Source organism: Pelodiscus sinensis, chromosome 27 (genome assembly GCF_052426305.1).
Source record: "Pelodiscus sinensis isolate ZL-2025 chromosome 27, ASM5242630v1, whole genome shotgun sequence".
In the NCBI taxonomy this organism is placed as follows: domain Eukaryota; kingdom Metazoa; phylum Chordata; order Testudines; family Trionychidae; genus Pelodiscus; species Pelodiscus sinensis.
Window position 1 is genome coordinate 13,615,210 of NC_143078.1, and position 70,759 is coordinate 13,685,968.

A 70,759-nucleotide genomic window follows, 5' to 3' on the forward strand; every position below is an offset into this window, starting at 1 on the left:
TGGTCATTCTCCCCCCCCCCCCCCTCACACACACACTTCAACACACTGCAGGCAGGTCACACCCTAGTCTGCCCCTTTCAGCAGTGTAACCCTCCAGCTCAATATAAGGGGTAGGGGTCCCTCGCAGGCTGCCCCCCCTTCAGCACATGAGGCAGGGGAACCCCTAAGGGTTGCCCAGTAGAGGTAATGTCGGGGCTGCCCCCCCTTCAGCACACTGCAGGCAGAGGGGAACCCCCCAATTCAGCCCAGTGGATGGGGACTCCTAGGCTGCCCCCTTTCAATACATCAGCCCCGTGGGGGGTCCCCCTTCAGCACACTTCAGGCAGAGGGGAACCCCCCAATTCAGCCCAGCGGGGGTGACTCCTAGGCTGCCCCCTTTCAATACGTCAGCCCAGTGGGGGGGTCACCCCCAGGCTGCCCCCCTTCAGCACACTGCAGGCAGAGGGGAACCCCCCAATTCAGCCCAGTGGGGGTGACTCCTAGGCTGCCCCCTTTCAATACGTCAGCCCCATGGGGGGCCCCCTTGAGCACACTTCAGGCAGAGGGGAACCCCCCCAATTCAGCCCAGTGGGGGTGACTCCTAGGCTGCCCCCTTTCAATACGTCAGCCCCGTGGGGGGGGTCACCCCCAGGCCGCCCCCATTCAGCGGCAGGGCACCCCCCCGTGGGGGAGGGGGCGCTCGAGGCGGGCAGTCTGCGCTCGGCTCCCCTCCCCCCCCAGAGGCCGCTGCCCCCGGGCCTCCCGCGCTGTGGTGTCCGGGGAGGGGGGAGCGAGGGGGGGCGGTCCCTGCCTGTGGGGGGGAGCGAAGCTGCTGCAGCCCCCTCCCCCGCCCGCCCGCCGCGCTCGCTCGCTGCCTCCTTCCCTCTCCGCTCGGCCGGGCTGCGCTGCCGCCTCCATCTTGTCCCCCCCCCCCCGCCGCCGCCTCTCGCCGCTTCCCCCCCCCCCCCGCACCAGCAGCCGCGGCGGAGCGCGCGGGGCCCCCGGGCGCGGCAGCGGGGCCGGGCTCGGAGCCGCCGCGGCGGGGGGCGGCGCTGAGGCGGCAGCGGCGGAGCGGACCCGACCCAGCGGACATCTTGCCCCCCCCCCCGCGCTGCGAGCTCCCCCCCCCCGCGGGAGCCGGAGCCGCCTCGGCCAGGCGGGAGGAGCAGGCGGCGGCGCGGCCAGGTAACGCGGGGCCCGGCGCGGGGGGGGGCGGGGGCCCGGGGGGCGGGCAGGGAGGGGGGTGGAGGGGGGGCGGCCGCCTCCGCGGCGCCTTGTGGCGGGGGCGGCAGGAGGGAGGGGTGGCTGGGGGGGAGCTGGGGCAACAACCCCCCCGCCATCTTGTCCCCCAGAACGGGGTGGCCCCGCCCACCTTCTCCCACGCCATTGGTCCAGGCGGGAGCGGGGCCCGCCCCTCGGTGCTTGCCACAGGCGCCGCGCTCCCATTGGCCGCCGCGGGAGGATGGAAGGCGGCAGCCGCCAATGGCGGCGGAGATCCGGCTCCCCGTGCTCCCATTGTGAGGGGAGGAGGGGCTTTCCCCGCTCAAGGGCTCGGGAATGCTGGAAAAACTACAAGCCAGCGCTCCCGCGGGCCTGGCGCAGCGCCCTGAGCCCCGCCCTGCCGGGGGGGGGCTGAGACCGGGCACAGCTCACTGCATGCACCGCCCTGCCGGGGGGGCTGAGACCGGGCACAGCTCACTGCATGCACCGCCCTGCCGGGGGGGGGCGCTGAGACCGGGCACAGCTCACTGCATGCACCGCCCTGCCGGGGGGGGGGGGGAGCTGAGACCGGGCACAGCTCACTGCATGCACCGCCCTGCCGGGGGGGCTGAGACCGGGCACAGCTCACTGCATGCACCGCCCTGCCGGGGGGGGGGGCGCTGAGACCGGGTACAGCTCACTGCATGCACCGCCCTGCCGGGGGGGGGGGCGCTGAGACCGGGCACAGCTCACTGCATGCACCGCCCTGCCGGGGGGGGGGGGGGGGGCTGAGACCGGGCACAGCTCACTGCATGCACCGCCCTGCCGGGGGGGGGGGCGCTGAGACCGGGCACAGCTCACTGCATGCACCGCCCTGCCGGGGGGGGCTGAGACCGGGCACAGCTCACTGCATGCACCGCCCTGCCGGGGGGGGGGGGCGCTGAGACCGGGCACAGCTCACTGCATGCACCGCCCTGCCGGGGGGGGGGGGGGGCGCTGAGACCGGGCACAGCTCACTGCATGCACCGCCCTGCCGGGGGGGGGGGGGGGCTGAGACCGGGCACAGCTCACTGCATGCACCGCCCTGCCGGGGGGGGGGGGCTGAGACCGGGCACAGCTCACTGCATGCACCGCCCTGCCGGGGGGGGGGGCTGAGACCTGGCACAGCTCACTGCATGCACCGCCCTGCCAGGGGCTGACCCCCTGTGCCTGGGGGGGGGGGTGCTGAGACCTGGCACAGCTCACTGCATGCACCGCCCTGCCAGGGACTGACCCCCTGTGCCTAGGGGGGGGGGGGTGCTGAGGCCTGGCACAGCTCACTGCATGCACTGCCCCTGCCAGGGGCTGACCCCCTGTGCCTGGGGGGGGGGGGGTGCTGAGACCTGGCACAGCTCACTGCATGCACCGCCCCCCTGCCAGGGGCTGACCCCCTGCTGCTGGGGGGGGGGGGGGTGCTGAGACCTGGCACAGCTCACTGCATGCACCATATTGACACCTGTCACTTTTCTTTTCATGCTCCATTCTCATAGTGGGCAGAGATAGCCCCTGCTAACACCTGGTGCAGCTCTTTGCATGTGCTTTCCAGCAGTTTGGCCTAATGTCTGGCTTGCACCATCCTCAGCTGAAAAGTGACACGGTTTAGTGTAATCACTCCCCACTCTATTGTACTATCTTCAGTTATCAACATAGATCTTAACCCCTGTGTTGAGCAGTGTTCCCTCTAATGTTTCCCACGGCTGAGTGGAATGAATTTTGTTACGTGCATCAATATGGAGGTGACGTGTTACAAGAGATTTATAGGGTGGGAGGAGGCTCAGGTGTGCGACAGAGGGTTGGGATGCAAGGCTGTGAGGGCTCAGGCTGGAGGTGCGGGCTCTGGGTGAGGCCAGGAAAGAAGGGCTCAGAATTGGAGTAGATGGTTGGGGTGCGAGGGTTCCGGTTAGGGATACAGGCTATGGGTGGGGCCAGGTTCAGGAAAGGTTTGGAGTGAATGAGGATGCTCTGAGACAACTGCAAGGAGAGAGGACTCCCCCCAGCTCTCTCTCCTCTCAGCATTGCCTGGGTGTAAGGGAACATTCAGGGGCCAGATGGGGACCAGCTTGGGTCACTGGGCCTGAATGGGGGCTATAGCTAAATGGGGCTGAGACGTAGTGGGGGGTACCTTGCTGGTTGCTATGCTGGGCAGTGGGTTGTGAGTGACCTCCACTGGCTGCAGCACGGCCCAGCAGGGCAGGGGATGAGTCATTATGCAAAGGGGACTTCGAACCTGTCTGACCAGTTATCTCCCAGGGAGCGGAACAATGGGAAGAAGGGGAGTGGAGCCCTGGCTGGGGGCAGGGCTGGGAGTGAGTTAGTTTTTGTCTGGGATCATGGAAGCAGCCTAGGCAATGGGCTTGGATTTAAGGGCCCAGGCTCCCCCATCTCAAGGGGGGCTGAGGCATCCTAGGCCTGCCCTGTAACCAGATTACATCTGTGCTGTGCTGTATCCTGGAGAAGCAATAAATTCCCTCTATTCTACTGGCTGGTGGAGTCTGTCCGTGCCATTACGGGGGTGCAGGATACGGGAAAACCTCAACGCGCCGTCACAAGGGTTTGGGGCCAGGTTGCCAGACCTGGGTGGGAGATGAGGCTGGATGGGGACTATGGCTTGATGGGGCCAGGCTGGGGCCTATTGCAGGGTCAGGGCCAGATTCAGGCTGCCATGGTTGGATAGGGGCTGGAGCCAGGCTGCCATGGCCATATGGGGGCTCGGGCACTGCAGCTGGGCCACCGTGGCCACATGGAGCTGGGGCACCACAGCCGTGGCTGAATGGGGATTTCAGTCTGTGGCAGGATCAGGGCTGGAGATGGGCCATCATGGCCAGAGGGGAGCCAGAGTCCCCTGCCCCATCTTCTTCTTGTGGCAGGATCAGGACCAGGACCAGGATCCTGCAGCAGGAGCCAGGTCGGAACTGGACTGCCTATGGCAGGTCCAGGCTGGAGCCCAGCAGCCCTGGTTGGTTGGAGGGCACTACAGGTCCCTTGCTTGTGCGGCTTCCTTGAGCCCCTGTATGGCGCTAAATAGGCAACTGCACAGCTGCTCAACCATGCAGCTTACAGGAATCTGATGCTGAGGCCTGTCTTAACTCTTTGCGTGCATTATCACTGGCATGGTGGATACTTGATAAAATTGATGAGACTTGATAAAATTCACTGCATGCTCTGACCAGATCTAGGGCATGCAGCTGTACTGCTGAGCCTAGACACAGTTCCTTGTCTACTTCAGTCCAAGCCATCTGCAAATACAGTGTGTGTTTGTCCTTGGTAAAGCGTAGGACTTGGTTGACATGCGTCTGGTAGGTGCGTTCGTGGGCACTGTGTAAGGCATGTGATTAGGTGGACAGGCATGGCTGGTGTTAAGTCTGGTTGCCATGAGAAAAGAATGCTGTATGGTGACAAGATGACATGGAAGCATGACTTGAAGGCATTGAGGATTATTTCTTTGTGGCATTTATTGATTTATTTATAGGTGCCCATCGAGTGCTCTGGAAAATTAAAAACCACAATATAGACTAACATAAACAAGGCACTTCCCATAACTGTAACTACATCAGAGGGGTAGTGTGTAACATTAAAAACAATTAAAAGTCCTGTGGCACCTTAAGCCAGGTCTACACTAGGAGAGCAGTTCAAATTAAGATACAAAACTCCAGCTATGTTAATTACTTAGCTGGAATCAAAGTACCTTAAATCGCTTTTTGGTGCCATCCACACAGCAGGAGGTCGACAGGAGCAAGTGCTCCTGTTGACTTCCCTTATGCCTCATAGGAACAGGACTGCTGGTGTTGATAGGAGCACCCTCTCAGTTGGAATTAACGTGTCTTCAGTAGGGATGTAAAAGAGTTGTTGATTAGTTGACTATTGGTCCCCCCCCCCCCCCCCTGGCTGCCTTTATAGCAGAGGCAGCAAGAAGGGGGGAAGCAGGAGCTAGTGCTGGGAGGAGCCGGCTTAAAAGCCAGTTCCTCCCAGCACCCTCTCTGCAGTGCGGAAGGGATGGGGAAGGCAGAGGCGCAGCAGTCAGGGACCTGACGTGAGCCGGGGCTGCTGAGTCCCAGCTTGTGCCAGGTCCCAGACCTACCTCGCTGCGCCTCTGGGCAGCTCTTACTACATTTAAAAGGCAGAGCCGCAGCAGGTTAGGTCTGGGTCTCAGCAGCTTTGGCTCGCGCTGGATCTAAGACCTACCCCTGCTGCAGTTCTGCAGTTTAAATGTAATAGGAGCTGGGCTACCTGTGCCTCTGGCTCCTACTACATTTAAACTGCAGAGCCGCAGCAGAGCCGCTAATCGACTAATCGTGGACTCGCTTAGTATCAAGTACACAATTAGTCAGTTACCCGCTTCTTAACATCCTTAGTCTTCACTAGACCCGCTAATGCGAACCTCAGAAGATCGCAGAAGATCGACGTTGCCACCGTTGATCTTCCGCATGGTATAGACATGGCCTTAGAGACTAACATATATACAGGGCTCGACAAATCACTGAATCTACTTGCCTGTGTTGTGGTGAGTAGATATCAGCCGGTCGCCCCGTTCACCGGTGGTGCGCATATGTGCAATGCAGGTCTTGCGCATACGCAGTGCGGGGCTTGGGAGCAGATTTCACTGCCGTTTGTCAAGTCCTGCACATATATATATAGTATCATGAGCTTTCATGCGCAAATCCCACTTTTTCAGGTGAGATGATCTTGAGATCTCGAGGAAGTGGGTTTTGCCCATGAAAACTTGCCAGGTGTCTACACTGCACGTGCGTTCTTGTGCAAGTAAATTTACAGTAAAGCATCGGAAAACAGGGCTTCTTCCGGAAGAGTTATTCCTTTCCCCACACGGAATAAGCCTTCTTGCGCAAGAGCTCTTCCACAAGAGGGCAGTGTAGAAAGGCGACATGATTTTCTTGCGTAAGAAGCCCCTATGGCTAAAATGGCCATCAGAGCTTTCTTGTGCAAGAGAGTGTCCACACTGTCATGGACGCTCTTGCGCAAAAGCACATGGCAGTGTGGACGCGCTCTTGTGAAAGATTTTTTGCACAAGAATTCTTGTACAAACCAGTTCTTGCGCAAGAAGCCTTCAGTGTAGACGTAGCCTAAGGTCTACATTGCATTCCTCTTTCGATACAGGAATGCAAATGCAGCCAAGTGAAATTGCAAACGAAGAGCATATTTGAATTTCCTGTGCTTCATTTGTATAATGGCGTCCGGGCGCTGTTTCAAAATGCCCTATTTCGAAAAAAAACCCTCTGTGTAGATGGGGTTATTTAAAAAAACCACCCTTTTTTCGAAATAACCCTTACGCCTTAAAAAATGAGGTTTAAGGGTTATTTCGAAAGAAGGTTTTTTTTTCGAAATAGGGCATTTTGGAAAAGTGCCCAGACGCCATTATGCAAATGAAGCATGGAAAATTAAAATCCGTACTTCATTTGCAATTTCGCTCGGCTGCATTTGCATTCCTCTCTCGAAAGAGGAATGCAGTGTAGACACACCCTAAGGTGCTACAGGACTACTTGTTTTATAACTACATCAGTCTGTGTCTTTCTAAGCTGCTTTAGAAATAGTGAAAAAGTTGGGATTTTCATTGTACTCAGAAGGTTAACAGATCTGGGCTCTGGTGGATCAAGGTTGGGACTGAATTCTAAAACTGAGGCCCCTTCACAGAGAATGCCCTGAAACAGCTTCTTTTCTTTATGTCAAAGGCACAGCAGGTAAAAAACATCTTTGTTGGTCTCACTTCCAACACTCTGTCATGGAGAACAAGGCATCTCTCAGGTAACCAGGTCCCAAACCAATCAGGGCTTTGTAGGCAAAGCCAACACTTTGAATTCCACCTGGAAGCTTATTGGAGGTCAGTTCTGATCATAGGGTGCTGATTAAATGTGTTCCCACTGTGCAACTCCGCTTAATCAGTGGGCTGCAGGATTCTGCAGAGCTGCAGTGTCTGAATGGTCTGAGCATGCAACCCCACAGAGAGCACATTCCAGCAGTCTTATCTTCGTGGCATGGAAAATTGCAGCAAACTCCATTCGCAGGGAAAATGTCGCACTGACTTGCAGGTGTAGTGCCGCTTGGCCCCATCTGCTACTTTGGGTGGTCCAGAGCAGCTCAGGATATAACAGCCTCAAGTGGAGCCCCTGTCTTGCACTTTGTGGATATTGGGTGCTAAAATAAGACCCCTAAACAATCCCAGCTGCTTCCTGCAGCCCACCAACATTATCTCAGTCTTGTCTGGGTTGGATTGCACCAGCTAATACTCACTCCAGTCCCAAGTTCATCTAAGCACAGAGAATGTGTTTAGCTGCTGTCTCTTGGTCACACCTGATAGAGAGGTAGGGCTGTGTCTCTTCAGTGTATTGAATACAGTGCAGCCCATGTCACCTCCCTTACCCTCTTTGAGGAGTGTCTCATACACACTAGGGATGTGAAGGTTTAACCAGTTAAACTTCATTTCTTGAGCGTGGCGCTGAAACATGGGCGATCTTGATCCAAGTGGATGCAGCTTCTCCACTGATGTTCACCTGCCAGCTGTTTCAAGCGTCCAGATTTTGGGTTGTAACCCGAAGCTGACCTAAAGGCTACGGCTACACTGTAGCCTTCTTCCGGAAAAGCTTATGCAAATGAAGCGCAGCGTGGAATATCGCCGTGTTTCATTTGCATGATTAATTAGCAGCTGCTTTTGTGCAAGAGGCTTTTTCACAGAAAGGAGCTGTGTAGACAGCTCCTTTTTGCGCAAAAACCCTCTCTTGCACAAGAGTCGTTCCTTGCACAAAAGCGGCTGCTAATTAATTATGCAAATGAAGTGTGGTGATTTTCCACGACTCACTTCATTTGCATAAGCTTTTCCAGAAGAAAGCTACAATGTAGCCGTAGCCAAAGTCTCCACAATCTCAGCAAGCAATACTGGTCGCGCCACCGCTGAAGAGGCAGGGGTATGGGCCCTCTTAAGACAGGATAACCCAGTGCAAACAAAATTGCTCACGTTTGGAAAGTAACGTGGAAACTTTTCAAGAGAAACTCAAGTTGGCATCCGAGTGGAGGCAATGAGGATTCACCAAGCTGTCAGTGTCACTTGGAACAGATTTGCTGTGCGAGACATTGCAGATGCTATGGTGGAAGCGAGGAAACATTTCTTAGCACAGCCATGGTATATGATCTTAAGAGCTGTGCATGCAACAGTCACTCAGGCTCAGTTTTAGACTTCTGCTTCCAGTGCTTTGGCACTCTCCCTTTTTGCTTGGCCTGTGACAGTTCACCAAAGTAATTTGGGAAGCCAAAGATAAGAGAGAGAGAGGGGGCCTTTAGGGGTCACTGTCAGTGTGGAGGAAAAAGATTGTTATAAAGTCTCACTCGGCTACAAACAGAGTGGTCTGTTGGAAGAGCAGCCTTCTGCCTCAAAACCTGGAAACTCACTAGTTCCATCAGCCTCTAGGGTAGTGCGTGTCAATCTGTTTACCATTGTGGACTGTATATGCAACTCTCTGTGTGTTATGTGGGCCGCATCCACACTGCTGATTGGTCCACAGACAGCCCATGGGTTTAGAACCGCTGCTCTAGGGCAAACCATCATCATCCCAGTGGGATGGCACGTCTTGATCTCAAATTGAAGGAGCCTGCGGTTGTCCCGTGACAGAGGAAATTCTAACCCAGCAACAGGCAACCTAGGCATGTGTGCTGCATGAGTGGCCTTCCCTCATCTCAGCGGGCTTGGAAGTTTGTTGCAACCAAGATGGTCTCCCGGGATAGGGTAGTTTTCTGAACCATGCTTGTGTATCTAGATTTGCGGACTGCGCCGACTGAACCACAGCAGCACTTTGATTGGATGCAAAGGCTCTCACAGTCTATGTAGTGTGCAATCAGCCTGCACCTCGCTTCACATGCCCTTGCTTTATGTGTGTGTCACTTTAGTAACACTGGTGGGGAAAAACCTACACGGTTGGAAACCAGCAGAATCTGACAACCCTGCGTGTGGGCAACAGTAAAAAAAAATGTCTTGAAGGCTGCACATAGGACCCCAAAATGAGTCGCATGTGGCCTATGAGCTGCAGGCTGCCCTCCGCTGTCGTAGCCTCTTCCCCCCAGCTGCAAGATCCAGGGTGTCCTTATGAATGGAGCTTGCAATTATGTAGGGCAGTTTTCTTGGCATGATATTCTGGAATGAGCCAGAAAAACCCTCCTCTGAGGGGATATTGAAATTATAGAGCATCATCAGTAACTCTCGTGCATGGGTTCCCAAACTGGGGGGCGTGCCCCCTGAGGGGGCATAAAGAAATTCCAGGGGGGGTGCGAAGCGACCCAGCCTCCCCCCCATCAAGTTTTGCTGCCCTGTTCAGTTCCTTTTTTCCTTTTTTTTTTTTTTGTTCAACAAGTTTTGCTGCTATTTGGGGGAAGGGCCTGAGGGTTTTTCAAAAATCAAAAAGCCAAAAAGTTTGGGAACCACTGCTCTCCTGCCATTGTGATAAGGAACTTGATCTTCCCACAGAGGATTTCTGGATCAGCATAGAGCAGCTCCACACCCAAGCTGTTGGAATCCCCTCCCAGAACTCATGCATCAGCTTCTAGGCTCAGATCTTACTGTAGTAGGGGAGATGCATTTGAGGTCAAATGCAATAAGCAACCTCACCTCTTCTTTGGTACCTTTTTGTTTCATGCTGAGCCGATCAGCTGGAATCAAATGTGCCAGCACTAATCCTGCCATGCCGTTCACTCTCTGCATACAAAGTCGGGGGCCTCATCTGTTATTGAATCCTGGATGATACTAATTTCTTTAGCCACTGACCCTGTATTGAATAGCACGGAGGCTGCTGTTGCTTTTGTTCACCAATGCCTTTTTCTCCTGAGCATGATTATTTGGTGTAACCAAAGGAACCAGAGTGTGACATCTTGGCTTTGATTTACAGTCAGCGCTTGGTGTTTCCTTTTTGCCTGCTCTTCCCCTGCTCACCAACACAAGAATTAAGGGGTCTAAGCTCTCAGAGTCTGTGCTGGCCTGAAGCCCCCCTATCCTCAGCTGATGACAGGATTGTGCAACCTTATCGGCCAGCCTGAGACATTTATCAGAGGGAACAGATGTCCAGATTAGAACCTCTCAAAGGCAGGACCCAAATTTGTCATAAAACATAACTCCTCCCAGGACACCGTTCTGTTTTCCGTGATGCACCCACTCAGATGGCACCCGTACGCACTGTGGAGCACCCTGGTACTCCACCCCCACTCATTGAAGGCCTCTCACTCCATGACATCCATTCTTAAACCAACTTAATTCTCTCCACATCGGCCAATCCAATCATATAGGCATAACACACAATGCTGTTTCATGCATTTGACCTCCCCCTCCATTACACAATTCATACAGGTCTGTGTTCCTTTCAGTCCTGCTGGATAGAGGTGGTGGATCAGACCTTCATGAGTAGCTCTGCGGGGCGAGGGAGGGGCAGCATCAGGCTGCAGGTGGACGAAGAGGAGAAAGTGGCTGACATGTAGGCGGATGGCAAGTACGTTGCTAGAAAAGGAATCTGGGGGATATTGTAAAGGCAAAGTGGAAGGGTTGTGGCTTGGTTACTCTGGAAATGGAGTGGAGGCAAAGTGAGACCTGCAGCCAGCTAAGCAAGGATTGAAGCTTGGTGGCACTGGAAACGGATTAGCAAAGATATTCTGAGTTGCCAATGCTGGGGATGGCGGACTTCATTGTGAGCATGGTGGAATGGCTTCAGAAGGACCAGTAGAATGTGACATGATGTCACTGGGATGGGAATTAGGAAGTAATGTGGCAACAGCATTGAAAGAGAAATATTTTATGGCGGCAAGGAAGGACTAGGTGTCGTAGGAAAGGAGTAGAATAGAATAAGCGGGGTGCAGAAGGAGCATGGAGGGTGGGTGAAGTAAGGCCTGGCAGCCCTGAAAAATAGCTTTGAAATTCTGGAATGGTAAATCCAGCATTTAATAGATGTGAATCAGGATGGCACTTGGGTCTCTGGCTGAGGCTGCAGGCCACGTTTATACTTGAGAATAAAACTGCTCCTGAATGTACTAGTGGGTAGTAATGAGTTAAAAACAAATGGTTCCATGTGTGCTTAATAATGGCCATGCTATTTGGTTCCGTTGTGGTGCTCTCTAGGTACCTAGCCCTCAGTTCCCAGAAGTAGAGCGATATGGGTGATTTGTGAAACATTACCTGTGCATCATGGTTCAGTAAAAATAGCAGTGTTTGGACCTTTGTACTATTACACTGGCAACCGTGGTTCATGCTGGAACTAAAACAGCACAGTATGTTATCATATTTAGCCGTACTGAAAACAACTGTTTTGGTACACATGGACACCCTTTGGAGCACTTGTTTGTGACCATGACGGATTTTACAAGGTGCTAGGAGGTCTGAAGAATTAGAATAGCAATTTCCTTTAATGTAGGTGAAGCTGCAGTCGGCGAAGCTGCTGTGTTTGGCTAGCTTTGTTTCAGATTGTTTTATTGTTTTGGAGCCATGATTCAGAGACGGGACGCAACAGTTGGTTATACTGGCATCCTGGCCCTTTTGGGGTTCAGCTGCCCTCTCTGGCCCAGCAACTCTGCTTTCATTAACTTTTTAGATGCTTCAGTAACTTTTTAGATGTTTCTGAATAGTATTAAGTGATTGTATGTTTTTGTAACCTTGTTTTGTGACAGCCAGTTATGCTGAGCGAACTCCCCCTTTTTTAATAGGTCTAAGTAGAAGGTAAATGTGACTGGTTAGGTTGGATGCACATGTTTACAACAGAGTCTTCAGGACATGGAAGCTGCATGTTCAGTTAGCTGCATGCGTTATAGAATTTGATTCTGTTTTTCCAAACTTGGGGCCTGTTTAAATTCTTTAGGTTTCTATTTCACTTGTGTTGCTGAAATCCTCCTCTTCTGTGTTTCAACCCTCCCTTGTATATTTTCCAGTTAACTTGTTCTAGGCCTGGCTAATTTGCAGTGGGAAAGGAAGGCGATAACACTTAAAAAGGAATGTGCAGTAGAGACTCTGTTCCCATTCGTTTACAGGAGACAAGTTGGAAAGGAAGTTGACTAAGGAGAACTTTCTCTGCTGTGGGGACAACTCTTAGTGGCCGAGTGCATTTCTTAGCTCCATTCCCAAAGTAAGATCTTTTGCATAGTTTCTCCCTGCAATATGCAAACTGCCTCAATAAGGCAACCAGCGCATCCTACCATTCTGTTAGTGACTGGGCTCTTTCTATAGCTGGTCCATCGAGGGTGAAATCTGCCCCAGGCTATTTCTCTGTTCTGTTAAAATGTATGTAACAACTTGTTTTTCCCAGAAGTGATACTAACAATGACTGCTGTTGGCTCGTACTTGCCAGCTTTCCCTTCTGTCAGCTTCTTATAGGGAACACCTTGTTTGCTTTTACCTGTTTGAATTTTAAGAGGATGGCTTTTAGTTATGGTTTTCTTGTATTTTAATTTGTAGACAAAAATACCTTATCCTTTTTTATTTTTTTTTAAATTCTCTTGTCCAGCAACTAGAGACATCTGGAAGTTGTCAGGACAAATGAAATTGGCATCTTTGCTACCAGCTGATCAGTTGGCTGATGAATGATTAATACTGATTAATACTCCATTAGCCTTTCCTGTAACCTTGACTCCCCATGCTGCGGCAATATTGATACTCCAGAGCTAGAAGCATCTCTCCTAGAACTTCTTTATCTTTCACCAATATCTTTCACCAACAGAACTAAGCCCTACACAGCAGGGCTAAACTCAAAATAAGCTACTCAACTTGAGCTACGCTAATTGTGTAGCTTAAGTCGAAATAGCTTATTTCGACTTTTGGCGCTGTCTACACAGCAGTTATTTTGAGAGAGACTTCCCTTACTTCTCGTACAATGAGGGTTACAGGAGTTGGAGTAAGCAGTCCAAATAACTGCGTGTGCATAGATGTGTACTGTGTTATTTTGGAATAACATCATTTATTCTGAAATAACGGAGCAATGTAGACATAGCCTAACTGATTACTGTGCAAGGGCCTGATCCCTTACTCATTCTTGCCTATTGTGAATGTGTGTTTGCAGGATCAGGCTCTTTATAGACCAAAATCATGCAATGGGCTAAACACATATTGCATTATATAACGGTTTTTCATGGCTGCAAATTCTGTAAGCAGGGCTGAATTTATATAGTTCAATGAAATATGGGTGAGGTTGTAGGTCACGCCCTTCGCACACCCCCAGTGCAGCAAGAGATAAGCCAGGAGCCCACTTATCTTTTCAGGAGTCTTTCACGTTTGTTTGTCTTTCTCTCCTCTCCCCTTCTTTCTGGGTCTGTTTCTTTAGCCTTTTCTTCCCACAGCTCATTTTCATGTCGCTGGCATTGCATTTCTCAAGTTCCTAGTAACATTCCCAACTTGCCTTTCCCACCTCTCTCCTACATAGCAGTTCTGTTACTGGTATTTTCTTTCCTCTCTCCAGCTGCCTCAGTTCCCACTGAATGAATCTTCTGGCTCCGGCAGACCATTCTGTTTCTCCCTGTTAAAAAGTCATCACCCTCAACGTATTGTGTTGCTGTTTGACAAGTGTTTGGGAGGAAAAGAATCTTTTCATGTGTCACTATCTCTTCCCCTGTTCCATGTTGACCAGCTGGTGCCTGAGCCTTGAAATGAAACCTCACCGTCACCCACTGTTCCTTGAGAATCCCACCGAATAGCAGAAGGAAGGAATGCCTTGTCCTTACATCTGGCTGCATTCTTCCTCTGACTTTGCTTGGCCAGTTTTATCCCATTGGGCATGTTCAGAGGTAGACACAGGACTAGTTACATACACGCTCGCTCTCTGGAGTGCTCCACAGGGAACACCTGTCATTGCGGAGAGTGAGGCTGGAGACCAGTTTACATTGCAGTCTCAGCTCAGTTGTGTTGGTCGTCGGAGCATGCAGGATTATAAAGGTAATCTATAGCTCTAATCTACGTATGGTATGTAGCCAGGATGGTAGGTAGGTGCCGGAATAGCAACTTGTCCTTGACTGCTAGTCATGCAGCATACCTACACAAAACTTAAAAGATAACTACTAATAGTTAAGTCCTTTCCTGGCCTTAGTGAACAAGTAGTCTCAACATTGCTCACTCTCTCATTCTCCCCAGCGCATTCATTGGATACTGATTGTACATTCATTTATCTGATGATTTTTTTATTATTCGTAAGATTATTATGATGAATTTGCTGATTATTCATAAGATATAGGAGCCCGATGTCTGAGAGCCTGTAACACTGAAATGCTGGCTGTTCCCTCTGGGCGCCCATGCTGCATGGGCAGTGTGGGGCCCAAATGGCCGCTTGCTCCCTCGCGGCAGCCCGGCTGAGCGGCGCAGAAGTCAGCCGAGCGCCATGGCGGGAGGGGAAGGGGGATAGGGCGGTGATGTGCGGCATGACAGCGGCTCCAGGCCCTGCTCCCTGGCTGTGAACGTCACCACCCCGCCCCCTCTTCGCCTCCTGTCGTGGCGCCCAGCTGACTTCTGTGTCGCTCTGCCAGGCCACCGCGCAGGAGCAAATGGCGCAAGCAGCCGTTTGGGCTCTGCACTCCCCATGCAGCACAGGGAGTGCAGAGCCCAAAAGCTCATTTGGGCTCCACGGTCCCCTGAGTGAGAGGCAGGAGAGGGAGGAGAAGAGAAAGAGAGAGACAGAGAGAGAGGCGGGAGGCGGAGGAGAGCTGAGAGAGAGAGAGGGAGGCAGCAGTAGGAGGAGAGAGAGAGAGAGAGACGGAGCGAGAGACTGGAGGCTCAGGAGAGAAGGCCGACGTGGAGGAGAGACCTGAAAATCCCATCTTATGACGGGCTAATTGGCTAGTTCATAAGATTTATCTTATGACTAGGGATGTTAAAATGCATTTAATTTAGTAACCGTGTAATCACTGAAAATTACATGGTTACACGTGGGCGCAGGGGGTTCCCTGGGAGCCGGTGTGCGCGGGGAGCTGGCTTAAAAGCTGACTTCCCACACTTATTGGCTCCCACCTGCCTCCTCCACTGCTCCCATACTGTTGCCTCTGTATCAGAGGCAGCAGAGTGTGGGAAAGGGAGGGCAGACAGTGCACTCCGGGAACTGGCTTTTAAGCCTGCTTCCCACGTTTACTGAGAGCCTGCATGTAACCGTGTACATGGTTACATGTTCACATCCCTATTTATGACATGTTATACATATGGGCTGTGTTTACATTGGCACCCCTTTCCGGAAAAGGGATGCTAATGAGACACTTCGGAATTGCAAATCCGCGGGGGATTTAAATATCCCCGCGGCATTTGCATTTACATGGCTGCTGCTTTTTTCCGGCTTGGGGTTATGCCGGAGAAAAGTGCTGGTCTAGATGCGATTTTTCGGAAAATAATCCCTTTTCCGGAAGATCCCTTATTCCTACTTGAAATCCCTTTTCCGGAAAGGGATGCCAATGTAGCATCCCTTTTCCGGAAAGGGGTAAACTTTGTTTACCCTTCATTGTGGCAAACACCCATGGTCCAGAAAATCCCATAATCTGGCATAGCCCTTTTCCCAAAAATTGCTGAATTAAAGAGGTTCGAGTGTATTAAAAAGGGAGGATAAACCTGGATTCCCAAATTCCTTCAAGAATTGTGCTTACTGAAGAGCATATTACTGATCTATTTCAGTGTCAGTCCCTTTCGATAGATACTCTGGAAATGTTCCAGAGCCAGGAGACAACTTCCCACAGTTCTTGGCCAGATGAATCTTTTCCAAACCTTTCCATATCACATTGCATAACCATTGTCTGGCAGCAATGCCTAATGCAGCACTCTGAGCCTGTGTCATAATTTGCAAAATGAGTATTTTTGCGAACTGCTTTACAGAAGGATTGAAAATAAGGCCCTGACTGAAAAAGTGGTTGCAGCCTTAGCCAAGGAACTGACTCCACTTAAAAAAGACAGGTTCTCCTATGTAGTTTCATGGCTAGAACTCACATAATGTAGTATGTTTGCATAAGGACGACCATACTCTAGCCCAGTGTCTTGTCTTCTGACAGTCGCCAGTGACAGGTGCCCCAGAGGCATTGAACAGAACAGGGAATCATTATGTGATCTACCCCCTGTCACCGATTCCCAGCTTGTAACCAACAGAGGCTAGAGACGCCATTCCTACCCATCCTGGCTAATGGCCATTGATGGACCGACCTATCCTCCATGTACTTATCTAGCTCTTTTTTGAACCCTGTTATAATCTTGGCCTTCAAAACATCTTCTGGCAAAATTCCACAGGTTGATTGTGTGTTGTATGAAAAAATACTTCCTTTTGTTTGTTTTAAACCCACTGCCTATTTATTTCATCTGGTGACTTCTAGTTCTTCTGTTGTGAAAAGGAGTAAATAGTACTCCCTTTTCTACTTTCTCTGCAGTGGGGTATTACTTGCAGATCTAGGTATATAACCCTCTTCTATACAATTCTCACCTTTTTTTTTTTTGGTCCAGCTTTGGAAGTATTACAGCCAGTGTTCCCTCTGATCATATATGGGGGTTTTCCATTAATGTGGGAAATAATTGGTTATGTGCACCAAAGCATATGTGATTGTGCACCACCAGTAGAAACAAACAAAAAAAACTAGCTGTGGACGCTCTGCTAATGAGTTGGGCTGCATTTGAATCTCTTCCCAGTGGCCGCACAAGTGCACAGCTTATAGGGAACACTGACTGCAGCATCTGTTGAGTAAAAACAGTTCCAGTTTCCTGGGCAGGTATAGTGCCTGTTTCTAAGTTTGGAAAATCTCTAGCACACTGTGTGTGCTACTGGAAATAAAGATAATAACAGGCACAAGAACATAGGAAAATCAATGTACAGCATCAATTTATTAACATATGGACAATGCCATCCAATATGTTATTCGTTTTAGTGAGAATTCCACCTGGGAGCTGAGCAAAGCACTCAGTGCAATAGAGTTAGCTCAATACAAAATGCTGTCAAACTCATTCCAGCCTTTCTCAGCTGGCTGTACATTGGTATGTCAATCCTCTGAAAAGATAACAAAGCCCAGAGGCCTGGAGGGGCTTTGGTATGCAGTGCTACAGCATAACTGGAGAAATGGCAGCCCTATCTCCTGGTGAATGTGCGCCCCCTTGGATCCATCCAGGAGGAAATGCTTTTGGTGCTTTAGTGAATCTGCAGTTAGCTGAGCCCTTAGTGCAATGTTTCCCAAATTATGGGCCGTGGCTGGTACTGGTCCGCAGGAAAAAAATGCCAGGCCTCAGCGTGGCTGCCAGGGTGTTCCAGACTCCTGGAGTGCCCATGCAGCGCCAGGTACCCCCAGCCCTGGCCGAGTGGAGGATGCAGCCAAGTGAAACAGTGCAAATTTATTCATTTTTTCATTCTTTTTTTTATACGCGCTTATAGTTTTGGGCGGCAAAAAGCAGTACTGAAAAAAAAACCAGGTTCCAATTAAAGTAAAAAGTTTAGGAAACCCTGGGCTAGCCAGCTTTGTATCCATCTTCCAGTCCATCCGTATCCAATCCATATTCCCTTAACTTGGTGGCAAGAATATTGTGGGTGACCGTATCAAAAGCTTTGCTAAAGCTGGCACTGGGGGCTTTGGGAGGACCAGAAACAACTTATTTGCATATTCATCATTTGCTTAATGAATATGCAAATATGCACATGAATGTTACTGGTCCTCCAAAAGCTCATGAATGGATTTACTGGTCCCCGTGTCAAAAAGTTTGGGAACCCCTGCCCTAGTGGATGTGTTTCACTCCTCGTGCGGAGTATGGTTTTGAATCTGCGCTTGTTCATAGTTTCCTGTGCTGCTGGCTTAAATTGTATTCTCTTGTGTTACAGGGTTTCCAGGTGCAGCTATGAGGAAGCCTCGGAGGAGGTCCCGGCAGAATCCTGAAGGGAGACGTTCTCCCTCACCATATAGTCTGAAATGCTCACCCACTCGGGAGACTCTGACATATGCCCAGGCCCAGCGGATAGTGGAGGTTGATATTGATGGACGGCTTCATCGCATCAGCATCTACGATCCCCTGAAGATCATCACGGAGGATGAGCTGACGGCCCAGGATATCACTGAGTGCAACAGCAACAAGGAAAACAGCGAACAGCCCCTGTTTCCCTCTAAATCCAAGAAAACTCCCTGTAAAGGCAAAAAGAAAGAGTCATGCTCCAAACACGCACCAGGGACATCTTTCCACTTACCCCAGCCCAGCTTCCGGGTGATGGATTCCGTCAGCCAGCCAGAGGCCCCACCTCTGCCTGCAGCGTACTACCGGTACATTGAGAAGCCTTCTGAGGATCTCGATGCAGAGGTGGAGTATGACATGGATGAGGAGGATCTGGCATGGCTGGACATGGTCAACGAGAAGCGGAAGGACGATGGCTATGGGACAGTTTCTGCCGATGCTTTTGAGCTGCTGGTGGATAGGCTGGAGAAGGAGTCATACTTGGAGAGCCGCAACAATGGGGCCCAGCAGTCCCTGATTGACGAGGACGCTGTCTGCTGCGTCTGCATGGATGACGAGTGTCACAACAGCAACGTTATCCTGTTCTGTGACATCTGCAACTTGGCTGTGCACCAGGAGTGCTACGGCGTTCCCTACATCCCCGAGGGCCAGTGGCTTTGCCGCTGCTGCCTGCAATCCCCTTCGCGCCCGGTTGATTGTGTTCTGTGCCCTAACAAAGGTGGAGCCTTCAAGCAGACCAGCGATGGCCGCTGGGCCCATGTTGTTTGTGCCATCTGGATCCCCGAGGTCTGCTTTGCAAACACTGTGTTCCTGGAGCCCATTGAAGGGATAAACAACATCCCGCCGGCACGCTGGAAGCTGACTTGCTACATCTGCAAGCAGAAGGGCATGGGAGCTGCGATCCAGTGCCATAAGGTGAACTGCTACACTGCCTTCCACGTCACCTGTGCCCAGCGGGCCGGTCTCTTCATGAAGATAGAGCCCATGAGGGAGACCAGCATCAACGGCACAACTTTCACGGTGCGCAAGACAGCTTATTGTGGGGCACATTCCCCACCTGGGACAATGAAAAAAGGGCCAATGGCTGCTAGCAGCGAAGGGGAGGAGGACATCCCAAAGGAGGAAAGGGAGGAGGACGACAGCATTGGCATCCCCAAGGGATCCTTGAAGAAGAGCAAAGTGAAGTTGAAGCAGAAGATCAAAAAGGAAGTGTGTGACCTGGCAGATGGGCGTTCATCCATGCCATTGGTGACAGTCACACAGATCCCTTCTTACAGGTGAGTGTTGGCATGGATGCTCTCTGGTGGAGACTTGGTGCTGGCCGGGAGTGTTGTATTAAGGCCTGGGACTGTCCTCCCTTTAATCTTTAAACAGACACCGGCGATGTTTAACAAACACCGGAGCTGTGTGAACAGGCTGGACTTCAGTTCGCTGGCAATTTTAAAAAAACATGATGGGTTAAGCAAAATGTTTTCTTTGATTTTGGTCCTTTTTAACCATTTTTAAAAAGAAAAGCAAAGGAGACAAGGTTCTCAAGGGGACTTAGGGACTACTGGCATTCAAACAACTGAGGAGAAGGTGCCGCTACCCCCTGTATATCTGCAGATGAGAGCACTCAGCTAGCATGTGGGAAACACAGGTTCAAATCCTTCTTCCTGATGTGAAGCGTGGCTTTGGATCCAGGTCTTCCCCTCCTACTTACGCACTATTGGTTATTTAAGGGTGGAACTTTCTCATTCTCACTGGGCCAGAGAGTCAAGAGTGATTTGGGCTGTCTCCTGGTGGTGGGGAGGGGATACCTGCATTCTAGTCCCTGCTTCATTGAATATTTATTTGTACAAAGTAGAACCGTTTCAACAGGAGAGACTGATAGAGACTCACCCTCAAACACCCCAGAGTCCAGTGATGAGTGCACTCACCTGAGAAGGGGGACACCCACGTTCTAGTCCCTTCCCACATGAGGCAGGGAAGGGATTTGAACCAGGGTCATCTTGGGTGAGTGCCGTAAACCCTGGGTTACAGGTAAAAGGGGAATCAGCACCTGTTCCTCAAGCCTTCTGAAAGCCAGTGGCAACTGAGTCAGGACTCTAGTATCAAACATTGAAAGGACGTGTTTCCATAATGCCAACACAAATCATTTTGATCTTTCCAAATTATTTTTTCATTTTTTTCTTGACCAAAATAATTTTTCCCAAACTGACACAAATTCGTGAACTATTTTGATTGACCCGAATCTGTGTTTATTTGCGAGGAAAAGTTTACACTGGAAAATGTCACCTAGCTCTAGTTATAACACACAGGGTGTACCCATAAACCATGCTGGGATGTGACCAGGCTTGAAAATACTTTCAGACGTGATTACAAGTCACTGGGTGAACAGGGTCTAGGTGAAAAGCAGCTTCCTATCGATCTAAAGCAGTGGTGGGCAACCTACCACATGTGGTCCATTGAGGTTCTGTGTGTGGCCCACAAGACATTTTGTTTACCATTACTCATGCACAGGGTTGCTAGATTCCGCTGGTTCCCATCCACGTAGTTTTTTCCTACTGGTTTTAGGGATGTAAGGGTATGTCTAGACTACATGCCTCTGGCAACAGAGGCATGTAGATTAGGCTACCTGGCATAGGAAAATGAAGCGGCGATTTAAATAATCGCCGCTTCATTTAAATTAAAAATGGCTGCCGCACTGAGCCGATCAGCTGTTTGTCGGCTCAGCGCGCTAGTCTGGACGCTCCGTGGTCGACATCAAAGGCATTTGTCAACCGCCCCGGTAAACCTCATCCCACGAGGCATAACGGGGCAGTCGACAAATGCCTTTGCTGTCAACCGCGGAGCATCCAGACTAACACGCTGAGCCGACAAACAGCTGATCGGCTCAGCATGGCAGCCATTTTAATTTAAATGAAGCGGCGATTATTTAAATCGCCGCTTCATTTTCCTATGCCGGGTAGCCTAATCTACATGCCTCTGTTGCCCAGCTCGTGCCAACTCCGGGACTACCTCTGCTGCAGGTCTGCAGTTTAAATGTAGTGGGAGCTAGGCTGCTCCTACTGCATTTAAACTGCTGAGCCGCAGCTGGGGTAGGTCTTGGACCCAGCGTGAGCCGAGACAGAGCACCTCTCTTTATTGACTAATCGTGCAGTCGATACAAATTGTACCTCTCTTTATTGACTAATCGTGCAGTCGATACAAATTGTACCTCCCTTTATTGACTAATCGTGCAGTCGATACAAATTGTACCTCTCTTTATTGACTAATCGTGCAGTCGATACAAATTAGTCTCTTTATTGACCAATCGTGCAGTCGATACAAATTGTACCTCTCTTTATTGACTAATCGTGCAGTCGATACAAATTGTACCTCTCTTTATTGACTAATCATGCATTCGATACAAATTGTATCGACTCCACCATTAGCCAGTTACCCACTTCTTAACATCCTTAACTGGGATTACTAAACTGACGTGCACACAAAGCCAGGGCACGTGAAATAAGGTGTGTGCTGGTTGCATACCACTGACTGTGAGATCCAGGCATTTCCTCTGCATCCAATCACAGCGCTGCTACGGTTCAGTTTACACCCCCTGCAATTCTAGGGATGCCAGCGCAGTGAGCAAAACTGCCCTATGCCAGGAGAGCGTCTCGGTTATGACAGTCTGTCGGCCCCCTGAGATGGAGGCCACTCATGCAGCCCACTCACAGCCTAGGTTGCCCATTGCTGATCTAAAGCCACCGTAGTTTGACTCCTCACTTTATGGCTCCTAAGCATGCACATTGTTGTCATAGCAGCTGTGAATGTACCTAGTATATTTCTGCCAGGACAGCCTCACAGAGGAGGCAGTGGTGCACTATTTTCTTTTAACATCTTGGAAAGTGCAGCCAGATGCCCCTGAAATTTTAATAAGATGTTCTCTCAGAAATTGCCAAGATACTATGTATTGTTTATTATATTTGAACCTCTCTAATCCAGCAACCCTGGGAAACAGGATATGCCGGATTAAGGAAATTTTTGGACTATGGGAGGATGCTGGGGCAGAATCCAGGAGGTAGGGAGGGTGCCTGAGAGGGAAGGGGGTGGGGTGCTTAGCTGGCACCTTGCTCCCAGGGGTGCCTCCCTGCCGCTCCCAGGCACCGCCCTCTGCTATCAGGAGAAGCACTTTGCTGTGCAGCTGTTCCCCCAGCTGGAGGGGAGAGGGGAAGCAGCAAGGTTCATAGCGTCCTGCTAGAGTTCCCGCATAAGGGACACCTAGATTATGGAGGTTCAGGTGTATTTGTATTACCGCAGCACCTTGGAGCCCTAGTCGGGAGGCCAAGTCCCCAAAATGCTGGTCACTGTACAAACACAGGAATGTTTGCTAATTGTTACAGACATTTAAAATACTGTCCTGGGACTTCATTTGAGTTTGCTCCCTAGTGTGCCTCGCTTCATAATGCTAACTGCTCCCTTGGAGCTGAACCAGTGACTGGATATGTCTCACCGTGCTATGGCTATTGTTAGGTAAGAGCCTCCCGCAGAGCTGCTGTGGAAATAATATTGCATTCCTGAAGGCAGAGATGGCTATCTTCATGGCTTAGAGACCCCAGCTTGGCACAGGCTGGCATGAATTACGTGTACAGTTTTTATACGTATTGACACAACATTGCGAAATGGTGCAGCACTGGGACCGGATCAGGAGATCTTAACATGCACCATCCATAGCATTTGATGATTGCTTGTATGTGTGGGTCCTCTGCTTGCTGACTCGGTTTGTTTCCTCTAGGTTGAATAAAATCTGCAGTGGACTGTCTCTCCAGAGGAAGAACCAGTTTATGCAGCGGCTACACAACTACTGGCTGTTAAAGCGCCAGTCGAGAAATGGTGTCCCTTTGATCCGGCGTCTACACTCTCACTTACAGTCCCAAAGAAATGCAGAGCAGGTACCACCCCTCATTCTTCTACCACAGGCTGGAGCAGCATGGGAGAACAAGGCAGTGTGGGTGGAGAAATAAGTCTGGGATAAACAGGAAAGGGGAGCAGGGAGGAGAAACGGGAAAGATATAATTCAGCTTTGAGCATTGGCAGAGATCTGTCAGGGGTATTACATTAGGGGTTTGGAAGGCGCAGAACTAGAGAAACACCCTGTTCACAGTTCACAGGTATTTACAGTGGAGAATGAGTGCTCTTTTTAGGCCAGGTCTGCACCACGGGAGGATGCAAACCTAAGATATGCAGCTCCAGCTACGTGAATAGCCTAGCTAGAGTCAACATACCTTAGGTCAAACTTCCGCGGTATTCCCACTGTGGGAGGACGACAGGAGAAACTGTCTTGTCAACTTCCGCTAACTCCCTAAAACAAAAAAAGCAGTCGTGTAGCACTTTAAAGACTAACAAGATAGTTTATTAGGTGATGAACTTTCGTGGGCAGATTCACTTCTTCAGACCTGCTTCACTGGTGATTGTGACAATGTGAATCATAATATAATTTGATTTAGGGGCTTTAAATTGGAATCCCATTTCACTGCCGCGTGTAGACGCGGGCAGTTACTTCAGGCTAGTCAATTTCTAAAATGGCGACTGGCTGGGAACATGCAAATCAAGCACGGGATATTTAAATCCCGGGCTTGATTTGCAATTTCGGTCGCCCTTGTTAGCCTCCCTAGATCAATCTAGGGGGGCTAGTGTAGATGTACCCTATCAAACTAACTTGGCTACCCTCTGAAGCAGCTAATGTAGTGTGTATATGTATATTGTTCACATGTATTTTTTCCATATTTAGTGGAAATCACAGACTTGATTTGTGTAGGGACTTCTGATGGATTCGTACAAAATTTTAATTTACAGTAATGAATTCAGGGTGGGAGATTGCAAAATATGTTGATGTAACAGTTTTCAGTAAGCAGTCATTGGGTGAAAGACACTATACACAGGTAAATGATCAGTACTTCCTTTCTGCAGGATTTTGGGGTTGTCTTTTTTCAATTGTCTCAGGCAATTACATCAGTATAAACATGTAATGACAAAAGCAAAGGATTTTAAGAGGGGAAAGCTTGCGGTGTAGTTAAGGGATCGGGTTGGAACTTGGGAGGTTTGTGTTCAGCTCCTAGTTCTGACGCTTCCTGTGTGACCTCGGGCAACTTAGAAATTCTCTCCATGCCTCAGGCCCCCATCTGTGAAAAAGGAGATAGCAATACTTCCTTTCTCCCATTGATACTGACTAAGCCATGGGCAGAGGGCTGCTCCAGCCCTGCCGGGGATGGGAGCCAGACCTGCCCCCCCTCACGCAGGGGGTAGGCGGGAGCAGAAGCTAGCTGCCCTGTGTGCAGGGGCTGGGAGCAGGAGCCGGCCCCCCCGCACATATGGCTGCTGCCTTCTGCTGCTGGGAGCTTTGGGTGCAAGCAGGAACTGGGAGCAGAAGCTCTCTCTCCCCCCCCCCCCCATGTGTGCAATTACTAGCTCCTGCTGCTGGACCCCTGGGAGCAGAAGAGAGATTTGCATCCCAAGTTTAGACCTGTCCACATAGATAAGACCAAACGCTGGTTTTAACATGATCCGGCTGCTGTTGTGTTTAAGTAGACAGTAGGGATGATAAATAGTGGTTAGCAAGCTAATTGTGTAGTTGATGGAATTTGCATCGACTACTCGTTTAGTCGATAAGAAGTTTCGCTGTGGCTCTGCTCTTTAAATGCAATGAGAGCTGTTAGGCTCTTGCTACATTCCAACGGCAGAGCTGCGGCTGTCTGGGACCGGGCATGAGCCGGGTCCCCCACTGTGCCTCTGCCTCGCCTGTCCACTCACGCCCCCGTGGAGATGGTGCTGGGGGGAACTGGCTTTTAAGCCAGCTCTCCCCAGCACCAGCTCCTGCTCCCTGCCTTGCTGCCTCCGATACAGTGCAGCGGAGACACCTGGAAAGCTTGTATGTGCCTTTCTTACCCTTTGCAGAAGGAGCAGGATGAGAAGACCAGTGCGGTGAAGGAGGAACTGAAGTACTGGCAGAAGTTAAGACACGATTTGGAGAGAGCGCGGCTGCTCATTGAGCTGATCCGTAAGAGAGAGAAACTCAAACGGGAGCAGGTGGGTAGATTCCAGGCCTTTCCTACAGCCTTGTGCAGCTTTCCGCTGGCAGCTGGGGGCGGGGTTGCAACACAACAGCTTCTTTCACTCTTTTTCTCTGTGCACAGGTTCTGATCATGTGCTGAGCACGTGCAGCTCCCATTGAGGCTGAAGGGAGATACAGGTGGTCAGTGCCTCTGCAAATCAGACCCTCGCTGGCTTGCACTGTTGGCGAGAGGCTGACTGATGGCACTAGGCAGAGTCAGACAATGCGCTGTGCAAACTTCTTTCTTTAACTACCTGTGCATTTTAACGCTGACCTGCAACACTCCTGCTATTCCTGTCCTGAGCATGGACCGCATGCTCATGCCACAGACACGAGAACTTCCTTAATGTTAATTCCAGTATTTTGGTAACCATCACACTAAGAATGATCCCAAATCTGCCTCCTCTCCATTTGGAAAGGCAAAGATTCCTGTGTTTTAGACAGGAATTTTGGGGGGGAATTTTGTGAGATGCAGTTTTAAAACTTAGATCACTTACGAGACTGGAAAGTTTTCTCTTTTGTCCTTGCAGTTTTTCAAGCTTAGACCAGATTTATTCCTTCCTGGTCTCATTATTACTTACTTTATTTACAAGCTTGTTCAGTTGGGAAGCCTTTTTAGTGACAGCTGACTGGCCTCTGTCCATTTTTTAACTGGGATCTTCCGAGGGTGCCAGCACTGATTCATCTCGTTTATGTTCCTGATTTACAGGGTGGTGATTATCCTGCTGTGAATACTGACATCCTTTGGGTGGGAGGGTAAAAATCATTCTTATGTTTGTTTCCTTTTGCTTGTGATATTTGATGTGTCTGTATTAGGGATATAATGGGATATCTGTTTACATGATTAACCGATAAGCCTGAGCTTATCCGTTACCATGAAGAGTTACACACAGGCTCATGCCCCACTCCCAGGGAGCTGTCTGCTATGATATAGAGGCAGTAGCACGGGGCAAGAACCAGTGCATGCCAGGAGCTGGCTTAAAAGCCGTGCTCCAGCACACTGGCTCCCAGGGAGCTGTCTGCTGTCCCGCGCTGCAGGTGCATGTCACTGCTGGAATTTTCAGTGGTTATACAGTTACCCAACTACCTGCTTTTTAACATCCCTAATCTGCATCACACATAGCTACATCCTAAACAGCTTGGTGAAATTCCAGTGAGGGCTGTTACACAATTAACTGGTAAGCAAGTCGGTAAGCATGAGGCTTTCCAGTTAACTGATCCTTGCTGGTGAATTCTGGTGGCATCCAGCTGTGCTGAGCCGGAGCAGTCCTGGCCTCCGAGGGGCTGGTGGACCAAGCAGCAGGACTCCACAGCAGCAGCCCCAGCAGTTAACCAGTTAATCATTTTAACTTCCCTTCTTCCAGTGTAGATGAGAAGGGAAAGGTGATGTCGCTGGAACTACTTCAGCAAGCTTTGAAATGGATATGCTAGACGTGCATGGCAGTCCTAGCATTTGGTCTTTGTACAGATTCAACTTTAAAGCTTTTTCTGTGGTGTTGTCCAGGCTCTTGCTGTTGCTTTCATGTCATTTTGACACACAAAGTAAAGTTTGTCACAGAGAAGCAGAATCCTTTCCCTAGACTTTGAGTTGGTGATTTTAATGCCAGAGTGAAGGATTGCAATATCAGAGACATTACAATATTGAAGGAGGAAGATCTTTTTTCCTTCAGTTCCATCATCCTGATGTAGGAACGTGGCCATACCATGTCAGATCAATGGTCCTTCTAGTCCATTACCCTCTCTCTGAAATCAACCTGTGGTATAAGCTTTTGGAAGGTGCAGAAAATCTTCTGATAGACAATTATTGAATAACTAGCCAATTAGCCCGTCATAAGATGGGATTTTCAGGTCTTCTCTCCTGAGCCTCCGGTCTCTCGCTCCGCCTCTCTCTCTCTCCTCCTACTGTTGCCTCCCCCCCTCTCTCTCAGCTCTCCTCCGCCTCCTGCCTCTCTCTCTGTCTCTCTCTTTCTCTTCTCCTCCCCTCTTGCCTCTCACTCGGGGGACTGCGGAGCCCAAACGGTCGCTTGAGCCACTTGCTCCCACGTGGCGGCCCGGCTGAGCGGCGCAGAAGTCAGCCGAACGCCACGGCGGGATGCAACAGCACCGCCCAGAGGGAACAGCCAGCATTTCAGCGTTACAGAGTCACAGACACTGGGCTACTATATATATGATTGTCTCCTCCTAGAGTCTTTCTAACCCCTGTCAATTAGTGATTGGCTTATGTGTGGAAGAGTTTATACTCTTACAAAATTTGTTTATTTTGTCTAATGCAACCCTGCATGTTGCTATTCATAAAAAAAGCCTAAATCTTTAATACTTAAAAAACCCAATCCTGCTAATTGCTCTTACATTTTGAGGCTAGAATTCCATAGGTTACTTTGCAAAGCATTAAAACTTGTTTTCTATGTGTTTCCTTTTAATTTCATTGGGTGTCCCCTTGCTCTGGTTTTATGAGGTAAACTAGTGAGGTCTATGAGGTTTAGTTCCTGGTAGAGAATGATATTAAACTTAGGCAATAATTATTTTTGTTACGATGGTAAGAAGGCAACTTCTATAGCTCTTATGACCCAGAATATTGCAAAGTATTTTTTAAAATTCTACATTACAAACAGAAGAAACAAGTATTTTATCAAACCTGCGTCAGAAACGAGCTTAAAAGGTCTGAGGTTGCCATCAGTGAACAGAGTGCGTTTTAATTTAATTTAATGGAAGTAAGGGAAATACCACTTACATTTTCCATTTTGGATTACTGCATGTGATTCCTGTCCACTGTTCCCAGGTCAAAATTCAACAGGCTGCTATGGAGTTACAGCTGACTCCTTTCAACGTGCTGCTGCGCACAACCTTGGACCTGCTGCAAGAGAAGGATCCAGCCCAGATTTTTGCAGAACCTGTAAACTTGAATGAGGCAAGTATCTTTCTTAGAAGTTTAGGGTCTGATGGGGATGCTGCTTTGAAGAAGTGGAGGTGGGGGGAGTTCACATGGTGTTATAGTTGGAAGAGGCAAGACATTGTTTTGAGAGAGCTCAAACCATCTTTGTCCTCAGTGGGCATGAACTAAGACATTTCTAAGAGAGGCTCATATTGGGCACCCCAGGAACCTTACTACAGCATCTCAGTCACGCAATTTCATTCTGCAGAGCCAGGGCACGGCTGGCTCAGTTGGGTGACACTACCCCTTCTGCAGGTGGAAAGGACATTAAGAGTGCTTATGATGGATGCGCTCTGGTTGGCTAGTAAATGGTTTTTGTAATTGTACAGGTTTTATATGTTTAGGTTCCAGATTACCTGGAATTCATATCCAATCCAATGGATTTTTCCACCATGAGGCGGAAGCTGGAGTCCCACCTGTACCGAACCTTGGATGAGTTTGAGGAAGACTTTAACCTTATAGTTACCAACTGCATGAGGTATAATGCTAAAGACACGATTTTCCACCGAGCAGCTGTCCGGCTGAGAGACCTCGGAGGAGCGATATTACGCCATGCGCGACGGCAGGCTGAAAACATCGGCTTTGACACTAATGTGGGGATTCACCTGCCCGAGTCACCCAAAACAGAAGACTTTTATCGCTTTTCTTGGGAAGATGGTGAGTTCCCTTGGGCTGTTTAGTTTTAGGACTGTCCAGTAAAAGCCAGACTCCTAGACTGTGTGTAGAACCGGCCATCATTCTGACCACATCACTCTGTCTGGGCTACAACCATATTCACCAGTTGAGGAGTAAGATTCGGGCACATCTGTCTACCTAGATAGGCACGTATGTAGCCCCCATTGTAACATTTAAGAGCCAGATTCCAGATGAGCTCAACACCAACTACCCGGGACAGATTTTCAGACAATCTTAGCTCCTATTTAGGAGTTAAAAATTGGACAACTTCTCAAAAGAGCCCCATAGTGTGTTGAACTCTTTTGAAAGTTTGCAGTGCTGCTGGTTGTTGAGCACTTTGGAATATCTGGTTCTGATTTGGGGTGCCAGGCCCTTGGAAATGTGGCCTTGAAAGCTTTTGAAATTCTGACTTTATGCATCTATTAATCACAAATTTATCCTCACAGCACTCCCCGGGAGTCAGGGAAATGACTTTAATTTTCATTTTATAGATGGGAAGCTGTGTCATGGAAAGATGAAGTGATCTGCCCAAGGTCATAGAGGAAGTCTGTGGCAGAGCTGGGTCATAAACCCAGCCCCCTGGACCACAGACTGCAAGACCAGGGACACATATTTGCTGTGGACTTTATGGGCTGTGGCTCTAATGTAAATTGGGTATTTTTAAAGAGACTTGAAAAGATGAATTCATGCAGGTTTAGACTGTCTTATACTTCCTGAGGTTGCCCCACCATTCGCCTCTGTCTGCCTAGGTTGGGAGGCTGGTTTGTTGGAATTTAAAATACACGAGAAAGGTATTCCTGTGCCTCCTACAGAGAGATCAGTTATGTGCTTGTAGGGCAGTTGGCTGTAGTTCTGTGTTGGCCAGCAAGTAGAATGGGATGGTGTCGTCTCTTTCTAACTTCTATGATTGTTTTGAGTCACATCTGCAGAGAGCCTGTCCTAAGCTTATTTCACCCCTGTCCTGGCCCTGGACGTAATGACCGCACACCCTCTCCCAACACAGGCAGTCTGGGTAGTCAAAGAAGTGGCATGTTCTGAAGGGGTTGAGGTGGGAGATGGGAAGAATTCTTTGTGAAGCGGACAGCAGAGGTGGTCTTGGTATTGTGACCCAGAATACTGAAAACACTGAAAATAGTCTTGTTGCCCTGAACTTCTGATAGCTTCAGGGGTAAAAACCACCATGATATGAATCTGCATCTCTGAAGCACTTGCTCCTAACCCCATGCAGTACGAAATAACTTTGTGAACTTAGCTCAGACTACCGCTTCCCGTTCCTCCAGGGAGCTGTCTCTGTCTGTGATCTGCTTTCCCTCTTGGAATCTGCCCCTGAGAATTCTTCCATCCTTCACCAGTGGCATCGTGTTTGCAAAAAGCATTGATAGGAATAATCAGAGAAACATGGACTGGAAGGGACCTTGAGAGGTCATCTGGTCCAGTCCCCTTCACTGAGGCAGGACCATCCTGACAGGTGTTTGTCTTACTGGTGCAATGACAGGGATTCCACAACTTCCCTTGGAAGCCTGTTCCGGTGTTTAATTATCCTTATAGTTAGATGCATGGCTGTGACTTGGAATGTGGACGAGAAGCTGGATCTGAGTCAACAGTGTACCCTTGTAGCCAAGAAGGCTAATGGCATATTATGTTGCATTAAGAGGAGCATTGCCAGCAGATCCAGAGATGTCATTATTCCCCTTTATTCGGCTCTGGTGAGGCCACATCTGGAGTATTGTGTCCAGTTCTGGGCCCCCCACTACAAAAAGGATGTGGACACATTGGAGAGGGTCCGGCGGAGGGCAACCAAAATGATTAGGGGGCTGGAGCATATGACTTATGAGGAGAGGCTGAGGGACTTGGGTCTGTTTAGTCTGCAGAAGCAAAGAGTGAGGGGGGATTTGATAGCAGCCTTCAACTTCCTGAAGGGAGGTTCCAAAGAGGCTATAGACAGGCTGTTCTCAGTAGTGACAGATGACAGAACAAGGAGCAATGGTCTCAAGTTGTGGTGGGAGAGGTCCAGGTTGGATATTAGGAAAAACTGTTTCCCTAGGAGAGCGGTGAAGCACTGGAATGGGTTACCTAGGGAAGTAGTGGTGTCTCTATCCCTAGCAGTGTTTAAGTCTTGGCTTGACGAAGCCCTGGCTGGGTTGATTTAGTTGGGATTGGTCCTGCCTAGAGCAGGGGGCTGGACTTGATGACCTTCTGAGGTCTCTTCCAGCCCTATGGTTCTATGATTCTATGGTTGGTTTGGGTCTAGTGGAATTTCCTCCTCCAAGGAGCGTAGTTTTTTTCCTTTCACTCCTGAGTGCATGAGATGTCAGCAATCACGTCCTAACACTGCTTCTCGTCTTGGTGCAGTGGACAACATTCTCCTCCCTGAGAATCGGGCTCACCTTTCCCTCGAGGCACAATTGAAGGAGTTGCTGGAGAAACTGGACATGGTGAGCACCATGCGGTCGAGTGGCGCCCGGACCCGACGCATCCGACTTTTGAGACGTGAGATCAACTCCATCCGGCAAAAGCTGGCCCAGCAACAGAACAAGAGCATGCCAAATGGAGAACCTGCCTTGCGGGAGGAGGGGCTGGACAGAACGCTAAGGGGAGAGCAGGACGATGATGGGGAGAAAGGTGAGAAGTTTCAGAGGGTCTCCAAGGGAAATGGATCCTAGTGCAGCCTGGGCAGGAAGGGAACCTTGTTTGGGATCGTAGAGGAATGTCATTTCTTTGTGCATTTGAAAGTGTGGGAAAGTGTGTTTGTTGTATCAGCAAGAGATGTGTACCATGTGCAGTGAGTTTTGTAAACAATCTGGAGCAGACTGTCAAAAGGAAATAGGGCATCAGAAACCATTCTGGTAGTTCATGGCAGTCTATCAATTGGCATGTTCCCTGGATTGCGGTGGCTGGGATTGTACCATGTGAGGGACTGGAATTAGCAATGGGGTTACAAGCTTTTCAGGAAAGGTTAGACGAGGGTGAGAGGAAAGGTTGGGCGTATGTCACGGGTCTGGGTTTTGCTGCACCTCTGCTCCCTCTGCTGTCTATTCAAGGGATTCCCCTTTAGGTCTCAGACCTCCAGCAATCGTTCCTCTGCGGGCTGGGGATTTAGGGATTCTTTATGGGTATCTCGGCAGGTGTGACCTTAGTCCAACACCTCCAAGAGACTCTGGCAGCATTACCATTGAATAGCCAGCTTTCACCAAGCATAGTCCATTTGTTTTAAGGCAAAAGCAAGAGAGAGAAAACATACCGTAAAACAGTACAGTCTATACTCATGCTGTGCTTACACATGTAGCCTGTCTTCCAGCATGGGTGCGTTCCCAGGATCCTTCAGATCTTTCCAGTGGGGTTTTACTCTCGTGGTCATAGTTTCATGTCAGTTTGAGCTTCGAAATGGGGGGCTTTGGCTTTATACCAAAACCCCTCTCTTTCTCTGCTGGCCTTCAAACCTGGCCTGAACCAGTCTCCGCAACGCCTGCCAGGGTGGCAGGTCTCTGGAGTTATCTGTCACGGGATTTGCAGTGACTTAGTCCCTGGAAAAAGCTTCATAATCCTCCCCCGTGGAGCTTAAATATAGGGATGAGATTGTGTAAACAGGCTCTGATATGGGTGGGTGCAGGCGGCCCCACAGGATTTTTCAGCGGTTGCACGTTTACCTGAACAAACGCGTTTCAAAATCCCTGCTTAAATACAATCCCTAGCTCACAGAAATACACACAAGTACAGAGGCACAAGTGTGTGACCAGGCCCTGTGCCTATGGTGTCTGGCATATCTCTAAACAGTAGTCTTTAGATCTGTCTGTGCATCCAGTGTCTCGCGTCCGTCACTCCCTGCTTTGCTGCATGTCACTATGCGAGGTTGTCTTTTCATGTGTTGGAGACTAAGTATTGGGACGGGCTGCAACTGACATGGCAGCTGGATCTAGTGTGGACGAAGATGGTCTTGCTCTCCGTCGGGGGAAGTCTAGTTCTGACCTGTGTCTTTTGCTGTATCCATAAGGGAGAGTGACAGGCGTCTGTGATCACTCCAGGCTTTCCTGCTGCCATGGAAATGCAGAGGGTTGTTATTATTTCAGGGAATGACGCTTCCTAAAATGTTCAAGCAGATTCTTTCTCTCTTTAGCAGATGACACCAAGCCCCCGCATCCTCCCACCCTGGAACCCACAGGACCCGCACCCTCCCTCTCTGAGCTGGACTCTCTCCAGGATCCTCCAATGCTCAAGCCCATTAGTGAAAGCAAGTCCTTGAGCCGACTGCAGAAGCGGATGAAATCGGAGGGCGAGCTCTTTGACAAGAAGACACTACAGAAGGAGAGCCAGGCTTTCCAACGCCTGCTCAGTGACAGTGGGCTGAACGGACTGGCACTTCAGGCCGCGGACTCTCCTGCCAGTCCCCCCTTCAGTGGCGTAGGCAGGCGTACGTCTGTGCTTTTTAAAAAAGCTAAGAATGGGGTGAAGCTGCAGAGGGGCCTGGACTGCCCCCTGGAGAATGGAGAGGACCACAGCCAGAGTGGACAGCTTTCCCCCTCCAGTGCAGAGGGCGAACAACAAGCTCGGAAACGGCTGCGAAGTAGGAGCTGCAGTGCCAGTGATGGCGAGAAATCCCCCAGGCAGTCAGGAGAGACAGGTGACTCTTCAGTGTCTGGGCAGGGGTGCCTGGTCCTTGCTCTCTTGGCCAGCTGACCCAGCTGCCTTTAAAAGACGGGCTCCAAATTCCCATCGGGTCAGCTGCTGCCCTTAGTCACTTGTAAAGGGGTTGTGGAACTAGTTGGTGTTTGGGGTGGTTGTAGGATTCCATTGCTAAATAAATAGGGGAAACTATGGTGTGGTTGGAATCTACCCAGAGGACTTGCACTCCATCACTCAGCCAAGAGGTGCTGGGAGTGGAATAATAACTTGGCTTGCTGGGAGTGGAATAATAACTTGGCTTGCATTAAGAGGAGCATTTCATTAACATGATCTCGCCGGCGCTCTAGTTCGAATCACAGCTGATTCGAACCAGGAAGTGCGCGCTGGGACACGTTAGTTCAGACTAAAGTCCTTAGTCCGAACTAACGTTACTCCTTATTTTTTGAGGAGTAACGTTAGTTTGGACTAAAGGCTTTAGTCCCAACTAACGCTTCCCGGCACTCACTTCCTGGTGAGTGCCGGGACGAGATCATGTTAATGAAGCGCGAGATATTTAAATCCCCGCTTCATTAACTACTTCGGTTGTCTCCATTTGCATCGCTAGTCCGAACTAGGGATGCAGAGTAGATGTACCCTTACTGTGGGCATGTTCCTGCCTGTTCTTTGGAGTTCGTGTCTCCTTCTGTGTAAGCTGAAAGATGATCCTGCATTTGTATTTATTTCTCAGGGAACACCATATCACAGCAGTGTGGATTGTGTTTTGTTGAGCTGGTAAATTCTGTAATTGTATGTTAGGCAATATAAAAATCAGGCAGCTTAGGGAACTTTCTAACTTTGGTACTTTAGAGTTCAGCAGAGTACGTCTAAATATTTGATTTCATTGTTAAAGTGACATTTGAAATGGCCTGAGAGAAAGATGGTAGATGGAGCTTTGGTCTACCCATGGAGAATTTGCTTTTCTACTCTCTAGCATAGCCAAGTGAACTGGAAATCCAAGGCAGAAGGTTTTATCTAAGGTGACTTTTCCTAGATCTCAGATTTGGTTTTCTAGCAAAAAAAATACAGTGATTCCTGTGGTCGTTAGTTGTAATCAGTATGAGTTACCTTTTCCAATTGAGTTGTTTTGTACACGTTTCCAGCAGCTACAACCCCAGACTTGGAGCCAGGATGCTGGGGGCAAATTCCCAGCTCTGCCACAGACTGGCTGTGTGACTTTGAGCAAACAGCTTTGCTTCCCTGTGCCTTTGTTTCCCCATCCTTAAAGTGGGGGTAATAATGCTCAATTGCCTTTGGAAAGCACCTTGTGATTGATGGGCCAGCTGTTGACCTGAGCTTGAAAAGCCTGGGTGACTTGACTAATTGGCACATCTGACATGAACCTGATGCTAAAACTGGGCTCTTGCCTCACTTTCTTTTCAGATTGCCCCAGAGGAAGTGGATTATTTCCCTTGGCTTTCCTCTAATTCTGCTTTGCTGGTTGTACCCCATACTGGTCTCCCTTAGGGGGGCTGATTTTGTATGGAACGTGGGGGTACTGCTGCTTTGCAAGGGGAGAGTCCAGAGGCCTGTTTTCACGTTTAACTGTGGATCAGATGCTGCAATCAGTGCTCCCCAAGATTGGCATGTGTTATTTTGCAGCCTGTCCAGTGGACAGTAAATAAAGTACTTCGTGTATTCAGAATAGGTGTTTGTTTCCCCTGCGATGATGCCTCACCCCTAGTAACCCCTATGAGTTACAGACCAGCAGGTGCAAGGAGAGCGAAGGGGGAAAGAAGAAACTGGTTGGAGAAATGCACACATGACAGTGGTGATCACCACCCCTGGTTTGAAGCTAACCCGTCGTGCCAAATGGTTTCAGACAAATAATAGTTTACCAGATATCTGTTGGCAGCTGCTGGGTCTGGGGAACTGAGTTTCCCTTTCACTTAACTGTTAAACAAGAGTTTTTTTAAAAAAAAAGACAGCGGGGGACAAAATAGCCTGTCAGTTTGGTACTGTCCTGAGAAGCAGCGTGTCCCTGAGCAGGTTGTGCTGTCCCAGTGTCTCCCGCTTCAAGCATCCTTGAGTCCGGGAGAGGCACACCTAGCCGTTAGGCTAATTCTGTTATGTCTTCTCCGCAGGAGTGACCAACGGCTTTGGGAAACATGCCGAAAGCGGGTCTGACTCGGAGAGCAGCTCTGGCCTGGGCAGTGGGCTGGCGTTTGAGGCCTGCAGGTAAGTCCCCTTTGCTGAACCGTTCCCCAGAATGCATACAGTCTACACACAAACGCGAAGCTGGGGTGTGAGTCTACCCCACAGTAGCTTGCCGTGCCCCATCTGCACATACCCCACTGATGAGCAGTAGAAGTTCCGCAGGGCGCTTTGATCTACCCTCTTTAGCTATGGAACTGTTCAAAGAGCATGAGTAAGTGGTCAGTGCGAAGCAGTAGGGTCCACACACACACTTAGTGCATGGTAGATTTGCATCCCAGCTTTTTGCAAACGAAGTGTCAGGATAGGCAAGTCTTATGTTCCCACCAGGTTTCCTTGCCCTTCTTTATAAGGCAACTTCGCCATGTAAAATCCTGTTGAAATTGTTTCTTAACATCCGTATTCAGTATTAATGTTGGGAATAAGAGCCAAAAGCCTCTTGCATCTCCACCCTTTACACTCAGCTATAGTTCTCAAGCCAGTTCATTGATCCCACCACAACATTCAATGTTGCAGATGTACTGATGCATAGTAGACTTGTGTCACCTGATACGCATGTACACAGACTAGCTGTTTTTACACATGTATATACGCTACCAGAGAGCCAAAATTGGGGAAGCACGGGTCCTACTTGGTCAGCCCAGTTCCCATAAGGTGAACATAAGCTCCCATCACTTACCAGCACGGCTGCTTTCATTTTCCAGCAGTGCGGAAATGACATTCTCTTTTCCATTCTGGGCAGCTCAGGCAGGACTGACTCGTATGTAAAGTGACCACATGGTCCCCCTTTTTGGCTGAAAACAGTTGACATAGACACAAGTGTATATCAGTGTTCTCTTTCAGTTTTTTTTCCATCCACGTGTGGAATAAATTTTGTTATGTGCACCAAGGCGTGTAAGGATGTGCATCACCAGTAGAAACGCATGCTGCCGGATGTGGGCCTGAATCTCTCCTGTTGGCCATCCAAGTGCACAGCTTATAGGGAACACTGGTGTATGTGATACGATTGATATTACCTTTCTGTTTTGGGGGTATGATCATAAATTCTGTCTATTACATCACCTATCCTCACAGTCATTAATAGATTTTCCCCTCACAACACCTAGGAAGGTAGTATCTCCATTTTACAAGCTAGGTAGTGTCTTGCCCCACATTGCACACTGGTCTGTGTCAGCGCCAAGAACTGAACCCAGCTTTTGAGAGTCCCAACCCAGAGCCCAAATCACTTTTTCAGGTTGGTGACTTCCTTGTTTGAGGTGAGAAGTTTTCAGGTAGTGGTGCTCATAGCGATCAGTCTGAGAATGTTAGCCCTTGAAGGAGGACGTGTGGGAGTTGGGAAGCACGATTCGCTTTGTTTTAAATCGTAACATGTTTCTATATCCGCAGCCTCTCACAGTGCCTGATGGCCTTGTGTGATGCCTTTGGGATCGTGACCCACCAGTTGAGAAACCCTATCTAGGCCTGCCTTCCTTCCAAAGAAAATACTCATTTTGCCATGTGAGGCCCTCATCCTGTAAGGTGATGTGGTCTCTGAGGGCATAAGATTCTCCCCACAAGCATATCTTTCCAGAACTGGGCTACGATTTAAAACTGATCACTGTCATTTTCTCTTAACAAATTATTCCATTGAGGGTTTGAGTCATAGAAGTATTTTTAGGATGAAAATTTTGCTGTGGGAGTTCCATAGAGTGTTCCAAAACGTTAGCTGTCAACAGCTGTCTATAACTTTGCTATTGTAGCTAGGGTTTGATTTGTGTTTCCATTATGAACCTGTTTTCAGAGGCATACAACTTGTCAACAGCAATTACTTTTGGACTGGAATTAACATAGCACATTTTAGCCCAGGAGCAAACTTAGTGTGGATTTACACATTTCTTTTTTTAATAAACATTTTTTTGAAAAGCAAATGCACATATGTTTGGGGAGGTAAGAAGCTAGAATTTCTTAGATGCTCTTGTAATTCATACATAGTATTGTGTTAAAGCCCATTTTTGCAGAAAGATCGTCCACAGTACTCACTAATCTTGGCTTTCTTTGACAAATATTTGAGAAGGTCTGAGACAGCATGCTGGGTATAAAAACAGTTTACAGCATGTTAGTAGAACATGTACGACCTCACCGCTAGGGATGTTAAACTGATTTGAATTAAGTAACTGTGTAATTGCTGAAGATTTATATACACAGTTATATCATTACACACGGAGTGGCAGTCAGCTTTCCAGGAGTTGGTGTGCATGGGGACTTGGCTTGTAAGCTGATTCCCTGTGCGTACCAGCTCCCACCTGCCTCCCGCACTGCTGCCTCTGATACAACATGGGCGGCTGGGCAGGCAGCTCGCCGGGCTTTTAAGCCAGCTCCCCGTGCATACTGGGAGTCTGCGTGTAACCTTGAACGTTAACCAATGAGCACAGACTCATCGGTTAACCATGTACACAGTTACATTTTCACCTCGCTACTTATCACATCCTGCCACCACCTCGTATAGGGCTGGCTTGTACCCTATCCTCTCACAGTCTTTGTTGGAAGATATTTCCCTGCACACACACTGGCTACGTCTACACTGGCCCCTTTTCCGGAAGGGGCATGTAAATTTCACTAGTCGTCGTAGGGAAATCCGCGGGGGATTTAAATATCCCCGCGGCATTTAAATAAAAATGTCCGCCGCTTTTTTCCGGCTTTTAAAAAAGCCGGAAAAGAGCGTCTAGACTGGCCCCGATCCTCCGGAAAAAGTGCCCTTTTCCGGAGGGTCTTATTCCTACTTTGAAGGGCTGGCCATAATTTCAGAGAGTTTAATAGAGACTTAGCAAAATAATGCCCCCATTCCTGAGGCACAGAGCTTCCAAGTCCTCTCCCAGAGTGGCACATCTTCTTCTCACCCCTTATGGTGGACATCCTGCTAGCAATACGATCTAAATCAGTTTTGCCGCTCTTAATTAGGTTGAGTAGACTCTTGTTCTATATGTCATCCTGATGAAGCCAATGGGACATGAAAGCCAATGCAACTACTCACAGAGATGCTACTTAGTGTGAACAAGAGTGGAAGAATTGGACTTACAGTTAGTCCTAATACTGATTAGGTAGGTATTTCTGTGCCCACTGGAAGTTCCTTAAAAAATAAGAATGGTCCAGTGGTCTAAGAACAGGAGCAATAGCCCAGAATCTGTGTCACTTTGCCTCTTTTGACAATTTCTGTACCTATAAAATGAAGAAAATGATACTTGGCTGATTTGTCTCACAAGAGAATTGTAAAGATTATTTAATGTTTGAAACACACTCTGAAGATGAAAAGTGCTATGTAAATGCGTATTATAATTACAAAAATGATATGAGAGGGATGTGATGCCCGCAAAAACAAGGAGTTGAAAATTAGCTGGTGCATCCTGGAAAACATACAATTATTCTATGCAGGGTTATGTCTCACTCTTTCAAAAAATTGGTTACTATAACATCACTATAATGTTACAAATGAAAATTTTCAGCTAGGGAACAAAAATCAAAAGTTGCTAAATTCTTAAGATGTAGCTATATGGTTCTCATAAATGTTCTCAATAATGAAGAATAAAGAAGAAGAAACCCTGAAAATGTGATACTAGGGCCCTATTGTTTATCCATTAGACTCTGTTTCAAATATTTTGGCTGCTCTTCTATCCTCCAGTGTCTGAACACAAACCAGGTAAACTCGTTGCATTTAAGTGTTGCAGGTTTGATTCTTAGTGTACACTTCTTTGATTGTTTTTTTCCTCCAGTTCAACAGGCCTCTCAAAGACGCCAAAGCAGATGTATTGGTAAATTTTACTGGAGCATGTAGCGAGGTCTGATGAAAGTTAACCTTCAGTGTTCTTTTCATATCAAGATTGCATCAGAGCAATAATTTCCTAGCATTTTCCAAACATCTGTGGAATCCTATAACTCTGCTGTGTTTTGCAGGGAAATCTTGCTTTCCATAACACTCTGTTTTTCTTCCTTTATAACAGTGGTCTGACTCCTCCCAAACGTAGTCGAGGGAAGCCAGCCCTTTCCCGGGTCCCCTTCTTGGACAGTGTGAATGGAGACTCTGATTACAGCAGCTCAGGTGAGAATAATCTCTGTAGAAGAAACAATTTGGGGCAGGTATTTTCTTTGTGTTTATACAGTGCCTGGCATGATGGGTCCTGGTTTGTGATTGGGACTCTGAGGTTCTGCCAACATATAAATAATAATAACAAAAGGAGCATCATCTAGGACTATAACAGAGTTTAAAAAAGAGCTAGATAAATTCATGGAGGTTAGGTCCTTAAAAGGCTATTAGCCAGGGGGTAGGAATGGTGCCCTTGGCCTCTGTGTGTCAGAGGCTGGAGAAGGATGGCAGGAGACAAATTGCTTGATCATTGTCTTTGGTCCACCCCCTCTGGGGCACCTGACACTAGCCACTGTCGGCAGACAGGATACTGGGCTAGATAGATCTTTGGTCTGACTCAGTATGGTCATTCTTATGTTCTTATGTTCTTATCTCTATACAGACCAAGTTAATTCTCTGGTTTTCTAGCACACTCAGAAACAGATTCTGATAACAGGTACTGAGGCCAGTTAGTGGCATTAAATTGGGGCCGCTAAGAGCAGAATCTTAACTCTCAGCTATACATCTATCCCCGTCTTTAGAGCCACTGTACTCTGTCTCCTATCTCAATGGAAACTATTATTGTCAAGGGCATTGTTCATTCAGCAAACTGCTGCTCAGATAAGCTTTCCACTTAGGGCCCGCTCCTCATGCAGGTAGCGTCTCTGTGTGTTTTTAACCCCACTTCAGCATAGCAAAGAAAACATACATCCTGTATTTCCAACCTCGCCCTCACTTAGCTCATCCTATGAACGTGTTTCTCTGCTTCATTCTGACTTGCAGTGCTGTTTGTAGTCTGCATTCTGTGGAATAGTGACTATCCGCTCAGGCAGAGGCCGGCTCAACCTGTGAAACTCACACTAATTAAAACACTTCCAAGGCCAGGGGCTAGCAGATTCATCTTTTGTGCCCCATGTGCACCTTTTGCCACCCTTCTGGCTTTCATAAAAATGGTAGCAAATCTTATTCCATCAACCTGAGTGAGGGTTGATTAATCCTGCAGGGATTAAACAGCCGGATACATGACAGCAGAATAATCAATTGGGTTTCGCTGGGGTGGATTTGGCCCATTATAATTTTGCTCTGGGGTTTACTGGGCCAAATTCACCTCTGATGTAACTCATTTGACTTTAGGGAAGTTGCAGCCATATACCCTACAACTAAATCTCATCAGTGTTTTTATATTAAAAGTGTTTTTGGTGCATTAATAAGGCTGGTCTTTTGCCATGGGACCCATTGATTCTGAGATCTTCCATGGGTGTTTGTAGGGGATTTTTGTTCTAGTGTTTACAGCTTGTGATATTTTGGAAAGTTTTGTGGTGTAGCTGATAAAATAGCTGAATAAATATTACTGTGAGATATGCAGTACAACTGGGCTGTGCAATTGGCTGAAAGAGGGGATAATCCCAACCACAGCACTGTGATAACACAAAGAAGTATAAAACCACATCGTAAATGGAGGAGACTGTTTCTGGTTGGTACAGCTGGCAAGTGGTTCCCTGGCTTCTCCTCCTAACTCTGCCACTGAGTTGCTATGCAGTCCAGGGCAAGTCACCTCACCACTCAGTGCTCAGTTTCTGCAGTTGTAAAATAGGGTTAATATTCCTGTAATGAAAGCAGCCAGGCAGGGTTGTCATTCCTGTGTCTTGTGCCTCCAGTATGAGTCCCCAGCTCTTCAGACTTCTGTCCCTCTCGAGCACCTCGACCATTGTTTGAAGGCTCTGGACACTGAGTATCCAAACTCAAGTATCTCAAATCATTTTGGCTGGTTCCTATCAAGAACAGGAAGCAGGAGCTCCCCTAGAACCTGCATTGCATAGAACAACACAGATAAGGACTTATCCATGCAAACATAGCTATAGGACCCTGCTGAGCCAAGTCCGAGTGTTTCAGAATTTGGAGGAGCTGGAGCACAGGTTTGCTAGGTAATGATTTATAAAATGTTGTTAGTCTGGGGCCAAGCAGGGCTGTGATGCATCCCAGAGGCAAAGGCCTATGCATTTTGCATCAGCAGGGAGCAAGCTTGGCATGGCACTCATGTCAGGTAAGCGATGCTTGAGGAAGTTCCAGGCAGGGGAATCATGTTTTTGTGCTGTGTTTGTACAGCCCCTAGCACCGAGTGGTCGTGGTCCATGAAATAATCTCCACACAAGTGACCTTATAGTCACAGGTGGACAGATCCCAGTCTCCAATTTCCCAGACCTTAGTCTTGAAGCCAGATTTTCTAGACCAGTTTCTCAACCAGTGGTATGAGTACCCTTGGGGTACTCGAGCGAAGTCTAGGGGGTACGTCAACACAACTGAAATTTGAAGAAAACGGAATTTTTGTTTTAAGTTTTACAGCGCTTTATTATTTTTGTACTTTTTACACCCAAAAATTTCATTCACCTGCCTGGCTACAATTAAGTTGTTTAAAAAAATGTGTTGCAATGGTAGAAAAAAAATGTGTGTGTCTGAAAACAGTAGGTACTGGGAGTACGTATACATTTTTTTTTTTTTGGAAAAGGGATACTTTATAAAAAAAAAAAAAAAGGTTGAGAAATCCTGGTCTAGCACAGTAATTAAAATACATTAGCTTAGGAAGGGAAGCTGTCATTGCACCATCCCAAGAGGAAGGGGACTGTGGAGGACGGCAGCCTACCCAAGGCACAGAGAGGTGTGGATTCCCCTCTCCTTACTTTCCCCCTTGTCCAGTTCTGCAAGAGAGTAAGAAACAGCTCAGTTTCTGGTGTTGCACAACAGCATAGACTCTGGCGCCAGAGACATGGTGTGGCAGCAGAAGACATAAACAGGTGACTTCTCATTTTGCTGTAGCCCTCCATCAGGAAAATGGTGTGGATTATAAAATTACGTAGATGCACACATACTAGTGATGATGTGTATCTTTTTATGGGCCCAAGGCAGGGGTGGAGGTCGGTTTATTTTGAACGCAGTGAAATTTCAGCTGCGCAGTTGCCATAGAGCAAGTAGGTTTAAGAAAGCAAGCCAGAAATTGTGCTTGTGTATTTTACCCATACAAGCAGTGTTGTCTGCATTAGCTGGCTGCTTTGGAGACCGTAGGCTGCCCTGACTGAGTTAAGAACATAAGAACAAAGGTCCATCCAGCCCAGTATCCTGTCTGCCGACAGTGGCCAGTGCCAGGTGCCCCAGAGGGGGTGGACCGAAGACAATGATCAAGCAAATTGTCTCCTGCCATCCTTCTCTAGCTTTTGACAAACAGAGGCCAGGGGCACCATTCCTTACCCTCTGGCTAATAGCCTTTTATGGACCTAACCTCCATGAATGTATCTAGCTCTTTTTTAAACTCTGTTATAGTCCTAGCCTTCCCAGCCTCCTCTGGCAAGGAGTTCCACAGGTTGACTGTGCGCTGTATGAAGAAGAACTTTCTTTTATTAGTTTTAAACCAGCTACCCATTAATTTCATATGGTGTCCTCTAGTTCTTATATTATAGGAACACGTAAATAACTTTTCTTTATTCACCCTCTCCACACCACTCATGATTTTATAGACCTCTATCATATCCCCTCTTAGTCTCCTCTTTTCTAAACTGAAAAGAACCAGGCTTTTCGAAAAAGCACTATTTCAAAAGAGCGCCATTTCGTGATTATGCAAATGAAGCATGGGATATTTAAATCCCGGTTTCATTTGCACTTTCAAAGTGCTTCGTTTACATCCCTCTGCCGAAAGAAGAAGGTGATCTAGATGCACCCCCAGTCTCTTTAGCCTCTTCTCACAAACCTCTAATCATTTTAGTTGCTCTTTTCTGAAGCTTTTCTCATGCCAAAATATATTTTTTGAGGTGAGGAGACCGCTTCTGTACGCAGTATTCAAGATGTGGGCATACTATAGCTTTATATAGGGGCATTTACGATATTCTTCGTCTTGCTTTCTATCCTTCAATAGAAAGGTTAGTAGACAGAGCAGTTTCTTCTGTTCCCCTACTTCTCCATCCTAGCACTAAGTCATGTTTCTTTGTGACTCTGTAGGCAGAAACCTGCTGATGCCCTTTGAGAGCCATGCTGACCTGGAACCTCTGGAGCTTGTGTGGGCAAAGTGTCGAGGCTATCCATCCTACCCTGCCTTGGTAAGTAGACCTGCTGCACGGACCCTCCCTGTCTGCTGCAGCAGCTTTAGCTGGGGATGCAGCGTAGGAGTTAGAAGAGAGACACTTCCTCCAGAGTTCGAAATCCCTGGTTCTTTCCTTCACACTGTCAACTGCCAGCTTGTTTTTGTTGCAGACCATTGAGAAAATGTTGCAAAACATAAATCTGCTGGTGCCGAGCAAGGAACACTTTGCTCCTGTCCTGCTCCCTCCTCTGGCATATTGCAAGAGCTGTCTGTGCTGTTTGCACTATACGGCCAGGCACCTGAGGCCATAATGTGCAATTACACACTGTTTGCTTGCACAGTTATTGCATTCATACATGTAGTTTCCTAACTAGCCATTTGCATGTGCAGATATACAGTGAAGGTGAACAGTTACAATGACTGTGTGTGCAAATTTCAGTGCTATTGCATACACATTTTTGTACCTTAAGCACCCAGCCTTTTGAACAACAGTCCTAAGTACCTTTCATGACTAGTGCACAGGCTGTTGCTAAGAAATCCATAGGCTTGCATCAGGGGTTTAAAGGAAATTTGCTAGATTTCATGGTACAAGACAAGCAGCTATTGCTGAAAAGTGTAATTAGCACTGTATATTTTTCAAGCATTATTCAATTAACCAGTGAAGAGAGAATTCTCACATAGGTTTGAACAGGGATATAGGAGCCGGATAAACAGTAAGCATGATTCTGCTCTTCACAGTTTCTACTACACATAACAAAGACCTCTCTCAAGAAGCTGTTCTTTTTGCTCCCCTGACCTGTGTAATTTCCCAGTGTGACTGCCACTCATGCATCTGCATTGTTGGGAGTGCTGGGATAGACAAAAAGCTGATGGTCGCTGGTAAACCGTAGGAACTAAAAGCTATTGCACACAAAGGCATAGAAATGACAAAGGCGCCATTTACACTGGTGTCACAATAGCGGTTTAACACCATGCTGCAACTTGGCCAGGCAGAATTCCACCACTAGACAGGCCCAAACTATGCTAGAACAATGTTCATAATCCTTGTTAGCCCAGACAGGAGTCTAAGGAGGAGAACAAGCCTTCTATGCCATCCCCTATTGGCCAACTAAGGGATTTTGGAGCCTTGTTTGGCCACAAGCAGAGTTTAAACTGTGTCAAAACTTGATTTTTAACTGTTATATCAGTATAGCCAGAGCCTATTTCCTGTTTGAAACTGGATGCAATCTGATGTGCTGAGAAAGAATGTGTTATCGAATTCATGCTATTGGCCCGTGTCTGAGCCCAGCTGCTCATCCAAGCCAGTAAGATGCGCCTCCATGCCCAGGTCAGAAGGCACAGATGACAGAACCTGGTTTCATATCTGGCTTCATCTTCCCCTACTGACTTAATGCAGATGTTGGACACATTGGCATTTCTGCTTTACACAGAGAGAATTGAGACGTCTGCTACGCCATCAGCTCTAAAGGACTGCATTTTTGTTCAGAGCCCTCCCAGCTCTGACATTGCCTGTCAACGCTTCTGAACTAGTATACCTGATTCTCATTTAGTACCAGTGTAAATTCAGAAGTTACTCCCATGAACACAGTGGAGTTCCAGCTGGATGAAACTGGCATGAGATGAACGTATGCCTATTGGATGTAATAACTGTGTTTAGGGATGTTAAAGATTAGTCAACTAGTCTTTTGACTAGTCAATTCCTTCCCCCCCCCCCCCGCTGCCTCTATGAGATAGAAGCAGCGAAGGGGGGAGGGAAGGAGTACCCCAAGGCAGCATTTCAAAGGGACAGCAATGGAGCCCGGGGTCAGCTAGGGACTCCGCAGCTGATCCCGGGCTCTACACGGCAGCTGCACCTTTATAAAATGTTGTTAGTCTGGGGCCAAACAGGGCTGTGATGTGTCCCACTGGGGACTCTTGTGCATTTCAAAGCAGGCACCCGCTGGCCCTCGGCTGTACGCGGAGTTCCACATTCCTTCTTTGAAATGTACAAGAGCCCCAGTGGTCGACTAGTCAGTTAACCGCATTTTAACATCTTTAATTGCGCTACGTTTGCTGCCTGGTGTAAGAAGGAAGCCTTCTTTAAATAATAAAAGACTGGATTTATACTACGTTATTGACTACCAAAAAAGTCTATATTAAAATACAGTATTGTGCCCGCCTAGCTGTAAGTTCATACTTCCAAAGTTCATGGCTTCCATTACCCAATTCTGTCCCATGTAAACTCATTGGCTTCAGACTACATTTCATTCGGCTTAATCTCTGGTGCAGAGTAGATTGGGAGCCCTCCTATCGGCACAAACATCTTTTGCACTGGGAAATCCCACTTCTCCTATCAAAAGGCTGAACTCTTCTGCATGCACGCCCATCCTCTTCCTCCCTCCTGGTCCCTGCAGGTCCCCCCGTCCCCCTCACCATGCCTTTTCACTCAGGTGGCGTAAAGCAGAACTGTGCTCATAGGCTGAATTGCAGGAGGCTTCATGTGGCGGGGCTTTCAGAGTACTGATCTGTGCACCTCATCTGTCTCCCCAGATAATTGACCCCAAGATGCCGCGTGAAGGCCTCCTTCACAACGGAGTTCCCATCCCCGTCCCTCCCCTGGATGTGCTGAAGTTGGGGGAGCAGAAACAGACAGAGGCAGGAGAAAAGCTCTACCTTGTCCTGTTCTTTGACAACAAGAGAACCTGGTGAGCAAACAAGCATTGTGGGGTGGGCTGCCCAGAAGGAAGAATTAACAGCATCTTGGGACAAGGGGACATAAAAGGCTGGTCGTCATTAAGGCCGACAGACGGTGGAGAATTTTTAAAGACAAAGCAGTCAAAAAAATTTCATTGACGGGGCTTGTGCACTGTATCCTTACCCAAATGCATGTCAGTTGCATCTCCTGCCTACATGATCAACAACTGGAAGAGGCATTTGGCCTTTGAGAAAAGATTGAAAGAACTGGTTTGGTTTAGTTTAGAAAAGAGAAGACTGAGAGGAGACATGATAACAACTTTCAAGCACCTAAAATTATACAAGGAGAAGGGAGATAAATTGTTCTCCTTATCGTCTGAGGATAGGACAAGAAGCAATGGGCTTAAACTGCAGCAAGGGAGGTTTAGGTTGGACATGAGGAAAAACTTCCTAACTGTCACTGTGGTTAAGGAGTGGAATAAATTGCTTATTGAGGCTGAAGAATCTCCATCATTGGAGATATCTAAGAGCAGGTTAGACAAATATATGTTAGGGATGATCTAGATCAGGGGTGGGCAACAATTTGGGGGGAGGAGGGGTCACTCCAAGATTTTGGTAAGTGGCTGCACTCTTCCATGATATTAATGGAGGAAGTGCAGGGTCTGGGATGGACGTTGGGTGCAGAAGGGAATTTGGGGTAAGGGATTGGGGTGCAGGAGGGCCTATGAGGTCTGGGAGGGAGTTTGGGTGAAGGAGGCAGTTGTGATCTGGGGCACTTGACTGGGATGCAGGGGTTTGGGTTGTGAGCTAGGGCAGGAGGGATTGTGATCTGGGACAGGGGACTGCAGTACTGGATATGGGAGTTGATATGGGTGCAAGGAGGAGGGCAGAGGGTTTGGGGTTATGTGGGGTAGGGGGCAGGAGTGGAGGGAAGAGGGTTGGGGAAGGGAGGGACTGGGTGCCAGAGTCAGGCTCTGGCCAGGAGACTTATCTAGGTGACTCCTGGCTAGCAGCCCAGCATGTTTCTCAGCCAGCCAGCCTGCCTGCCTGCTTGCCCCACCCTCACACAGGCTGCAGGGCCATAAGCATGTGTGATGTGGACGTGTGTGACGTGCGACGGAATGTGGTGCTTCGTGGCTGCCTGTTATTCAAACTGGCAGCTCCCATTGGCCAGTTTCTGGCCAGAAACTGACCAATGGGATTGTGCTGGGGGTGGGAGCAGCACCTGAAGCCTTTCCCCCCTCCCCTCTGGACTCACAGTTTTGAAAGAGAAACAGCCCAGCATCCTTTTTTCTGAGTGGTGTGTGGTAAGGGAAGGCAAGTAGGGAGCCTGCCTGGGTTTCCCTGCTGCGTCGGTGGGCCGAATCTGGTGACTTGATGGGCTGGATCTGGCCCGTGGGCCGTATTTTGCCCAAGCCTGGTCTAGATGGTGCTTAGTCCTGCCATAAGTGCAGGAGACAGGACTCGATGACCTTTCAAGGTACCTTTCAGTTCTAGTATTTGATGATTCTGTAATTTGCACAGTGACCTTACTGCACACTCACAATATGCTTTTACAAGAAGCTGAATTGTGTCAAGAGCTAATTTTACAGTCAAGATCAGCAGCCAGTAATACGTTCCTTTTGTTTTGAAAGCTAAGGCAGAGTATGCAGCCAGTTGTAGAGAAGTCTTGCCAAAATGTCTAGGTCAGCATTTTCAAAACATTAGGCTCATTCCATATTTAGACACCTAAACAAGCAGCCTCATTTTTCAGAGGTGCTGAGTGCCTACTACAGTTTCCATATCAGGCTATTTTAGCCATCTGTCATAAGGCATCCAAGGGAAAATCTTGTGCCTAGCTGTCAAGGACCTTGTCATTTGATCTCAGACAGACTAAATACCCTGCCGATCTTGGCCTGAGTGGATAGCCAGGTTTATTAGGTAGGAAAAGATTGAAGAGATATAACAAGCCCCAAGCCAATGGAGTGCTTTGACAATTAGGAAATTCAAGCCTCAAAATCCATATGTGAAGCAATGTAAAGATTTAACACATTGGAGTGACGTACCAGGGAGAAGGTGAGGGGTGAGCAAATGTCTTTTAGTGCGCCAGTACCTGTTGGCGAAAGAGAGAAGTTTTTGAGATATTACCTCACCCACCTTGTGTCTCTCATATCTCGGGCCTGACACAGCTACAACAACAGGGAAGACATACTGGGGGAGAGGTGAGTCCCTAAATGGTGCCGATAGCCACACTTTCAAGGAGCTACATTAGGGATCAGGAGCTCGCTCAAGTAAAAGAGGGCTGACAGTGAAAGTAACAGTCACATGGCAGCTTATGTCCATGTGCTCTTTAGAACCCTACTTCGGAGAGCTCTGGACAAAGGAGACATGCAGGAGACAAGTGCACCAGGAAACCCAGACGAGAGAAGGAATAGGATTCCTTCCTTCCTTCGTGTCTCTCCCTCCCTCCCTCCCCTTGACATTACAAAATGGAATGAGTCTGGGATTTTCAAAAGAGCCTAAAGGAATTAGGCATCCACATCCCATTTCAGTGAGCTCCTAACTCCCTCAGGCCTGGTCTGCATGACACAGGTTCACATAAGGCACTTTACGTTGGCTTCATTGTGTCAGTGTCCACACTACAGTCTTGTCCTGCCAGTGTCATGCCCTACTTCGCTGACCTCATAACTCCTCCTCCACGAGACGTGGGTGTAGCTAGGGTGACATCGTCCCTGTGTAAACACCGTAGCTACGTCTAGATTGCATCCCTTTTTCGGAAAAGGGATGCAAATTAGAAGTATCGCAATTGCTAATCAAGCGGGGATTTAAATCTCCCCCACTTCATTAGCATAAAAATGGCTGACGCTTTTTTTCAGCACGGAGCTTTGCCGGAAAAAAAGCGCCAGTCTAGACGCTGATCTTTCGGAAAATAAAGCCTTTTCCAAAAGATCCCTTATCCCTCTTAAAAAAGCGGGGGAGATTTAAATCCCCGCTTCATTAGCAATTGCGATACGTCTAATTTGCATCCCTTTTCCGAAAAAGGGATGCAATCTAGATGTAGCCCATGTTACTTTCATCAGCTAGAGACTGTCTTGTTAGTTTCATGGAGCCATGCTGGAGCTGAGAAATGGATGAGAAAGTTGGGCAGCTGGAGCCCGACTGCCCCCGCTTCTCCACTCCCAGCCGGGCAGCTGCCTGGAGGCTCCCTGCTCAGGAAACTGAGCCTAGGGTGTAGTAGGGGTCCCAGTGGGGAGCTGCATGGAGCTGTCAGCACTGGCTCTCCACCCTCCTCCACTGCCCCTCTTCCGCAGTAATTACTGGGATAGATTGTGCAGGGTTCTAGATTAAAATTTTTTATCCACATCCATGTCCACAAAAACAAACTGTGATATGCAGATACCCGCGGATATTCGTGGATTTGCAGGGCTCCATGATAAGATGGTACGGGTCAACTCTAAGGGGAGCAACTGGGTTTGGATCCTGTCTGCCAGAGCACACCAGGGTGATGCCTGAGCAGAGGGGGGTATCCAGAACGTTGGACTGGTACCTTCCTGGTACAGAGCAGGGCTTTCACACTGACGGGTCTGTAGATCCGGGGCTCATTTTCCACGTTGGTGCACCAGAGGAGGTGTTTACTGCTCTTTGCAACACTCTGCATTTTTCACCTTTCCTAGAGGAGAGGGGCGGATTGAATGGGGTTATGTAAGTCAAGCCATACGGGGTCACACCAGTGGTCCAGCTAGCCCAGGGTCCTGATTCTGAGTGGCCGGCACCAAAGCATCTTCCCCTCCTGTTTCCGGACAGTGGGTTGGGTGAGAACTGAACAGACTGATGGCTGGGTTACAGAGGGGTTTGGAAGGTTTTGTTAAAATCAGGGCACTTCAAAATCTCACATTGTTTGAGAGTGTCAGGAGCTCGTTACAGAGTGACTGCAGCTGCTGAACAGAACGAATTTAGGATTGGGTGCCAGGGGAAGGGGGTGTCTTGTCAGATTCTGTCCCCAGTAACCTCAATGCAGTCAGGTCAGATTGGCTGGAGAATTTAGTCCGCTGCAAAGTTAGGACGATTTTAGCCCTTGGTCTTGAAAGGGCTGGAAGTCTTGATGGCCCTGGGGTGTTGGCCTTTATTTCCCATCTGCCCTGTCTCCATTTCTCTCTGTCACCGGGATTTTTGTATTCCGCTTGGGTTGCAGGCAGTGGCTTCCTCGGGACAAAGTTCTTCCCCTGGGGGTGGACGACACAGTGGACAAACTAAAGATGATGGAGGGCCGTAAAACCAGCATCCGCAAATCCGTCCAGGTGGCGTACGACCGAGCAATGATCCACATGAGCCGTGTCCGGGGGGACCACCCCTTTGTCACCTCAAATTATCTGTAGGGAGTCGGAAATGCCCCGTTTTTTCAGACCCATTTGTCACACGTTGGCAGAGTGGACCTTGCCGTGCACAAAATGGTCGGGGATTCCTCCCTGCCTGGAGGAGCATGATGGGGTGGCTGCTGTGTCCTTTTGTGTTCTGGTGAGAGATGCACTGTCCATAGCAGTGTGAGCAACTCCTACAAAGTACCTTGAATCGTGCCAAAAATCCTGTCCGGGTTCTTTCTGAATGTGTCTCACTGAAGAGCCGGCAGGAGAAGAATTGATGTATAGGCTGAACCACAAGGAAGAAGCCGGGAAGAGCTGCAGTGTGGCAGCTGTGCATTGGCAGAAGTCACAGTCAGCCGGTGAAGGGCGGGGAAGCTGTAGTTTGATGATTGGGCCTCATGCCCCACGCTTCTTGAATTGTTAGTCTACAGCCAGCTCTGAGTAATTCTCTGGAATCCATCACCACTGTAAATAACCCAAGACCCTTTCGTGAAACTCCAACTGGACTGTCTTGTGCCAAATTCACAATGTCCATCCCTGGACTTTTTTAATTTTATTTTTAAATGACATTGGTTGCCCACAGCGTTAATAAATCTGCAGCCTATTGCTATTGTTATGACTCTCCTGCCTGTGTATATATAGTATGTTTTCATGGTAGGTTTTCACCTCAGTTAGAAAAGATTGAGATCATATTTTGATAACTTTCCCTTTCTCCTCCGCACACATACTTACATGCACAGATGCACAGAGCTTTAAATATAAAAACCAAGTTCCCTAATTTTATTTTTTCTTTGTGTGTGTGTGTGTGTGTGCGTGACTGAGACTTAGTTTCATTGTGTAAATTTCAATTTCAGTGACTGTGACAATTCCAAAACGTGTACTTCCTATTGCATCTTAACAGAACGTTAAGTCTAGGCAAGAAAACATCTTTTATATTTTTTAACCTAATTTTGGAGTCGTCTAATCAACTGGGGCAGCTTTGCAGGCACTAAAGTTGATCAGGGGGAGAGGAAGACACGCCCTGTGGTATTGTGTTATGCACATTCAGTTTAAAATAACTAGTTGGAGCGCTCAGACCCCAATTCCTGTCTGCCCTGATATTTTCACTGACTGTTTTTTTTAAAGTTTTCCTCCAGCTTGGTTTGAACTGAATTAAACATATGACTGGATTCCTGCTGGCTAGAGGACCTCACCGGTTTCCCCTTTCCCTTTTTCCTCTCACAAAAGCGTCTCTCCCCTGCTCTGTGCGTCTCTAGCATTTGCGATCCATTCAAAGAAACAACAAAAACCCAGCTCTGCAAAGAGCCCTGTTTTATTGCTATTGTCTTGCAAAAAAAGGGACAGTGGATGTTTGAAAACTGATGACAAAACCTTTCTTTTCCATTAGGCAACTCCGCATAATTTCTCTTATCTGTTTTGTTCTGTTGTGTTTTTTTCTGAAATTTTAAGAACCAAAGGTGCAGATCAAGATTGTAGACAGAATATCATCCTTTCGCTTTTTAACTCAATATTTTTTTATTGTTTTAATTTTTTCTTACTAAAGAGAATGTGGGGACAAAATAATAATAATAATAATAATAATAATTAATAAATGGGGGGGTCACTGCCATTTCTACTTGGTCTACTTTTTTAAAGTACCACTTCTTATACATTGGGACATGGATCCACACTGTAACATATAAAGATGGGGTATAGGATTTTGTAAAAATAATAATCCCTATAGAGTGTGGATAGGGAAGAAGTTGTGTACATAGTTGTAAAATATTGTTCTAAATTATTCAGGCCTATTGTCACCATTCTTGAAGTCCTCAGTTGTGTTGCTGGGTCTTTTTGTATGCACACAGTATAATTTATTTAAAGGAACATACACTTTTTCCAAATAGTAGCTCAGCTGTGGACTTGTGACCTGTGTATAACTGTTTTAAGATCTTTGGGGGGATTTGTTTTGTTTCCTTTTTTGTTTTGTTTTATGGGGTTTTTTTAAATGACATTTTAGAATTTTAATTGGCTAATATCCTGCTGTTGCTACGGGACCTAAACGTTACTGTCAGTCTGCTGTAAAGCACAGATCGCTCTATTTATTGTAGAAAGTGAGTTTATTTGCTTTCTAGAATTGTTTATATCAGATGGTATAAGAGAGGTAATAAGAAAATCTATGCTTGTAAAGAAAAAATGCTAATTTTACCTACTATAATCTGACTGTCTGAAACTATATTTTCTCTTTGAGAAATAAATGTTCTAATGTAAAATCTCTGGTCAAGTTGTCCTTGTGTGTTCAGACTTTGGGGGTTTCATTTCCCACCCTCTGCCAGCCCCCAGAGATGAGAAACAAGCAAGAACCTTCATGAAGGCCTTTTGGTCTCCTGCATTACCAGATGACAAAGCGAGCAAGTCCTCTTCTTTAGTGATTTGCTCTTTTGGTTTGTTCCCCAAATGGAGTAGCTCTCTCCGCTGTCTGATACTTCAGGGAGCTTAGAAAGGGGAGAGGTCACAAAACACCGAGCATAGCCATCAAGGCAGGCATTGTGGGATACTGGCAGAAGCCAGTTCTCTGGACAAATAAACAGAGAACCTGGCTCTCTGTCTACAATAAAGGGAAGGGAAAAGACAAGTTTTTTGTCACCAAAACTGGGTGTTTTTTCTGGCAAAAGTTGCATTGTAGTGTGTTCAACACTCTCACTGCTTTGTCACCAAAAGGCAGTTTTTGGTGACAAAATGTGCCAGTGTAGACAAGGCCTTAGTGTCAGAGTCCCAGCTGGAAGAGCCGTCCTGTTCTGGCAAGCAGCATCGGGTCTCTCTGATAGCAAGGGAGGGTTTTTATCTTCTGTCTGAGGAGTGGCTCCTTGGTTGCTTCAGGTCCCATGCTAATTCCTGGCTGCAATGGTTTGCTTTCCCTTTTCTTCCTCGTGACAGGAGAGTGAATGGCTCCAGGTGAGACATGTTGCAGTAGAAAATGAAAATGCTCCTGCAGAGGAAGCGAAATTTACCTTGGGCAGAAACCCAGCACAATGCTTACGTGCCATTAACATCCGCTTACACCGTACAGCTCTGGTCCTGCGGTCCCTCACTGGTTTCAGAGGAACTGAGCACAAGTTTATATTTCAGTGCAGGACCGGGGCCTAACAGCTTACATGGTCCCCGTGATGTTGGCACTCCACATGGGGCGAATTTCACTCATGAGAACTCGCCCCTTGGTCAGAGGTTTCTTGCTTCCTGGGCTGGCCTGTAGTTGTCTCTACTCATCTGCTTTTCTTATCGCGAGGGGTCATTGGAGCGCTTGTCTGCTCTTACTGCCTGATTGCTCTTGGGAGAGGAGAGCTGCTCTGAGGCTTGTGACGAGCACCTGCTTTTAATCTGCTCACATTACAAATGAAATCTCACCCGTTGCTAGCTTGGGGTGAGATTTAGTTTGGCCTCATTTTCATCTTGCTGCTCTCCGGGCAGGTCAGGAGCAATTCCCCGGGAGTCATTGCACTGCTATTTGACATAGCTGTTTCAAATGACAGGAGAATTACGCCCTTATTTTCCTGGCTCCTGAAATACCAGGCTGCGAGTAAGATGACCTCTGTGCAGCCTTTTTGCTTTTAAACCTGGTTGGGTTTTCACGTGAAAGATTCCAAACCCAACAGGTTGGACATTAGGAAAAACTTCCTACCTGTCAGGGGGTATGTCTACACTCCCACCCTAGTTCGAACTAGGGTGGTTAATATCCTGGGCTTCATTTGCATCTTGCCGGGCGCCGCCATTTTTAAATGCCCGTTAGTGCGGACTCCATGCCCGCGGCTACACGCAGCACGGAGTAGGTAGTTCGGATTAGGGCTCTCTATTCCGAACTACTGCCGCGTGTAGCTGTGGGCACGGAGTCTGCACTAATGGACATTTAAAAATGGCGGTGCCCGGTAAGATGCAAATGAAGCCCAGGATATTTAAATCCCGGGCTTCATTTGCAACTTCGGATGCTTACATTAACCACCCTAGTTTGAACTAGGGTGGGAGTGTAGACATACCCAGAGTGGTTAAACACTGGAATCAATTGCCTAGGCGGGTTGTGGAGTCTCCATTACTGGAGATATTTCAGAGCAGGTTAGACAGACACCTGTCAGGGATGGTCTATGGTGCTGGAAGGCAGGGGACTGGACTCGATGGCCTCTCGAGGTCCCTTCCAGCGCTAGTGTGCTAGGATTTTCTGAAGAGCTGAGCCTGAGCTGATAGCTTCCAGAGGGAGCTGTGTGTGTCTACACTGCAGAGTTAACCAGGATTCTCACTCAGGATCCATTCCTAGCCCCTGTCCTCCGAACGCCAACCTGCTCTCTCACCCGAATTAAGCGCTGCTTTCCACCTAGGCAAGCTACTTGCACCAAGGCGGGGCTAGCCCAGGTGCTAACTCTGCGTTGAAGACATAGCCCATTTGCTACAATGCTATTCGAGTGACAGCATGACAACCAACTCCCTTGGATGCAACAGACCCTGCCTCCGAATCATATTCAATCCTTTTGTGTGTGATCTCTTTATTCCTTGTCCCGGTGAGTGCAGGACTTTGTCTTTACACTCACTCATCTCTTCCTTCCTGCAGCCTCTATTCACCTGCCAGCGTGTTCTGCCTGTCTCTCTCCCGGCCGCAAGTGCGGTATCACAAGCGCAAGAGATCCCAGGTCACTGTATAAAAGTTCTCAATAAAGTGCCCTGCAAAACGCTTATGGGAAAGATTGTGTCTGGTTAAAAAAGCCTCCGCAAAGGGCCTGAGCCAGGTTGAGGGCCACTGTTATTAGAAGACTTTCCATAGCACTCTGTCCTGGAGCCACAGAGGTAATTCGGTGCCTAAGCTCCAGGATTATGGGCCTAAGACCCAGCTTTGGTTCCACCTTGATCGGCAAAACTTCCACGGAACCCCGTAGGCACCTAATGTCACTCAGCTCGTTTTCAGGGTAAGCTGCTGGCCAGAGTGTGTTGTGGGGGTTATCTGGGCACCAGATGACGAGATGTTTCACTCCGGTATAGACTTGTTCCGGTTAGGTCCCCATCATGTGACGTGTTGGTCCTGCCCAGAATGTCACAGTGGAACTAACACAACATGGCCCCACATTTATCCTTCGGCTGCCTCAGCACAGCCAGCGGGCGCTGGCTTACTACACACCCAGATGCTGTTTTCCTATTGGCTGCATCTGCCGCCTGCCTGGTGACACTGGATTCTGCACTCCCGTTGGCATCACCCAGACCAGAATCCCCCCTTCGCTGAGCGCCGCCCCCCGGAACACCAGGTGGGTCTGTGTTACACTGCTTCACCCTCCCACCCATCGGGCTATTCACACCCTGTTCACAGCGTCACTGAACTGGGCAAATGAGATTGGGAGAGCCTCGTCGGGGAGCCTTAGAAAACACCGCTGGAAAGACGTTGCTTTGGCCAAGTGATGGACTGGATACAAAGTGGACTCTTGTCCTGGCCCTCTGTCCCAGGAGGATCTCTGTCTGGCCCTCTGTCCCAGGAGGATCTCTGTCTGGCCCTCTGTCCCAGGGGGATCTCTGTCTGGCCCTCTCTCCTTGGTGTCCAAGCAGTATAGTGGGTGACTGGCTCTGCCTGGCACAGGGCACAGCCTTGCTGAATCTGTCTCTAATTTCTCTCTACTTCCCTCTAGGTGGCAACCGAGCCTTGGAAGAGAATCTTGTCCTCCCTCTGTCTCATGCTTTGGATTCCCTGGTGGGAGACGAGCTCCCTGTCCGGTCACTGCCCTAGGGAGGGGCTGGATGTGAGAAGCAGGTGCACGCAACCCCCCAGAGCCCAACCCCTCACCTCTCCTACACTCAACCCCCCCAGAGCCTAACCCCTCACCTCTCCTGCACTCAACCTCCCCCCCCCAGAGCCCAACCCCTCACCTCTTTTACACCCGAACGCCCTCCCTGACCCCAACCAACTCCCCCACCCATACTCTCAGACTCCTAGGTGGAAGGGGGGAGTATCAGTGGGGAGGGTGCAGGCTCAGGGAATTCTGGGCCTGACCAACATTCCTGCTGCCCCTGCCCTTCTTCGATGGTGCATTTTACTCTCCGGGTTGCGGCCATGGCTGGTGCAAGTGGCAGTTGTGTGACGGGGAAGCCACGGACATGCTGGCATCCCAGGGGGGCTCTGGTCCATTTGCTGGTTGCCGTGGGACGAGGTCTCTCAGGACCCCAAGCTGCTGAGAAACGGGGCGGGGGTCAACCGGCTCGGGCAGTCCCAGTGTGGGGCTGAGGGAAGGAGAACGCAAAGGACACTGCCCCAGGGCCGGCCTGCTCTGGAGCTTCCCTCAGGCTGCCAGCTCAGGCTAGCAGCGCCCAAGCTGCATCCCCCCGGTGGCTGTTCGCCCGCGCAGGCTCAGCAGGTGGCAGGGGAGAGGAGAGTCCTCAGCTTTGAATTACGATCCAGCCGAAGTGTCCCGGAGAAATGACCCCTCGTTTTTGTGAAATGGGCAGTTTGAGATGGTCGGGCCACCTGTGCAAATGTGCCTGGTTCAGGGGCTTGTGGCTTGTGGCTCCTTGGTGCTGTTGGAAATTGCTTCTCCCGGGTAGAAATGAGCAGTGAGAGATGCTCGTGTGAGCTGCCTTATTCCCAGGGGGACAGGAAGTAGTAGCAGTTGGACCCACTGAAACTTTAGGAGCAGCTTTGAACTTGGGTTTTGTTTACATGCTGAAGGCAAGGAAAGGGTGGCATGTTAATATTACAGGAGCGCCTTGAGGCTGCCACTGACTCACCATCAAGACCTTGGGCAAATCACTTAACTTCTTTATTCCTCTAGTACATGGCACCCACGGGCACCGTGTTGGGGACCACTGCTCTAGTAATTCAGCCCTAATCAGGAGGCCTTACCTATAGTTTGTAAGGTGCATTGGTGTGTTCCTCCGGGAGATGCTTTGGAAACATAACTGCCATTAAGGAATCACGCCTGACGTTCCATTGTCTCCTTCGGCTGAATTTTCAGTGCATTGCACAAGCCGACGAATTGTGTCACGGTTTGGATGTACAAACCCCGCAGCACATGAGCAGCTCCGTGTCTTGAGCCACTTGGCACCATCTGCAGGGTGTGTGTGTCTGTCTGTGTCCCACCGCATGCACAGAACAAAACTCACCCCTCTGCGAAGGGCCCTATATGGACTATACACTTCTTTGTTGGGGGCATGTATTAATTTCATTTGGGGCGTTATTTTTAGTATTTTTGAATTTTACGTAGATATCTAAAAAGTGGAGTTTGCCTCTGCTTGTGGGTGTCTTTGACGTGTTTGTGGTGACCGCTCTGCCTACACTTTCTGGGTTTCAGCTCCACAGAAGGGACTTCTGTCTGGACGCCATCATCATCTTAATATAGTGTGGAAAGTAAAAAGACCACGCTTTATAAAGGGATGGGCCTTTTATTATAAATGCAGCTGGAAGGGAGGGGTGCAACCTGACATCTAAGGCCCTTCATTTTTGGTTTGGACTAGACCATTTTCAGGTTTTACACTAACTTAGTTTTTTACTGATTTTTTTTTTCCCATCCCCGCAAGAATGTCAGAACTCCCCAGATCAGGCTCTCCCATAGACCCTAATTTTAACCCTGATATTTACCCAAAAAACTATTAAATTAACATTTTTGACACTGATTTTTTTCACTTCTTTCGTGTTATGATACATGCAATGAATTCTTGGGAAACTATCGACTAATCTCTTGGGCTGTGTCTAGACTACATGCCTCTGTCGGCAGAGGCATGTAGATTAGACAGATCAGCAAAGGCAAATGAAGCCGCGATTTAAATGATCGCGGCTTCCCATTTACATTTACATGGCTGCCGCGCTGAGCCGACAAACAGCTGATCAGCTGTTTGTCGGCTCGCCGCTAGTCTGGACGTTCCCCCTGTCGACATCAAAGCCCTTTGTCGGCAGCCCCATTATTCCTCGTGGAATGAGGTTTACCGGGGCTGCCGACAAAGGGCTTTGATGTCGCCAGGGGGAACGTCCAGACTAGCGGCGAGCTGACAAACAGCTGATCAGCTGTTTGTCGGCTCAGCGCGGCAGCCATGTAAATGTAAATGAAGCCGCGATCATTTAAATCGCGGCTTCATTTACCTTTGCTGAACAAACAAATCTACATGCCTCTGCTGACAGAGGCATGTAGTGTAGACGTACCCTGCGGTTTTAGTGTTTATTTTGTTGAGGTCTAAATATCGACAGCAGTGCCTGGGAATTTCTTTGTGTGAGCAGCAACTTGAAGCCTGCCACGGCCAGGCTGGGAAGAAGTGCCCCTCCCCATCGCCCAGGCCTCTGCAGCGGTGTTGGCGGGCTCAGACTAGTTATTTTATAATCGTATGTTTCTATCAGCCGGCTAATGGGCTTGCTCAACTTTCAGGGCTGCAGTTCTGCGCCATTAAGCTGGATAATGCCATATTTCTCAGCTGACAGTCCCGCGCTTTCATCCGCGTTGCTTACAATGACAGAGTCGCAATCAAAGCAGGTGGAAGCATGAGGTGAAGGCGGGATGTGAGGGGAGGGCTGAGGGTTTCACAGGCGCTCGCTGGAGCAGCCACAGGGGAAGTAAAATCACGCCAGATGCAGTGGACAGGCCAAATCATGCAGCCTGAGTGGGGGTAGCCAGGGAACTGCGGCTCTGTGCAATGTGTTCCCAGATCCGACCTGGGCTGCATTGTGGGACTCATTCATGCAGCTCTAAGACCCTCAGTGCCCGGCCCAGCTAGAAGCCAATGGCCACAGGACAAGCTGGCCTTGTACCCACGCCAGTTGGAGGAGCCATGAGTAGATGTTATGGAGACGGGCCTGTGAAGGCGTCTGATCCAGCCAGACCCACTGGCTACGTCTAGACTGGCATGATTTTGCAGAAATACTTTTAACGGAAAAGTTTTTCCGTTAAAAGTATTTCCGCAAAAGAGCATCTACATTGGCACGGATGCTTTTGCGCAAAAGCATCCGTGGCCAGTCTAGATGCGATTTTGCACAAGAAAGCCCCGATCGCCATTTTAGCCATTGAGCTTTCTTGTGCAAAAAATTAAGGTGCCTGTCTACACTGGCCCTCTTGTGCAAGTAGTCTTGTGCAAGAGGGCTTATCCCTGAGTGGGTGTGTGAAAGTATTTGCCCAAGAAGCACTGATTTTGTACATTACAAAGTCAGTGCTTTTGCGCAAATTCAAGCAGCCAGTGTAGACAGCTGGCAAGTTTTTGCGCAAAAGTGTCTGCTTTTGCGCAAAATCTTCCCAGTCTAGATGCACCCAACTGTGTTTAACTTGCAGTTGCCTGTGTTGAAGGGGGGAGGTTGGAGCAGACGTGCATCCCCAAACATCCTGTAACGTCCCCTCTCCTGAGAGATGGGAGACTGCCCATGGTGGGCCTCCCACAGCCCCGAAACTCGCACTGCTGAGAAGTTCCTCCCTTCACGCTCTGTTTTACCACCTTACTGCTCCCTGACTCACCCAAAACGCACCCTGTCTCTGCTTTGGAGGAGCTTGCTCTTCGGAACTGGCAGCCTCCCTAGAGCGCTGGCCCGTACCACACCGCCTGCGCAGCGCCAAGCCAAGCGTGTGCAAGGCCTCGCTCACAGGAGGCAGGGCTGTAATTCCATTAGCACTCTGTGTTCTACATGCTGTTAACGTCCAGCTGAATGCTGCTGCATGGGAGCAGGCGCGGGGGCAGAGAGCGGGCCAGGCTGGCCTGGGACAAGCTGGCTCAAGCTCTATGCCTGCTTTTGGCCATGCTCAGACCCAGACACGGCCTTAAGTGATCAGATTCGAGTGAGTTCCTTGGGGCTGCAGAGAGCCAACCCTCGCACTCACGTCTAGCTCACTAGAGACGGGCCAGAACTGGTCCCTTTCACCGACCTCCTGCAGGGCACAGCAGCTCCGCACGGAGCCCTGCAAATGCAGCATGGGTTTGCTGAGGGGCGGGAGGGGCCGTGTTTGGATCCCCCCATTGCTCTCCATTCCAGAGGGTTTGACTGACACCCACTGCCCAGCGTTCTGTCCTGCGGGGACTCAGGGACCCACCAGGCACCCTGACGCGGTTATACTGAGCACCAGCGCTGGGACCATGGTGGACGTCAGCCCAGCCCGGCTGACAGGTAGTGGGGGAGGGTTCTTGAAAGACAAGACAAGACTCCATCTGCCTTTCAGAGATTCCCCAGTGAGTGTGTGCGACGGGTCCCTCCCTGTGCCCAGGCTGCAGGGACACGAGTATCGCAGCCCTAGGGAGGGAGCCGCTCTGGCGACGGCTGGTCGCCTTGCTGCTGGCCGCGGTGGCCCGGTCTGAAGACAATTTCTTCAGCATCATTGAGACCAGGGAGTGGCTCCCTGTCGCCCTCCCATGGGACATCCAGCCCTGTGATCTCCCAGCAGGAAGGGGAGCTCTAGGAAGGGGCTTAGCTGCTAAATTAATTCGAGCCAATGGGCAGCTGCAGGCTGGCTGCCTCAGGGCCCAGAGAGCAACTCCCAGAGACCTGCTTTCCCAGGCCAGCTGCCATCTGTCTCCTTCCATCTGGCTCCCCCTGCCCATCTTTACCTCTCTCCATCTCCTTGTGTTCAGCTCCCTTCTCCTGGCTTTATTTTCCACCTTCACAGCTTTCTCCATCTTTGGCCTTGTCCCTGTCTCTCCTCCTCTGCCACTGAGGCAGGATGGGGTGTCGGGGCTGGGACAGTCCCGCAGCTCCCCGGCTCTCCGTGGGGGAAAGTGAAGGAACTCAGGAAGGTACCTGTGTGGGGGAAGGGTGATTCTCTGCATCTGGCTGAGCGCTGTTCGAGGTAGGTTCCTACACGGCTTTCTCCGCCGCACACCCACAGCGCTGTCCCAGTGACCATATGGGGATCAGTGCTCCTGCCCCTGTGTTTCATGCCTTTGGACAGAGGCTGGTGAGTCATTTCCCTGCTAAGCACCTGTCCTGGAGCCCTGAGCTGGTGGCGCATGAAACCTTCCCCCAGCGGCCAAGGGAATGAACAGAACAGGGGTGATTCACGGAGTGATCCATCCCATTGCCGAGTTCCAACGTATGGTTCAAACAGCCTCGCTGTGACTGTGACCCCTCCACTGCTGAGTCCTGTCAGGCGTCTGCAGGGCAGGGGGGTGGCTCTCAGGGGAGGCAAGGGGAGAGAGTATCCTGGACAGGAATGGATGAGGGGCTTCTGAGCTGCTCTGCGTCCTTTCTTGCTGCGCTCGCAGATTTCCAGCCCATCCATCAGGCAGAGCTGACAGGCAGCGTGTGACTAATTTACCCACCGCTCGCTTTAATAAATCACAGCAAAGCATGGGCTTGGGCACAGATGAAAAATTACTTAATTTTAATTAAGACTGCACAATTAATTTGCAGGCCTCTTGCCAGGAGGCAGGTCAGCTTGCTCCGCTGATGGCGCCATTGGCTCGCGGTACAGGCTGCAGCCAGGGGAGATGTCCAGCGAGCACGGCCAGCTGCGCGAGGGGGTGAGGGACGCACACAGACAGAGGGGGCAGGAAGCTTTGGGGAGGGTGGGGATGAGGGATAGCGGAGGGAGCAGAAAACTGTGCGGGGGGAGGGGGAGGGATATGAAAGACAGAGGGTATGTCTACACTACCCCGCTAGTTCGAACTAGCGGGGTAATGTATGCATACCGCAATTGCAAATGAAGCCCGGGATTTGAATTTCCCGGGCTTCATTTGCATAAGCGGGGCGCTGCCATTTTAAAATCCCTGCTCGTTCGAACCCCGTGCCGCGTGGCTATATGCAGCACGAACTAGGTAGTTCGAACTAGGCTTCCTAGTTCGAACTACCATTACTCCTCATTCCACGAAGAGTAACGGTAGTTCGAACTAGGAAGCTTAGTTCGAACTACCTAGTTCGTGCCGCGTGTAGCCGTGCGGCACGGGGTTCGAACGAGCAGGGATTTTAAAATGGCGGCGCCCGGCTTATGCAAATTAAGCCCGGGAAATTCAAATCCCGGGCTTCATTTGCAAGTGCGGTATGCATACATTACCCCGCTAGTTCGAAATAGGAGGGTAGTGTAGACATACCCAGAGGGATAGCTGAGGGAGGAGGAAGCTGTTGGGGGGATGAGGGATAGTGGAGGGAGGAGGAAGCTGTGGGGGGGGGGGAGGGATAGCGGAGGGAGCAGAAAGCTGTGTGGGGGGGAGGTGAGGGATATGAAAGACAGGGATAGCTGAGGGAGGAGGAAGCTGTGGGGGGGATGAGGGATAGTGGAGGGAGGAGGAAGCTGTGTGGGGGTGATCTGAAAGAGGGATCGCAGGGGGAGCAGGAAGCTGTGCGGGGTGAGGGATCTGACAGACGGAGAGATAAAGGGGGAGGAAGAAGCTGGGGTGGGGCGGTGAAGGATAAGAAAGACAGAGGGATAGCGGGGGGAGGAGGAAACTGGGGGGAGGGATAGACAGCGAGGGATAGCAGGGGAGCAGGAAGCTGTGTGTGTGTGTGAGGGGTGAAGGTTATGAGCAGAAAGAGGGTTAGCAGGGGGAGCAGGACGGGAGCTGGCAGGGGAAGGGAGAGGGAGGTAAAAGCAGGAGAGGGTTTGAAGAGAGCAAAGAGAAGGAAGGAAGACTGAGCAACCTCTCTAGGACGGGGGAAAGCCACAGGTGGGAAGGCAGTGTGGTAATCCAGAGCGCTTCCCCAGCTCCTGCCACCTCAGACACTATGTGGATAGTGAAACTGAGGCACTGGCTTGCCAGAGGTCACCCAGCCTGGCAGCTGAGGGGACAGGAATGGAACACAGGAGTCCTGTGTCCCCCCCGGCCATGTGCTCTTCACTCCAGCAGGTTGCTAATATAAATGGAAACGAGAGGAGGAGGAAGAGGAGCAAAATGGCGGCTGGGTCAGGCTCTAGGTCTCTTTGCTGCTTGCATTAAGTGGGTGCTGTAGAGACGGCAGCGAGGGCGAGGAAGGGAGACAGGGAAAGGAGAAGAGGAAAGGCACAGGCAGCACGAAGCTGCTGGTTCCCTGGAGAGTGGAATTTCCTCCAGGTTGAGGCCTGCGTGCGGCCTCTCCAATCATAGAGTCCTAGCACACGAGAACTGGAAGGGACCTTGAGAGGTCATCAGGTCCAGCACCCTGCCCTCACGGCAGGACCAAGCGCTGCCTAGATTCTAGACCATCCCTGATAGATGTCTGTCTAATCTCCCCTTAAATATCTCCAGAGATGGGGATTCCACAACCTCCCTGGGCAATTTATTCCAGTGTTTCACCACCCTGACAGTTAGGAAGTTTTTCGTAATGTCCAACCTAAGCCTCCCTCCTGCAGTTTAAGCCCATTGCTTCTTGTTCTATCCTCAGAGGCCAAGGAGAACAATTTGTCTCCTTCCTCCTTGTGACACCCTATTAAATACTTGAAAACTGCTCTCATGTCCCCTCTCAGTCTTCTCCTTTCCAAACTAAACAAGCCCAATTCTTTCAGTCTTCCCTTGTAACTCATGTTCTCTAGACCTTTCATCATTTTTGTTGCTCTTCTCAGGACCCTCTCCAATTTCTCCTCATCTTTCTTGAAATGTGGTGCCCAGAACTGGACACAGTACTCCAGCTGAGACTTAATCAGCACTGAGTCGAGCGGAAGAATGACTCCTCGTGTCTGGCTCACAACACTCCTGTTCATGCCTCGCAGAATCATGTTTGCTTTTTTTGCAACTGTTAACTCATATTTAGCTTGTGGTCCACTAGAACCCCTGGATCCCTTTCTGCCGTACTCCTTCCCAGACCATCGCTTCCCATTCTGTATGTGCACAATTGATTGTTCCTTCCTAAGTGGAGCACTTTGCATTTGTCCTTATTAAACTTCATCCTACTGACCTCAGACCATTTCTCTACTTTGTCCAGATCATTTTGAATTATGACCCTATCCTCCAAAGCACTTGCAAACCCTCTTAGCTTGGTATCACGTGCAAACTTAATAAGTATACTCTCTGTGCCAATATAGAATCCTAGAATCCTAAGGCTGGCAGAAACCTCAGGAGTCATTGAATCCAGCCCCCTGCTCAAAGCAGGACCAACCCTAACTCAATCATCCCAGCCAGGGCTTTGTCAAACTGGGACTTAAACACCTCTAGGGATGGAGATTCCATCTCCCCAAGGTACCCATTCCAGTGCTTCCCCGCCTTCTTAGTAAACTAGTTTTTCCTACTATCCTACCTAGACCTCCCCCACAATAGTCTGAGATCATTGCTCCTTGTTTTGCCATCTGTCACCACTGAGAACAGCCTCTCTCCATCCTCTGGAACCTCCCTTCAGGAACTTGAAGGCTGCTCTCAAATCGCTCCTCACTCTTCTCTTTTGCAGACTAAATAAGCCCAAATCCCTCAGCCTCTCCTCGTAGGTCATGTGCTCCAGCCCCCTCATCATTTTGGTCGCCTTCCGCTGGACCGTCTCCAATGTGTCCACATCTTTTCTACAGTGGGGGGCCCAGAACTGGACGTAATACTCCAGTTGTGGCCTCATCAGTGCCAAATAAAGGGGAATAATCACTTATCTTGATCTGCTGGCAATGCTCCTCCTAATGCAAACTAATATCCATTAGCCTTCTTGGCTACAAGGGCGCACTGTTGACTCATATCCAGCCTCGCATTCACAGTAATCCCCAGGTCCTTTCCTGCTGAACTGCTGTTTAGCCATTCGGTCCCCAGACTCTAACAAAGCTTGGGATTCTTCCGTCCCAAGTGCAGGACTTTGCACTTGTCCTTGTGGAACCTCATCAGATTCCTTTTGGCCCAATCCTCCAATTTGTCTAGGTCACTCTGAACCCTCTCTCTGCCTGCCAACGTATCGACCTCTCTCCCTAGCTTAGTGTCATCCACAAACTTGCTGAGGGTGTAATCCATCCCCTCAACCAGATCATTATTAAAGATGTTGAAAGAAACTGGCCCTAGAACTGATCTTTGGGGCACTCCAGCTGTAACCAACCGCCACCCAGACAATGAGCCACTGATCACTACCCATTGGGCCCAGCAATCTAGCCAGCTTCCTATCCACCTTACAGTCCATTTTTCCAATCCATACTTTCTTAACTTGCTGGCAAGAATATTGTAGGAGACCATATGAAAAGCTTTGCTAAAGTCAAAAATCTAAATCGTTGATGAAGATATTGAACTGAACCGGTCCCAGAACAGCCCCCTGGGGAACCTACTTGTACTGCCCTTCCAGCATGACTGTGAACCATTAATAACTACTCTCTGGGAACAGTTATCCAGCCAGTTATGCACCCACCTTATAGTAACCCCATCTAAGTTGCATTTGCCTAGTTTATTGATAAGAAGATCACGCGAGACCGTATCAAATGCTTTACTCAAGTCTAGGCATCCCATGTCCACCGCTTCTCCCTTAGCCACAAGGCTTGTTATCCTATCAAAGAAAGCTATCAGTGTCCCATGAGGGCAGGGGACTGGACTTGATGACCTCTCGAGGTCCCTTCCAGTCCTAGTGTTCTATGATTAATGTCACCCTGACAGCGGGCCTTACTGAGAGCAGTGATGTGTGCATCTCCCCTTCCAGCCCCTTCCTTTGTTCTCCATGCATCACCCCCACCTCAGCCAGACTTGGGCTGGGGCTTGTGGTCTCAGCTCCAGGGTTACCATACATCCGGTTTTTCCCAGACATGTCCTCCTTTTCGGTCCTTAAATCTCCATCGGGATGGATTTTTTAAATATCTATAAATGGCCGGGATTTTGCCCTGTTCATTCTTTTGCAAACAAAATTGACCCCTGCCTAGCTCCTCCAGCCCTGGCCATGCCCAGCTCCAGCTCCAGCTCCAGCCTGCCCCCCGCCCCCGCCCCCGCCCCAGGGCTGTAGTGACACGAGCAGCTGGTCTCAGCGTTCTCTCCTTAGGGTGCAAGAGAGTATGTGCAGGAGCCACGGCTGAGGCTGCTGCCCTCACTCAGCGCGCCGGCAGGCAGGGGCTGGAATGTTGGCTGCAGCTGGCGCCATACACGCGGCTCTGCATGCTGCCTGCCCCAGGCACAGTCCGGCTGCAGCTGGGTGGGGCCCTGGTGCCCCATGGAGGTGGCAGCAGCTTGTGTCTGGGCAGCCCCACCCCAGGGTGTGGGTGGGAGAGACAGAGCCTCCGGCCCAGCCCTGCAGAGGTGCCTGGCGTGGCGAGTCCCTGGCTCCTGCCCCAGCTCCCCAGAAGCTGCCTCGGGTATCGCAGCCTGCACTAGATTCCACTAAAGTGCTTTTGTGGAAAAGCGTCTGTGCCAATCTAGACGCTCTTTTCCGCAAATGCTTTTAATGGAAAACTTTTCCGTTACAAGCATTTGCGGAAAATCATGCCAGTCCAGACGTAGCCCATAGGTCTAACTTTACACACAAGCGTGATACACACTCCCAAATAAGATAAACAGCCCCAGCGGAGTAAGGCATGAAGATCGATCGATTACGTGAAGTAATTTGCTCAAAGCACCTTTGAATTATGTACATTGATGTCCATAAGCCCATTTCATAAAGCATGGGGAGAGTGAACCGTCACATTCAGCTCCTAGCTCTCCCTGCAACATCGGGCAAGTCCTGTCAACCTGTGCCTCAGTTTACAAGGGAAAGGCAATAGAGTAACATGTACTCGGCTGTCTCCCAGCTGTGCCTTGATGACTGATGAGTTCACATGAGTGACCAGGGAGCACACAGAATATTGGCCCTTTCAGATGGGATGGGGCAGGCTGAGGAGAGATAGGGGGCTGGCCCACCTACTGCTTCCACGACAAACCCGCTGTCACCCTCTCCCCACCTGCTCAGAGTCCTGTTCTCCATGCTGCCCATTCCAGTCGCCTCCTCACCCAAAGTATGGGCTCTGGAGTAATTTATTCCCCCAGCTTTGCCCTTGGCCTTCCTTCCCCCTGTGTCTCCCAGCCAGCCAGCTCTCTGCTGCTGCTACTCATTCAGAGTCGCAGAGGCCCCATACCCCAGGCTGGGGCCATGGGGATGGGCGCAGCAGCAGCAGACGTGCCGTGTGTAGCATAGAAGAGCAGGTTGATAGGCAGCGGCAGAGTGGGAATTGCCGGGGCAGGAGGGTCAGCCATCAGAAGGACTCTACATAGAGGCTGCCCTAATATTGTGACACAGGCAAATTACCCGGTGCCTGAGGTTAATTGTTTAAATGGAAAATCAATGGGCAGCCATCATCTCTGGTCTGCGTGCGTCTGCCGCGAGAGGAATAGAAACTGCTGTTAGCTTCATTCACCAACAGGAACAAGCCTTTGTCCTTGGCCGGGGGTTGACAGGGCGAATGGGCAAGATCTGTGGGCTGCATGTGTCAGTTAGGGCTCACTGCTCACCATAATCCATGGAAAATCCCCCATATCCTTGTGGGAAATAGGAGAGAGCCCAGCTGGGGCCTGTCTGTTGGATTTGAACCAAGATTTTTGGCTTTGATTGCTGCCACTTGGGGGAAAGGAGTAGCTCCATTAGCTGGTAGCTGTAGCAGGCTATTGTTTTCTGTGTGGGCCAGCCACCAGTGGGGAAGGCGACACACACACTCTTACTTAGTGCTCTGCTTTAGCTTCCTTTCCTTGACTCTGTCAGCCAGTAGGCTCTGCTAGGTCCATAGACTCAATCACCAAAACATTTATCTAGTCCCACGCTCCCTCCCACCAGGAAAACCCCCTTATCTCACCCCAACCCCAGAACTCCTCTAACCACAAAGTGCTCATGACCTTTGGGAGAACTTCTGGGTTGGTTCCTAGCTTTCTCTGCAATATTGGGCAAGTCCTTTCCCCGTGCCTCAGTTTCCCCTGCTGTACAAGGCATGGCAATACAGAAACACATCCATGGCTGCCTCTCACAGGTGCTGTGAGGATTAATGAATTCATCCCAAATGTTGTTCACACCATTTGCTCCAGGTAATCATCTCTGGATACTTTGCTTGGGGCTGGGAGTTAGGAAGAGGAAGGCTGAACTTCTGCTGTTTCTTAGCAGTTAAGGTGTGTCTAAACTACATGGCTCCATCGATGGAGCCATGTAGATTAGGCTGATCGGCAAAGGGAAATGAAGCCGTGATTTAAATAATCGCGGCTCCATTTAAATTTAAATGGCTGCCGCACTGAGCCGACAAACAGCTAATCAGCTGTTTGTCGGCTCAGCGCGCTAGTCTGGACGCTCCCGTGCCCACCTGAAAGCCCTTTATCAACCTCCCCGTTATGCCTCGTAAAATGAGGTTTACCAGGGAGGTCGATAAAGGGCTTTCATGTCGGCAGGGGAGCGTCCAGACTAGCGTGCTGAGCCAACAAACAGCTGATCAGCTGTTTGTCGGCTCAGTGCGGCAGCCATGTAAATTTAAATGAAGCCGCGATTATTTAAATCACGGCTTCATTTCCCTTTGCCAAACAAACAAATCTACATGGCTCCGTCGACAGAGCCATGTAGTTTAGACGTACCCTAACTGACTTCTTACACTAGAGCTATTTGAGGGTAGGCCATGGTAATGTCATTGGCTCACTCCTGCAAGGAAGTAGTGCACCCAATCCAACCATTAGTTACTTTCAGGCATAACCTCACAGCATCCTCCAATTAGTGTCGCACAATGTTACGATGTCACACAGCATCATCCAGTCTATGTCGTCCATTTTGCTCTGATGTCACCGAGACGCTCTGAATACTGTCCCACACTGTGATGTCAGAATATCGTCCTATCAGTGTTGGCCTCTGCTCTGATGTCATCAAACAGCCCACAGCTCAGAGGTACCTGCTGGGCTCCTGTGTCTTTGTCAAGGGATCAGACCTCTTTTTCTGCTATTAATTTTGCAGGTCCCACCTTTTTCTCCACTCACGCTCATCTGAGGAAGTGGGTTTTCCCCACAAAAGTTCAAGGTACTCTCTATATTTTTTGTTAGTCTCTAAGGTGCCATGGGAATAGTTTGTTTTGTAGGGATTATTGTTGGTTTAGACCAGTGTTTCCCAAATGATGTTCCGCCGAACCCCAGAAGTGAAAATAAGGGTTCTGCGAGAAAATTCCATTACAATTACATTCTATGATTACAGAAATAATAATGACTATTATGTGATTTTTGTTTTTAAATATGTGCAATTCAACTAAATGTTGATCTCATGACCTTGTTTAGCATTTGTTTATTATTATCCTTACTTATTTGTGGTCTACTATTTCAGCTCCATATATTAGGGGTTCCGCAAAATTCTTTCGCATTTAAAAGGGTTCCGTGGCCAAGTAAAATTGAGAAACACTGGGGCCGTGTCTAGGGTGGCAAGTTTTTCCGGAAAATCATCTGCTTTTCCGGAAAAACTTGCCAGCTGTCTACACTGTCCGCTTGAATTTCCGAAAAAGCACTGACGATCTCATGTTAGATTGTCAGTGCTTTTCTGGAAATACTATGCTGCTCTCGTTTGGGCAAAAGTCTTTTTCTGAAAGACTTTTGCGCAAAAGGGCCAGTGTACTGTTTTCCGCAAAAAAGCCCCGATGGCGAAAATGGCGATTGGGGCTTTTTTGCGGAAAAGCGCGTCTAGATTGGCCATGGACGCTTTTCCACAAAAAGTGCTTTTGCGGAAAAGCATCCTGCCAATCTAGACGCGCTTTTCTGAAAATGCTTTTAACAGAAAAGTTTTCCGTTAAAAGCATTTTCGGAAATTCATGCCTGTGTAGACGTAGCCTGGGTGAGACAATAATCTGTCCAGCCCTGAATTCAAATGAATCCACTGTTGTTTCAGAGCATGTGGCTTGTAATGCTGCCAGCTGTTGCAGACTCTGCCCACGTGATCAGCAAGGAATTTGTCCTCCATCAGAGGGGCCTGGTGTACCATGGAGGGAGCCGAGAACATGGTGTGGGGTGGTGCTTTGGCAGCAAGGTGAGGTGCTGTGTGAGGAGGGTGTGAGAGAGGAGACCAAGGTCTCTTTCAGGCGTATGATTAGTTTTTCTTTCATGTTACTCAGGCGTTGATAGATGGTGTTACACGACGAAATGTCCTGTAATTACTCAGTGGGACAGTGGGGATTCATCAGGCACTGATCAATATTCACAGCGTCCAGCCAAATGAAATCCCTCATCTGCTCACCTTCTGGC

At 49.1% G+C, this 70,759-nt stretch overlaps 1 protein-coding gene and 1 long non-coding RNA gene across 4 annotated transcripts in view; both read left to right on the forward strand.

The window, feature by feature from the left end:
• The first annotated feature begins 1,025 nt into the window (after nt 1–1,025).
• Nucleotides 1,026–53,040, forward strand: BRPF3 (bromodomain and PHD finger containing 3). Of its 3 annotated transcripts, none has more exons than XM_075910524.2 (13): nt 1,026–1,164; nt 17,997–19,398; nt 22,881–23,037; nt 25,040–25,171; nt 27,976–28,104; nt 28,473–28,785; nt 31,156–31,425; nt 32,918–33,421; nt 35,544–35,637; nt 39,588–39,685; nt 43,697–43,794; nt 46,308–46,462; nt 50,623–53,040. In XM_075910524.2, exons 2-13 carry the CDS (start codon nt 18,014–18,016, stop codon nt 50,804–50,806), a joined length of 3,519 nt encoding a protein of 1,172 aa, XP_075766639.2. In that variant the 5' UTR covers nt 1,026–1,164; nt 17,997–18,013; the 3' UTR covers nt 50,807–53,040. The 3 variants fall into 3 exon arrangements, with proteins under 3 accessions (XP_075766639.2, XP_089629851.1, XP_075766640.2); XM_089773725.1 differs by having other exon boundaries at nt 32,921–33,421; XM_075910525.2 differs by lacking the exon at nt 1,026–1,164 and adding an exon at nt 12,007–12,314.
• A 16,096-nt stretch (nt 53,041–69,136) lies between these two features.
• LOC112544573 (uncharacterized) overlaps nt 69,137–70,759 on the forward strand; it is a 4,280-nt gene continuing 2,657 nt past the window's right edge. The window contains exons 1-2 of the long non-coding RNA XR_003087916.3: nt 69,137–69,554; nt 70,407–70,544. This is a non-coding gene — a long non-coding RNA (uncharacterized LOC112544573). The remainder of the gene's footprint in view (nt 69,555–70,406; nt 70,545–70,759) is intronic.

Bases quoted from the DNA above. Each gene is read 5' to 3' on its own strand.
- BRPF3 (XM_075910524.2), top strand. From the start codon at position 18,014: ATGAGGAAGCCTCGGAGGAGGTCCCGGCAGAATCCTGAAGGGAGACGT. The intron at 19,399-22,880 runs GTGAGTGTTGGC...TGTTTCCTCTAG, and splicing joins ACACAGATCCCTTCTTACAG to GTTGAATAAAATCTGCAGTG. The intron at 35,638-39,587 runs GTAAGTCCCCTT...CCTTTATAACAG, and splicing joins CTGGCGTTTGAGGCCTGCAG to TGGTCTGACTCCTCCCAAAC.